This window comes from Sorghum bicolor, chromosome 10 (genome assembly GCF_000003195.3).
Source record: "Sorghum bicolor cultivar BTx623 chromosome 10, Sorghum_bicolor_NCBIv3, whole genome shotgun sequence".
Lineage (NCBI taxonomy): Eukaryota > Viridiplantae > Streptophyta > Magnoliopsida > Poales > Poaceae > Sorghum > Sorghum bicolor.
Genome location: NC_012879.2, coordinates 6,600,888 through 6,662,506, shown reverse-complemented (window position 1 = coordinate 6,662,506; position 61,619 = coordinate 6,600,888). Strand labels below are relative to the sequence as shown.

The window sequence follows — 61,619 nt, the reverse complement described above, 5'->3', positions numbered from 1 at the left end:
CGGTGCTTGCGTGTTGACGACTTGACTTGCTGGAGCCCATTAGTTGGTATATACGGTGCAAATGATTTGCTTGTGCTTTCGGACATCAGCAGAAATACTTTGTACGTATACGCGTGCGTACTCCCCTGTACGTGCAGCTGAGACTTGAAACGGATGATGTACGGATCGTAGCTTTGCGTAGCTTGTTTTCGGTAGAGAGTTGCGCTAATCATTCAATAAGTAATAACCGTATACGTAATCACGTGTAAAGATGATTGATCCGTGCCAACGACGACGCCCTACAGTTGCTCCTGGCGTGTGATAGTGAGCGCCTCCCACCATGTTAAAACAGTGTTATGAAATTTAGCACTAAAAAATACTATCAACTCATCATTAGTGTTGATATAATTGTGAGTCAAGTCCGATTCACCCCCTACACTAGTCACTAGCTAGTTAGCCGCTATCTATATAAAAAAAACTAATTAAGCACTGGTTTTGAAAATCCCCCAAAATCCAATATCAGACAACATCACACATTGAACTTTTGAAACCAAACAAAATACACTCCCTCTTTAACCATTTCAAAGTGGTTTCGTAGATGGTTTTTGTTGAGGTGGCATTGGCTTACATGAGAGGTGGTCGCTTATTTATATAAAAGAATCATAATTTTTTCATATAAAGTGCAATGAATGTAAACTTCATATAAAAGTTATAGATGTTGAAGCGCTTTATCGTTTACAATTTTTTTATTTAAGATCTTGCAGAGGCTCAAATATTCGTTTTCGTTTATTAGATTTTGAAATTCCTTTTTTTTTCAAACCATCTCAGATGTTGACATGATCTATAATAGAGTTGTAGCTACTAGGCCATCAGGAACATGAACCTTGCCACCTCCATCTCGTACTGCCTTCAGACCCTTGCCTTGAAGGATGTATCCTGAATTTGGGGGTGGCTTCTTCATATACAAAATCTGCAGAAAGCAGAGTCATACCAAAAGTTTCACCAGACACTGATGAAGAGAGGCTACTGCAATCTTCATTCAGGTTCCACCTGGCCCCAATGAGGCCTTCCCTGTTCAATACAAATACAGCCAACAATACTCTACACAGGAATCCACATCTGCAAGGACAATGTCAGAGAAAGAATGAAAATGAGGAGGAAACGGCATGGTTGATTTATCGTAGGGGCTTGCGAGGCGTTCCCAGCAGGCCCATTTGAAGGTGAAACGCCGGAACCTCCTGGGATGGCACCACCAGCGTCTCCAGGTCCCGGTGCAGGTGATGGAGAATAAGACCCATGGTTTGCCACAGTTGGAACCGCCGTGAGTGGGGGGAATTGATGTGGTCCTGTAATCATGGTCAAAGTAATTGAAACAACAGACACCAATAAAGATCAAAACAGAGGAATTCATCATGCATAGCACTGGGCAAATGAAACAACAGCATCTACGAAACAAACTTCTGTCGGTACATTTCTACTGTTTGCTATACTGAAATACATTGAGAATAAAGTGAAAGCAAGGGGCTATCGGATGTGTCGGAAGGATGTCGGGAGGGGTTTTTAGAAACTAATAAAAAAACAAATTACATAGCTCGTCTGGAAACTGCAAGACAAATCTATTAAGCATAATTAATCTGTCATTAGCACATGTGGGTTACTGTAGCACTTAAGACTAATCATGGATTAACTAGGCTTAAAAGATTTGTCTCGCGATTTCCAACCAAACTGTGTGATTAGTTTATTTTTTTATCTACATTTAATGTTCCATACATGTGTCCAAAGATTTGATGGGATGGATGAAAAATTTTTGGATGGGGAACTAAACAGGGCCTTAGATCAGGTGAAACCTCCTTTGGTTAATGCATTGATCCACATTTTATAGTGTCAATGACATTCCAGAAACATTATCTGAATAAGCAATGATATATTTTCACTCTTCTCCTTTTCCTTTGACATAAAAAAGTGTGATCAGGTGAAACATGCCAATTATCTACAATGCAGCTTCCTCACATGTTGCACTAGATAATTTAGTTAAATAACTATCACTTCATTTATTTAAAAGGGTTTGCATTGGTACTATGTACTACCTCAAATAAAGAAGTATACAGAACTTTAAAGCAAGGTACATAGTGTTAGGCAGGCGTAATCTGATACTAACTAAAACAAGATTGAGGGCAATGTACCAATATAGAAAAAGGAAATACCATCTTTAGATTGGCAAAATGGGGATCAAAACTATGTTCAATTTAAATCCAAACCAAGGGGCTAGACTAATATTCTGGGACAAGAATATCTTTCTTTACACTTGAAATCACACATCAGGTTCATCCTTTATTCTCGCTTCTAAAAAGGAGGTGCACACCTAGAAAAATCTTATAGGTTGTGACTAGACAATACATTTACTGATGGATGTTTCAAAAGTGCAGCTCTGGACAAGTCAATGATGATGTTCAAAAGGAACTTTGAACAAAGGAGTAAAGGACTCAAATTTACTGCATCAGCATTTCAGTAACTAAATATGAAGCAGACTACAAGTGAAGATTGCACAAGTACCTGGACACATGGGTTGAAGACCTGAGGATAGCCTGCACATGTATTGAAAGATGTGATCATCTTTGAGTTTAGCAGTTTAGATAGAGCAAAAACAAAATTATTTGGGATTTTTTGCTTACGATGTTGCGATGGTTCCATTGACATAGCCAGCATAGTTGCAAGACGAGACACCACAGCCACCAGTGGTGGGTTGTGTGGTCACATTACCAAGAATTAGGCTGCTATTAGAGCATTGCATACTTGAACATGATGCTGTCAGTGAAGCCGGTGTGCAATACAAACTGTAAGGAAATGATGGTGTTATAGTCCGAAACAAATAAAAGGCAAGAAAACTACATTGAACAAAAGGGAGTATAAGTTTACTTGAGATCTGCTGGCCCGCAACTGCACTCCACACAGTTCCCAGCAGTCAGTGCATAGGTTCCATTTGCCACAAGCAATCCATAGTCCGAAGCAGAGTTAGGAAATGCCGAGGCGCAAGCTAATGAAAGAAACAAATGGTTGTCATTAGAAAGAAAGTAATGATTAGCAGAGAGGACGGCAAAATTAGAAAGTATCCTTCTCAACTATCATTATTGAAGCAATCAGCAAAAAGAAAGGTATGCCACCATGAAAGTGAAAGATACTTCCATAAAAAATGAAGACTATCACTGCACATTTTTATAAGCTACCTTTAGCTAATGCACTGAATATTATAATCACTCTAAATAACCCTTGCTAAAATTCATGATCCATAGCAAATAAAATTACTCACATGCACCACACAATGACACAAACATAGAAAAGTAATCTTTCACAACCTAGCCGCTGCAATGCAAGCGCGGCTTCTCCCAAGCCACAAGCCCACAACCGTAGATCAGGTTTCTGCAGTGGTAGTTTGATTTTAAAAGTTTAAAGCTACTACTGCATCCTGCGTTTGTAAAATCCAAAGGCTGGCAATTCCTTATAACAAGTTAAAAAGGGCCTAAAGTAACTATGTAATAACAATAAACTGGCCTTTACAGAACTACCCCTCCAGACTTTCACAAAGGTACACCTGTCGACGCCAACCAATATTTCAGGTTATTTTCCCTGACCTACGGTTATTGACAATCATAAGCATAGAAATGATGGGTGGTTATTGGCAAACTAGATCCCTACAGAACTTGAAACAACATATATTTTGAACCAATGTTTAGTCAATTTAAGGGGAAAGTGATGGAATGTTGCCAAGTTATGACTCTGCAATGGCCACGGCAGTTTATTCCAATCTTGTTGCATGCTGCGGTCCAATGAGTGAATTTGTTTACCAGGCAATGGTATGGCAAGGATGTCGCCTGGTGCGACAATGGGGCTCCCCATTGCGTTCACATTGCTGATATCAGTGACGGTGGTTGTATGGCTGGCGGCGATGGATTCCACGGTGTCCCCGACCTGCACGACATAGGAGAGGTAGACAGCGGGGAGGTTGTTGTCGGTGGAGTTGAAGCAGACGCAGGGGAGCGGGACGACGAGCTTCTGGCCCGGGCTGAGCGGCGCGTCGGGGTCCTCGGCGGCGAGCCCGTTGGCGGTGCGGATCTGGTCGGCGGAGGGGAGGCCGGCGAAGACGACCTCGGCGATGGAGCCGAGCGTGTCGGAAGGCCGCGCGGCGTAGCGGACGGCGACGGACTTGCGGACGCCGTCGGCGCAGGCGCAGCGGGTGGGCACGCGGAGGGGCGTCCCCTTGGGGAGGATGCGGTTGGCGGCGCCCGGAGAGGCGAAGTCGAGCGCGTTGGCTGCCAGCACCGCCGCCGGGTCGGCGCCGAAGAGCGCCGCCACCTCGGACACCTTCATGTCCGCGTAGAGCGTGTAGCCCAGCAGAGCCGGGCACGCGTCCGCGCCAGCGCACGGCTCGATCGTCGTCTTCGCCGTCGCGCCGCGGAACGCCGCCGCCGCCGCCGCGAGGAACAGCAGCAGCGCAGTCGCCGGCGTCGGCATTTGGGCCGGCCCGAGGGGTTAGGGTTTGGGCTTGAACAGTAGTAGGGCCGGGAGAGGCACCGAGGCAGAGGGGGCGAGGTGAGCTCGCCGGCTAGAGCTTGCAGCTCTGAGCTCTGTAGTGTGAACCCGGGTGCGAACTGTGTGGAGAGTTGGTGAAGTGCGTGAAAAGCTAGGCGCACACGGTGGTGTCCGGACTTTCAATGACGGGTGGGGTTAGTGGAACTCGGGCCCACACGTCAGTGAGATACTGGCTACGTTTGGTCAACATGCAAGGACGGGGGGCACTTCTTCTCAGGGAGACGTTGAGCTCGAAATACGTGGCCTGTGGGCCAGTGTGCTGTGGTGGGGACGGGGGGACAAATGTCTCGTGACCAGGCCTACGTACAGTTGTTTCAAAAAAGAGAAAAAAAAAAAGAGAAACGCTCAAAATTCAAAAAAAAAAAGAAAGAGAAACGCTCTGTCACTGTGATGTGTGGCCCACACCTTGGTCCACCGTCCACGTGTCCCGTTGCACAACGGAAACATTGCCAAGCGTAACGGAAACAGCCCTTCGGCCTAGATTGGGCCAAGCTTGGGGTTTTCGTTGGGCCGGATCCACCCGCTCTACCAGTCCATTTCGCCCCATGGGGACAGCCCCTCCACTCCTGTAATCTCAATTAGTTTTTCCCTGAAAAAAAAATACATTAGTATTAATATTTCCCTGAACATGTCTAAACATTAACATAGTAAATTTATCTGCAATAATATATCATTATGTAATTTCTGAGGACTAATATGTCTCAAAATAACACCAGGTAAATATTTTGCATCATTATTCGTTTAAACTCAAGACATGCCATAATATTTTAAGTTGAAATTTATGAACTTATCTGAAATAAAATTTTGAAATGGCTTTAACAGTTTGTTACATTATTGGTATGTGAGTCATCAATGAAAGTTTTTCATGGTTCTTGTAAAATGAAATATATATTTATCGTGCATGCGTGCATATATTATCAAATCTATATGATGGCACAAGTATTTTTACTTTAAATGCTCTTTACATAATAATAGTAACAAAATCTAGTAAGTTTGGAATGCATATATAAGTATCACCTATGACATTTAAACTTTTCCATCGTAGCAAATGTTGGTGACTTAAATGTAGACCTGATGCAATATTTTAATTTAGTTTTAGTAATGGCAGGAGTGGTAATTAAGTTGCAAATTAAGGGGTTACTTAAATTATATCATAAGGTCAGAGTAAGAATTTTTTTATACAAATTAGAGTGCTTATTTAGATTATCTCTCATAATGGAATAAGTGGATAATAGTTTAGATGTTTTGGGGGTTAGTTTAGATTTTGTTTCACATTGGCATAGGTGGATATAGATTTAATGAGTTAGTTTATATTGTTTTCCATGGTGATAAAGGTGGGTAATTTCCTAGAAAAAAAGTTATTAGAGTCTACAAAATGATGGGAATTTTTTATTTTTGTGTGTAAGAATTAACTTTTTTTTCTGGCGTATGTAGCAAGGATTAGCATAGAAGCGTTCGTTGGAACATCCAATAGTGAGGTAGGGAAAATTTCCGTCATTTTCAGTTTATGAACACCAAACCGAGACATGCAAGATTAATGTTTTTCAATGTTTTGGGCTAACTTAAGCCTACCTCTTGTTAATATGGAGGATCTCTAACCACACTCATGCAACAAGAGACAAGCCTTTTGCACTTAGAGAGTAGTTCATTCCTCCTCAGCGAAGCTGCTCGAGTACATACTTCAGTACCCGAAAACAATGGCGAATTCCTCGCGAGAGCTACCAAAAAACAGAACCCCTCGCAAATCGACCACAGCAGTCTGGCTCTCAGGCTCTCCAGTGCGCTAAGCAGGGGGAAACTAAACCTCTCAAGCACGAATGTTTTACAATGGTTTCATCACTACCTCATGGACTCTAGGGGGTTCCAAAATTATTCACGGCTGAATCGGTTCAGTAGCTGCAGGAAGATAGCCTTGGAGATGTACTAGAGTTGAGGGATCAAGGGGGATCAAAGCGATCACACGCCTTGGTTAACAATGTGAGGGTGTCAGGTGCTTCAAGCTTGATACGTCGAACAGCTCCATGAATCTCTGGTCAGTGATCCTTGCTTTTGCAGCGGCAAAGCGGTGGTACTCATCGAAGACTGAAGACAAGCACCATTTCTGAAGCTTCCTCAAGCAACCGACCACACAACCAGTTCGGTGCTGCAGATATGCAAATATTGGACAGTTAGTTCAGGGTTAGGGTCATGGTTGTTTCTTGGGATAGCAGCCACAAACTGTAAACTGAGAGCTGATCTTACCTTGCCTCTCTTGCAATGAATAAGCAGAGGTTGGTTTCTTGGGTCTGCAAAGGAGAATAAAAGGTAGAAGTGAGATTACAATTCTATGATGCAAGTGTGCAAGATATTCAGTCTATAGAAAGATGTAGTTGTCTGTGTGCATCCCTAGGTGTAGAAAGCCAGAAGTTATACTTCCTTCATCTTGAAAAAAATAGAAAGGTGCAGTACCTAAGACAACTTTGAGCGCCTCCCTTATTTTGTCATCAGGAATGTTGACAAATGGTTCCTGCAGCAACAGCATTTAATGTGTTATCAGACCAATCATGAGGGGAATAATACACTGTCAGCTGTAATAAGAACCATATTTGACAAGAGAAATATGGCAAACAAAGTTAAGACAAACGTAAATCCTAGGCTCCTAGCTGCAGTTAAAACGGTATGCAGAAGGCTTCTTTCCTGTCACTGCCAAAAGCAGTCAATTTTCTTATCCATGTGCCACTAGAAGTCATGAAGAAACTTTTTTTTAGATAATGATCATGAGGAAAACTGAAGTCGAGAGATTTACTCAATCAAACATTTAATATACTACATAGATGAATGGACAGGAATGCAAGAAGGTCAAAGAAGTCAAGGATCATACAATATGACCGCTACCTTGAAAACTGACAGATCGTGAGTTGTGCATGAGTGCTCCACATTCCAGCTTTCAGTGGTTTCAAGCAACTGGGCCCATAGTAATTAACAAATAAAAAAACAAGTTTGCTATGCTATGTTTATGAGACGTCAAAATTTTCCTCGTAAAAAAGACTTTCCTAAAAAAAAGTAAAAGGACAGTGGAATTTACAATGATGTAAACCATCCATGAACCTCAGAAACATCTTTAGATAATGGCAAACTGTGGATTAGCATTGGCTATGAACCTATGAGCAGTTCACCGAGCAAATCATAATTTCACAACAACAAACAAACAAACAAAAGCCCAGCTAGTTCATATGGCTGACAGACAGACTACTCCCAGCCATTCAATAAGTTGACAAAGCTTTATTCTTGTCGTCAAGTTTTGCATCATGTCATGGATGACTTAAAGTTCAAACAGAGAGATAAAACAATTATGAAGAATGAAACTTTCAGAGATTACAAGATAGTTAATATTGATCAGCTTCCAAAGGAAAATGAATATCTAAAGCACAAAAGAATGCATATTTAATCTCCTTTCCAAAAAAAAAAAGAATGCATATTTGATCAATTGCCATGACTTTCGACCAATATATTTCATCGAAACAGGTAAGCACTACTTGACAAAAACCTACTTAGATGCCAGTTTTTACAGGCTTGGCTGGCAACTGGCATATACAAGTATATGATAGAATGATGCACTAAAAGAGAGAGCAACCTACTGGCACCACTAGTACAAGTTTTTTTTCAAGTAATATGTAATATGTAGTTTTTCTTTTATCTAAAGCCTAAGGTGGTTGTCTGCCACCTAATGGTAACGTTGACGCAGCTTGTGCTTGTCCAATCTCTGCTTATTAATATATATGCCGGTAACCAATCCGGATCTTTCAGAGAGAGAGAGAGAGAGAGAGAGCAATTAAGAAGACCTCAAGATAGTCATAAATAGAGGCATACAACTTACAAACATTTTCAGCTATCATATGTTCCCCTTTAAATAGTGTTTTCTATAAGAAAAATTGTTGAAATTTACCATGCTTACATATCCAATTTTTGCATAGTGGTATAACATAAGGATACCCTGAATTAGTGTGGAAATACATTTGAAATACTGTGGCATTTGTGATTCAGTACAATGGACAAAAAAACAAGGGAAACAGTTCATTTATATCTACATGTATATTTACACAGAAATTTACACTTTACATGACAGCAAGATCCGACATGGTTACAATAATTTATTTCTAGTAAAAAATCAATTTATTGTCCACGCCCAGATTCATCAAGCAAAGAAAAATATTTTTCTCAAAACACTACGTCAGACCCATGCCGGTAGTGCCATTCCTCTGATCAGCAACAAAACAAGATACAGGATAGTGATATGTATGGATGCACATTGTGCTACCCATTGTGCAAAGCGTCAGTGTATCTATTCCTAGGCACTGTCAACATAGAGGGGAACTACAATCCACCTTCTGCGACACTTTTTTATTGTGCATTCACCATCCTCAGGACGTCATTGCTGAAGTTACAGGCATATCTTGAAGCTTTTCTCACAAACTCACAAAGATAAATCAGTACATTTCTAAAATCAATTCGTGTATGTTGTTTGACACAGCTAAGGATGGGGATGGTCCTCCAAATGGATATCCGCGGTTCTTCTCTAGTGTATTTTAATGAACTAAATAGACAATTTCTTCCCTCATTTTTTTCATTTAGTTCATTTAGTTACACTAGAGAAAAACCATGGGTACCCGCTTGGAGCACCGTCCCCATCCTTAGACACAGCCACTACCACTCAGATATCTGCAGTCAGTTTTGAGCCTCTGGCAACGTATCGACCCCATAATAATAGATTAGGCTGCCAAACACGGAAGGAAGCTGAGCAGCTCAAGGTGCGGAAACAACAAAATGACTGATGGGTTTTAGATTGGAGAAATATGACAAAGTTACAAAGTTCAGTGTGACAGTCAGCACAAATGCACAATCAAAAGAAACATCGAGAAAAGAAAACATATTGTCAGCAAGAATTCCTTGTTTCCTCTGAACCAATAAAACTGTCCATTAAAAGAAATCTAGCAAACATCTATGAAGTACGGGATACAAACAGTAGAACAAGACGGGAGTTCTAAAAAATACTATTGAACTGAACGACTCACTAGGGTGTTGTCCAACAAGAAAACCCTTGCGCGTGGTTTACCTAATTTGCAGAAACAGCGAAAAATCACCATACCATGGAACCAAAATAAGAAAAAAAAACACAAAAAGAAATGAAAAGCGATAGAAATAAAGGCGACACATGGAGATGCTCCAAGCCAAAAGGGGTGATGAGTACACGCTGGTAGTGGTAGGCTTGTATTCATAGGAACGCAACAATAAAAAAAGCACTTGAGAATATTGAGAAAAGAATTGTTTTAAATCAGCAGCACAGCTGGCTTGTTTAATCAAAGCAATGTTGAAAGGGACCACTACTGATTCGCCGTGAATTTTGAAAATTCTCCAGATAACACTGCGTGCCTACGTGAAGACTGAAGAGGATTTATGGACCCTTTCAGGCAAGTCAGTTACAATAACAAATAAATCTCATTTACTAAAGCACCAGGGCTATCCCAAAATCACCACTGGAAAACTAGTACTAAATGAGGATACACAAAACGACATATGATCAGCAACGTCGGCTCGGGGCAAACAAGCCGTGTATCATGGATGTTACCGAAAGCAAACCATATTTTAATCCCTCCGAAGTAATTCTACGCCTCCATGAACTATCGCTAACCGACCGCAAAGCAGCACAAGATTTTGTTGAAACCGGTGGCCAGATTGTTAATTGTTTTACCTTGCGCCCCTCGATTCCGAACTGGTGGAGCCTGATCCCGTTCTTCTCGAGGAATTCCATGTTCGTCTCCGGGTACGGCTCCGGGCACAGGTACCTGGTGGCGCGCTAGAACGCTTCAGAGCGCCGCACAAGCACGCGACAACAACTTTCGCGGTAATTCGAGAGACGGGGGGCGGCGTAGGGGAGAGCGAAATAAAGAGACGCTTACACGATGGAGCGGAGGTTGAGGGTCTTGAGGAACCGGAAGTTGGAGGTATCCGGGAAGCCGGAGCGGAAGATGCCGTCGTCGACCATGGCGAAGTTGAGCGGCGGCACGAGCGTCGTCTCGTCGCACGCCGCCGCCGGCGGCGGGAGCGGCGGGGACAAGGGGCAGATCCTTGGGGGCTTCTCGTGCTTCCACAGGTCCAGGCCGCTCATCTCCATGGCCTCCTCCCTCTGCTCCGCCTCCAGCACCCTCTGCTTGGGCATGGGCATGACCTCCAGCTTCATGGCTTGGCTCGCGCGGGGCGGTGAGGGAACGGCCGTAAAACCGAGGCGCCGGTGGGTGGTTTCTGTGTGAGCGCTGTGGGCGATTTGGGAAGGCCAGTTATTTATAGGGAAGAAGGCGAAAAAAAAATGTAAGATGAGAAGTTTTTTTAGATGAGGTTGGAGGAAGAGCTTGGTAAGGTTTAAAGGGCTGATGACGACTGATGGGAAGTGGTTAAATTTGGGATAGAGAAGTGGCCAGTCAGGCGATTCTATGATTACGAGACCTAATCGGAATCTGGTTGAATTAATTGCGATGCATCATTTTTGAGGGCGAAAGGGGATGTGATGATTTGATTTTGGAGCACATAATATTATGAAATATTGTGGACCGGAGAATAACAAGCTAGATAAAATGTTTTTTATGGTCAACATATGTTATATGGGCTCACGAGCAAGTTTATATTCGTGGGATTGATAACCACTGCTGACAAATATCTTACCTCCAGAAATGTAGTCCTCATATCATCTTGATACAAGCATCCACAAAAAAAGAGATCCACATAATCTATAACCAAGTTAATACACAACAGATACATAGTACTATGGACAAATATGTCATCATGTTGTCGTTTTGGGTTGTGGCTTGCGGGGTGCTAGAAAAGACAGAGGAGTGATATACGGCTAGACAATAACGGCAATGTAACCCGTCCTTTACGTGTGACTGTTGAATAAGTGGAGTATGCCTCTATACTTGATACAATAGCGTGCACAAGGTGGAAGGTTGAAGTGATATATATGACTCATGTTGACAACTTGATACTTACCAATATACGTGCTAGAACAAGAAAGCATGTCGGTTACTACTACGACGTGGAAGCATACGGAGAACATAGCAATGATCTATGTCGAAAAGGTAGAAGTGATATATGATTAAATACAATGACAACTTAATCCTTACTATATGTATACAATAAAGAAGCGAATGTGGGTACGATGTGGGTCGTACGAGGAATTGAGGGTGGTTAGATTACAGATGTAGTACCTAAGTATATTGTGGAGTTGAGAATAATAAGTTACATAAAAAATATTTATGGTCAACGTATGCTCCATAGGCTCAAGATCGAGTTTATGTTCATGGGATTGATGACTACTACTCACAAATATCCTCCTCCTAGAAATAGTCATCATATCATTTTGATACAAGCGTTCACAAAAAAAGAGGTCCACATAACCTATAACCATATTAATACACAACATATACATGTGACTGGTATAGACAAATATGACGTGCACACCAATACAATTATAATGTTGTTCTTTTGGGTTATGGCGTGCGGGGCGCTAGAAAAGACAATGGGTTGATATAAGGCTAGATTATAACGACAACACACCCTTCCTTTACGTGCGACCGTTGAACAAGTATGTCTCTATACTCGCTACGACAACGTGCACAAGGTACAAGGTTGAAATGATATATATGAGTCATGATAAATTAATGATAACACGATACTTACCTGTATACATGCTAGATAGGAAAGCACGTCAGTTATCACTATGATGTGGAAGCATATGGGAAACGTATCAATGATCTATGATGGAAAGGTAGGAGTGATATATGGTTAAATATAATGACAATTTAACCCTTACTATATATATGCTAAAGAAGCAAATGTGGGTTGTACGAAGAATTAAGGGTGGTCTTCTACGTATGTATGGTACATACGTCGCGGCCTTCTACGTGTGTGCCTATGCATATTGTGGAGTTGAGAATAATAAGTCATATAATTTTTTTATGGTTGACACATGCTTCATGGGCTCACGATTAAGTTTATATTCACATGATGATGACCACTGATGACGAATATCCTACCTCCAGAAATATAATCCTCATATCACCTTGATACAAGTGTCCAAAAAAAGATCCATATAACATATAACCATGTTAATGCACAACATATACACGAAATCGTATGGACAAATAAGGCGTGCACACAAATACAATTATCATGTTATCTTTTTGGGTTATGGCATGTGGAACATGGAAAAGGTTATGGCGTGCGGGACACTGGAAAAGATGCATGGTGGGGTGATATACAACTAGACTATGATGATAATAGAACTGCTTTTTTCTTTACGTAGGTCTCTTGAAAGGGTATACCTCTATGCTCGCTACAACATGCGTGCACAAGGTGAAAGGTTGAAGTGATATATGAGTCATGATGACAACTCGATACTTACCTATATGTATGCCAACATGAAAGCACATTAGTTACTACTATGGCATGGAAGCATATGAGAAAGGTAGCAATTATCTGTGGTGGAAAGGTAGGAGTGATATGGTTAAATGCAATGCGAACTGAACCCTTACTTAGGTAATTTTAATAGTGTTTTTGTTAAGGCAAAACCCTACCAATAACCATGTTAATACATAGTAAATACGCAGTATTGGTGTGGATAAATATGGTGTGCACACAAATACAATTATCATGTTTTCATTTTGGGTTATGGCATGCGGGGCATAAAAAAGACATCAGGGTGATGTACAACTAGATCGTAACGACAACACAACCCTTATGCGAGTGTTGAATAAGTATGCCTCTATGCTCGCTACGCAGCATGCACAAGGTGGATGTTAAAGTGAATAAGTGATATACACGAGTCATGTACCAATATGCATGCAGAACAAGAAAGCATATCAGTTGCTGCTATGGCGTGAAAGCATTCGGGAAACATAGCAATGACCTACGGCGAAAAAAGTAGAAGTGATATATGATTAAAGACAATGACAATTGAACCCTTGCTATATATGCTAAAGAAGCGAATGTGGATTGAATAAGGAATTAAGGGTGGTCTTCTACGTATGTGCGGTACCTACATATGTGTGGTACACACATATCAATGTTCGAACTTTAAAAACTTTTTAGTTTGCTACTCCCTTCATTTCAAATTAGAAGATGTTTTGACATTTCTGGATGCGTCATTTTAACTATCCACTGATATATATCTAAGTGCACAATAAAGACGTGCTAGGTATATGGGGAATCTAAAATATCTTATAATTCGATATAGGAGTGACAATTAGTTATTACAATATAAACTTGATATTATTGAGCAATTATACTCTAATAATTATAAATTTATAAACATAAATAATAAATATAAAAATAAATAAATGATCAAAATGTAACCTATATATCTTCGCAAAGAAAATGTAATTTATATATAAGACCGTGTGGTTTGGAACTGCATCTTATAAAACAGAGCAGAGTTTTTGCGTGACACCATGGTTCCTTCTCCAAATCATCAATACAGACCAAAACGGCACACTACCGACCTTTTATTAACACCAGTACTATCTCCGTCCCAGAATATCCGTCGTCGAGAAACCGAACTCAAGAAGCAATGCAAGTGCCAAAAGACCAAGACACCCCTAAGCAACAATGATTTACCTTCTGCACCTTTTGGATAGAACGCCATTAATACTTGCCTTTTGTCGTCAGAATCCAAGCATGCTACACACATCATAACAGATTTTTTACATTAAACAAATCACATATCCATTTCTTACGGTTACATATGCAGCAGTGAGGACCTAAAGGCTCTGCCACTACGATGCTATACAGCTACGGCTGAGGCTCAGCCTTGTTTAGTTCAAAAAATTCTGCAAAATAAACATTGTATCAATTTTATTTGTATTTGATAAATATTATTCAATTATAGACTAATTAGGTTTAAAAGATTCATCTCGTAAATTACAGATAAATTATGCAATTGGTTATTTCTTTTATTATGCATATACCGTAAAATTTAATATGATAAGGAATCTAGAAAATTTTATAAATTTTTTTTATAGAACTAAACAAGGCCTCAAAAAAAATTTATAGAACTAAACAAGGCCTCAAATTTTTTTTTATAGAACTAAACAAGGCCTCAAAGAATAGGTAAGGACAGTTAATTCGGGATACGTAACTGTTCTTCCAATGACAGTTAATCTGGGACAAGGGAGTACGCATTTGCTCGTCGAGTCCAAACAGAGCCGGCTATCACCGCCCATTGTTCATAGTCTGGCGCCCTCCCTCCCTCCCTCCCTCCCTCCTTCGCCGATAGCCCGATACACACCAGACCACCTACTGACGCTGACGCTGCTGACCAGAGACCCCCAAAATAGCCCACCCCGGGCCGCTCGTGAAAAGCGCCCGACGTGGTCGGGTCAAGCTAGCCAAGCGTGGGGGCGTGGCCGATGTTTTTGACGCGCACGCCGCAGTCGTGCCGTGGCTGCTTGCCCGCACGGCCGGCGCGCCCCCACCCACGCGGGGTCGATCGATCGGGGACCGACACCGGCCGGACCGCATGAAACTGCCGTGCGCACGGCGGCGGCGGCGTGAACCCGTCGGTCGTCGTCTTCGGTCCGCGGGACACGGGCACGTTGGACCTTGGACGAAACCAGCAGGCAGCAGCGTCGTGTCGCCCTCCATGCTTTTGACGTATAGTACGGCTGCCGCTGCCGGGTTGGTCGCCGCCGGCCGGCCGGCCGATGGCTGGTTATCGGATCCGTGTCATCCGTCCTTTTTTATTCGGATCTAGAAGGAATTAAAGCGTGGTTTCTTCTCGGATCCGCCAGCCAGCTGAATCTGGCTACCGGCCTACCGGGAACCTTCTGCCTAGGCTGCCTGCCTCATCCGATCCGGACACACCCTACACACGACACAGCACGTCAGGAGACAGACGCCTGCTCGTGCTATTTCGGTCTTGGCGTGGCGAGTTCTCCGAGCGGACGGGCGGCGGACGGTCGTGATCCGAGGCAAAGCGGACAAAGGCCCCGTACTAGTATTACGTCCCTAGCACAAAAGCGTCAGCTTTGGCGAGGAGAGCTGCGAAAGGACGGAGTTTCTCAAAACTCTTGTTCCATCGGCCCGGCAAGGTTTCATTTGACGTGTGTGGTGCGGCCGTACGTGACAAAATTTCGCGCTGACAATGTACTCGTCTGAGAGGTACGGGGTGGAGGAACGGAACAGTGTTTTTGACATCCTGTTCCCCTCTCCGGAAGCAAGCAGACTGCAGATCGATGGATGGATCAGATGGCGAAACTTGGCGGCTAATCCAATCGCGACGTCGTCCGTCTAGACGGCTGACCGGTGACCGGAATACTAATCTGAAAGCGTGCACGCGCGGCTAGGGTGGGCTTCGTTTTCCCTGTGCATGCGTGCATCATCCATCGTCGTCCTCGCTTCCGGTTTTGCGGTTCCAGATGTCAAATTGGATGACCTGCCCTGTGTGCAGAATAATGCGTCACGCCCGACACGTACGCCCGTCACTCACAAGTCACAAACTCACAATGTCGTCTCTACTAAGTGCTTGCTTGTGGTCGTCAAAACGCTTAATAACTTCGTCTAAAGCTACTACAGTAGGTTCTAACGGCTCTGTTTTAGGCTGCTTGCGTACGCAGCTACGTACCTGTACCATCAGCCGGGGGTGGTACTGATTCTTCTGCCCACAAGGCACAAAGCTGGCGCGCGCACTGAACTTGCTTGTTTTATTATCACACGATGCAAGCTTTTGCAAGCAAATAATTGGGTGCCATAACATATACTAATTAACCAAGCGATAAGACTCGTGTCGTGCAAATAATTGGTTGTTTAGCTAAGCCCTTACCGAATTCGGAGACACGAGCGGACACGCAAACGACACACGTACGGCCGCGGATCCCCAATGCAAAAGGTCGTCGTGCGTTCCGGCCGGTGGAACCTGCAAGTTGAGTCACGGTCCACATTCCTGATTTTGCTGCCATTTCAATCTCTTCTTACCTTTCATTGGCCGTGAAAAAGCAAAAGCTCCCAAACATGCGATAGCGGCACAAATATTGCAAGATCTAAAATAATGATGAAATGAATTAAAACTGTGTTTTTTTAAATGATCAGTTTTGAGCTACCCCCAGTTCGCATATTATTGCGTAGAAAATCCTTGTTTTTTGGCAGCATGGAGCAGTTCACATTTCGTTACAGTAACCTGTCCCTGAAGCTGTACCAACACATTGTAATCTATTGCATTATCCTCTGGACCTAACACTTTGCATGCTGCCTCAACAAAGCCTTAGGAGGGTGTTTGGTTGGAGTTGTTAAAGTTTAACAGGTCTTGTAGTATTTTCATTTTATTTGGCAATTAGTGTTCAATAATGGACTAATTAGGCCCAAAAGATTCTCTCTAGTTATGTTTTTAGTTTCGTAACTAGTCTATATTTAGTATGTCTAAATATTCGATGTGAAGGACGGTAAACTTTACCGCCCGTAACTAAACAGGCCTTTAGTAGGTGCTGAAGTGCACACTCCTCGGTTAAGGTTTCGCTCGCCATTGGTGGCACAAACTTGATTCGGCAGTATGCGTAGGTACGTAATGCTTAAGGATGAGGATGGTGCTCCAAATGGGTATCCGCGGTTCTTCTCTAGTGTAACTAAATGAACTAAATAAAAAAATAAGAAAACAAATTGTATATTTAGTTTATTAAATTACACTATAGAAAAACCACGGATGTCTATTTGGAGGATCATCCCCTCCTTAATAATGCTGGCGTCGAGAGGTAGAGCACTGTACGTTATGTACTAGTACAGGTCACAGGATGAATTGTGTCTATTTCCGACGAGCATATGGATCAACGAAGAGACCGACTGATTGAACAATAGGCAGTTAATGAGAGTCCTCTTGCGTATGAACTCTTATCAGCATTCAACAGGGTATATTTATCTCTTTTATTATACATAATTTTAATGCTGCTTTGTGGAGTTTCCACCGGAGTTAGGAAAAATACTGCATTTAAAAGGAGACCAAATGATGTATTCCATTCTGACCACCCATAGTTGTTTTTCTTTCTTCTTTGAGTTGGGGTTTCGGTGTGTGTTGATGTTTTCTAATCCAATCGACCAAAGTTGTATCTGCTTTATTTTCATTTAGTTTGGGCTTCATTTACTTTTTAATATAATCAACAACTCTCTTGCTTGATTCGTTTTTTTAGAAAAAAACAGACCAAACTTTTAAAATTTTGACGGTCATCAGTGGATTTCAAACTAACCTGTTGTGAACATGAAAGTCAAAGAGTATGTACAGATTCGTCATGCATCATAGTTTCATAAATCTTTATATATATTTATTAAATTTTATAATTGTATATTGACTAGTAAACGTGCATGTGTAATGTACATACACCTTATTGAGCAGTCATCTAGACTACTCGTGACTCGAGGATCGATTTATGTAACAATTATATCATCATATAATATGTTTTGGAATAATATTTCGTATTATGATTAGTTGCACGTCATTTTAATTCAAATGAGCACATCATTTTAATTCAAATGAGCACCGGTCGTAACTATAGGTTAAGAATAAGATAAAAGATAGGAAGTAAAATATGACGTTGAAAAAGAAAAGAAATCATTTTGAATTTACTATTTCGGAGAGTCAGCAGCGTGAAGCATTTATGAGCAAAGGAAGTGTCCTAATATTAAACCTACATGGTTCATCCCTTTTTTCTTTCTTTCTTGAACCACTTGTCGACAAAATAATGAAAAGGCTTGCTGCTGCTAAAGTTATAGTAAAAGAGGGCAAAAGGGGCATTGCGGCGGATCGATGCCATTGCTTGATTGCCGTGTGATCACTTGTCTACTACGGGATCGGATGCCACTACCGTTCAGCAATTGTATTATCCGTCGGTTGTGCCTTTTTACGTGCAGATGCGTACGATGGCTCTGCATCAGATCGTGCGAGCCCATCATTCGTGCATGAGCAAATTGTTCGGTCCATGAGATGCCATGACGAACAAAAGGGGATCGTAAAGGAAGGTTCAGATCGATTGGTCGTACTTTTTTCTTGAGTGTGAGAGGTCACCATCGTCGTCAACCGGAATTCTCAGAGTTCGTTCATGGAGGCTACAAGGCTAATAAAGGCTAAAGGACCGCAGGAAACGAAATATGGAGTGGTCACGCAACAAGCAAGGAGGAAAAAGAAGAGAAAAGAAAAGGGGCCATGAGGCCGGCCGCGACGAATCGAACATGCGTGAACGCAAAACAGAGAGGTGATCGAAATGATGAATCGACCGATCGAGATCGATGCGCGCCCTAGCTAGCGAGCTACTCATCCTATCCCTAGCAGCAGTTGTTTCAAAGGCAATGGCTAGGGCCAACGCCGTTTTGAATTCCCAAAGGTTATTTCTTTGCCCGTCGAGCGTCGTCGAGATATATGAAAAATCCTCACCTTTTATGTGTGTATATCCGCATTTTTAGAAACAGTTGGGATATGAGATGGACAGTAGCATATCTGTTTCTTTGAGCAGATGCTATACTATTCCTTTACAGAAAAAAAAACAGGAGAGATCTGGCAATAGAGACGTGCATGGCCACTGTGCACCAGTCTCCGGGCGGCCCAGCCGGCAGCCGGGGCTGGCTACCTCCGGAGGATGCTGTTGCAAACACCAGCCTTTAAATCCCACTGCTGTCTGCTTGTCCCTCGCAACCTTCTGATTCCCATCCTTGTTTTTGCAACTTGTTGCTAGAGGGCGCCGTAGCTTTGCTGCACCTTGCAGCTATCCAATTTGGCGGAAATGGCCATCGAGGAATTGGCGCCATGTGATAACCAGTATGCCAGCTGAGATCCATTAGTGTTTTTTTTTAATGAATCTGATATATATCTATCAGCTATTTAATAGTGTTTTTATCTTATAATAAATTAGCGAATAGTATTTTCAGTCATAGATTATCATCCAAACGAATAAGCTGATTATTGGGGGGTTGAAAATTGAAAATCATTTTGCCTATCTTTTCTTTTTGGAAAAATTAAGAGGTTGTAGATTGTCAAGGTGTGTCCTATTTGGATGGAATTCGAACAAGTTTTTCATTGGTCGCTTGGAGAAAATCTGCATCCAACACACTAACTACTAAAGGAAAGAGAAGAGAAAATATAAGAGAGACGAGCCCTACAGTCGATTTAGACACAAAAACCAAGAAACTTTATGAAAAAGACAAGTGAGTCATGTATTAATTATGAAGAGCCGACTATTATATGTGTGCGTCGTATACTAAGGCATCCACAACGATTGACTCATAAGGTAGTTTTAAATTTTTTAAAATATTTTAATAAAAAAGAGAGAAAAGCTAACTCTTAATCGAGAGCTAGCCTCATACATACATTTCAAGATCATGTGAGAGTGTCATGTGAGCTTAATCATGCTATAAACCATTGTTAAAATCTAGCACTATTAGAGAGATTGGTTTAGAGCTAGTAAATGACTTATTTTATTGCGGGTGCCAGATACAAAGATTCATACAACCAACAACATAATATAGGGATATTATTAGCCTTACTCTTAACGGGAACAGTAGGGCTAAACAATAGCTATAGGTTAGGGCACTAAGGCCTTGTTTAGTTCACTCAAAAAAACCATTTTTTTTAAAAAATTCTTCGTCACATCGAATCTTGTGGCACATGTATGAAGTACTAAATATAAACGAAAACAAAAACTAATTTCACACCTGTAAATTGCGAGATGAATCTTTTGAGTCTAGTTAGTCTATGATTGAACAATATTTATTAAATAAAAACGAAAATACTATGGTACCGAAAACTAAATTTTTGAAACTAGTTTAGATACACCAAAAAACCCAAAACTTTACAAGATTCCCCATCACATCGAATCTTGCGGTACATATGTGGAACATTAAATATAGATAAAAAAGATAACTAATTGCATAGTTTACCTGTAAATCACAAGATGAATCTTTTAAGCCTAGTTGCTTCATGATTAGATAATATTTGTCAAATAAAAACGAAAGTGCTACGGTGTCAAAATTAAAAAAATTTGATCTAAACAAAGCCTTAAGTAGAGCGGAAGGGGCAGATCGAGTGCGTTTGCGCTAGCTAAACTAATGGCGGAAAGTGGGCAAGTACAGATGCGCACACTGAAGAGAATATTCCAGGGCACAGAATCATTGCTGCTTTTTCTGGTGAAAGGAAAGTCGGTGCACCGCAGGCGTACTGCGTGTCTCCTTGCCAGACGGTTTTTGGAGCTTGTGGTGTGGCACAGTTTCGCGCTTCGACAAAAGAAAAATATCGTGGTGTAACGGCTGCTCGCAGCGATTTGCCCGTTGGCCAATGAATGGCATTCCACCGTCGTTTTGAGGCAGGCGAATGGCTTCGTAGTTGTACACTCTATCTACTCATATCTGCCCCATCGGCTGCTGGTATAGCTCAGTAGTATGGCGACGGCGTTGGTCGACGTCGACGTCGACGTTCGCGTCTCGATCGGCGAGTGCGTGCCGCCGGCGCGCCCACGCATCCTCGTCAGCGCCCGCGGGGAGGTGGGGCGGGGAGAGAGCGTGCGGCTGCGCTTGCTCCCCGCGCGCGCTGGCCGCTCGATCGCTCGCGGGTGCCGACGCAGCAGACACCGCGCCGCCCGCTGGATACGTTTCGGCCCCTGAGACGCCCTGTGGGGGCTGGGTGCAGACGTGCAGTGCAGTGCAGTGCATGCACCGCGGGGCCGCCCGGGGGGCGCGACAAGGTGGTGTGCGTGGCGGCATGTGGCCATGTGGAGGCGGAATCATGTGTGGGGTGGGGTGGTACGGAGCTTAAGTTTTGCCGGCTAATCATGGAGCGACTGGCCTACCGATCTCTCTGATCGCGGGAAGTACGGAGCTGCGGCGGCCCCGACAAAAGCTTGCCTGTTCACCACTTCGGCCTTGTTTAGTTCACACCGAAATCCAAAAAGTTTTCAAGATTTCCTGTCACATCTTACGGCACATATATGAAACATTAAATATAGACGAAAATAAAAACTAATCACACAGTTTGACTGTAAATCACGAGACGAATCTTTTGATCTTAGTTAGTTTATGATTAGACAATATTTACTACAAACAAACGAAAGTGCTACAGTTCCGAAAACTTTTCAGTTTTCGGAACTAAACAAGGCCTTCATCAGTGGGTCTGCACTACGGGGGACGGGCCGGGAGTACTCCTGCTCTGCAGTCATCTTACGTACTAACTCGGTAGGAAAGGATGGTAGTAGTATTAGAGACTTGCCACTAATACGGAGAAAAGTATTGGTGAGGGTGAATTCAGTGCTTTGTGTAGATTGTACTCCCTTCATTTCAAATTATAAATTATTCTAAGAATTTTAAAGAGTCTATCTATTCTATGTTTAACCAAATTTATATGATCAAATTATTATCATTATGTTATCAGATTTTTTAAAATTATATTTTTATAATATATTCATTTTATGTTACGAATCTTAGTATTTGTCTCTATAATTTTGATCAAACTTTAAAATGATTTGATTCTTAAATATTCTTATAATATAATTTGAAATGGAGAGAGTACCGTCTATACACCCCAGCGTCGAGAAATTGGTTAATCGGTAAAGATACATGAATTTGGTGTCCCGCCCAAGAAAGAGACCCAAGTCCTAATAACCCCGCTAAGTGGTGATTCATCCTAGGCCTTGTTTAGTTCCGAAAAATTTTGGGAAATCGACACTGTAGCACTTTCGTTTGTATTTGAAAAATATTGTCTAATTATGAACTAACTAGGCTCAAAAGATTCGTCTCGTCAATTCCGACCAAATTGTGCAATTAGTTTTTATTTTTGTCTATATTTAATATTCCATGCATGCGTTTAAAGATTCGATGTGACGGGAAATATGAAAAAATTTGCAAAATTTTCTCGGAACTAAACAAACAAGGCCTTAGTTCATCATCCAAAAGCGAAGCGACTCGCGGGTCAGTTGAGGACGCCTGCTTCACTCGCGTGTCTCCGGCACACTCGTCTAGCTAGCTGCGCCTTTCCGTCCTTGCTATCAATGAGATCGGTCGTTAATTTCCGGGCCTGCATTGATCTGCCGCACCTCGGGTTCCATCCATTCCAGAATCTGCTGATGCGCTGCTGACTCTGAAGTGGTCCAGTTTTGCCGCGCATGGCTCTCGCTATAGAACCCTTGACTTGTCGTCGAGACCTCCTCCACCTCAATAGACCCCGATTAGGAAGCTGGTCGATCGAGCAAGCTTTGTCCTATAGTCCTGTCCTACACACAAATCCTAGCGAAAAATCTACTAGTACTACGCGTACGAGGCTACGGCCAACAGACGTTCCGAAAAATCTACTGTGAGTACGAGGCTCTACGATCAAAGGCCGTTGTTGTCTATCACATCACACAGAACTAAGGCTAGTCTCAATGACAAGTTTTATCTCCCGATTTCCAAAAGATGAAACTTTAATACAAAATAAGTTTCTTTCACAATATAGTGTCAAGACAGATTTCATAGCTTTTTTTTACTATTTTATGGGTCCTATCTGTCCTTATCCTTCCCTCTCTTCCCCACTTCCTCCCCTTCCCCACATGAGGACGAGCATGGAGACCGGCGTGCTCCCGACAAGCTCGGGCGTGAGATGAACCACGGTCGACGGCCTCGTAGCTGGTGGAGCGCGCGGCTGGCGAACCTCGCCCGCACGTGGTGGATGTGCCCGTGACTCGCGACAACTCGCAACAGGGGCAGCTCGTGGTGGCGGGCGAACTCGCAGCGTCTCGACGGGGCATCTCATGGTAGGCCGACGGAGCCCTACGCTCGCGGCCGCGCGCGGTAGGCGGACTCGCGGCATCTCGCGGATGGCCTCGTGACGGGGGCAGCTCGCGGTGGCGGAGTTGGGCCTCAGCCCAGTGGAGCTCGCCTGATGAAACTCACAAAGCCTCTCAATGGTAGTTTCACGCGGTTTCTTATGTCTTGGAAACGCCTTAGATACATTTCGCGTGATGAAACGTTTTCCTTCTTTCTTCCTCGTTTCATGCAATCTGTTGATATGATGCTTATTTAATGTGAATAAAACACTTCATGAAACCCCATTGAGACAGTGAAGAGTTTCATAGCGTTGTTTCTAATATTGCCATATCATGTGAAATAAAATGAAACTTGATAAAACATCCACTCTCAATGGAGAGTTTTACTTCATGGTTTCATAGGTATTTAATTTCAAGACTTATAGGGAGTTGGTAATCGTGTCAAGAAAGTTTCACTTCTTCTCTCTTCTTAAATACACTATCATGTTATCCAAAATGTCTATGTGGCAGCCTATTTAATGTGAATGACATTTAGATGAAACTTCCACTGAGACTAATCTAAGATCTTGTATAGTTCACCCAAAAACCAAAACTTTTCAAGATTCTCTGTCATATTGAATCCTACGGCACATGCATAGAGCATTAAATATAGTTAAAAAAACTAATTACATAGTTTGCGTATAAATCACAAGATAAATCTTTTGAGTCTAGTTAGTTCATAATTGGATAATATTTACCACAAACAAATGAAAGTGTTGTAATGGCCGAAAACTTTTCTATTCGACAACTGAACAAGGCCTTAGTTTCTAGATGAAAAGTTTTCAGGTACCGTAGCATTTTTGTTTGTATTTAATAACTATTATTCAATTATGAACTAACTATGTTTAAAAAATTCATCTTGTAAATTATAAGTAAATTATGTAATTAATTTTTTTATATATATTTAATGCTATGTGTCGTGAGATTTGTGTGACCACAAACCTTAAGAGGTTTTTGAATTTCGGGCGTAAGGACGCGCGCCAGGTACTACCTGCAGGCGGCGGCAGCCTAAAAACCCACATGAATCCGTAGGTCTGCCTGCCTTGGGTCTTGTTTAGTTTCCAAAATATTTTGTAAAATTTTATATATTTATAATCACATCAAATTTTGCGGTATATACATGAAGCACTAAATATAAATAAAAAAATAATTAGTTACTGTATATAATTTATCTATAATTTGCGAGATGAATTTTTTGAGCTTAATTAGATCATGATTAGATAGTACTTGTCAAATATAAATTAAAGAGCTACTATTTTTATTTTGTAAAATATTTTTAGAAGGAAACAAGACCCAAATCATGCGTGCGCAGTGCGCGCCCGAAGGAGAGCGAAGAATTTTGCCGGGGCCAGGCCACGGCGTGCGGTGTGCACATGGGCGCCGTGACGCGTGATTTTGTCGTGCACGGCGGCGCAACGGAAACCGTCGCCGGGTCGGGGGGGCGTGCGAGTTGGTGGAAACCGGAAAGGGAGCGCGGCGCCGGCACTCACGGCGCCTGCTGCCCCTCGGCCGCGCTCGCGTTCGCGTACGAGACCATCGGCTGTGTAAGCATGGACTTTGTATTCTTCAAATTTCTCAAAAATTTTAAAAATTGCTTTTGAACAGTTTTGTATTTGACTTATGCATTTTTGCAAACTTGGTATTTGATGGACCAAACTTGATATTTTTGCATAGGTACAATGGCTTGACAATTTTGATATCCCGAGAATCTTGGACTCCTTGTCGTACCCGTACTCCTCACATCGCGGTAGTTTCCCGCGAGACGACTCCTCTCCACACGCGACTCTTTTCTTTCCCCTGCGCGCTGCCTCCTTTCTTCACGCGCCGCCTCCTTTCTTCACGCGGGGACGAAGGAGATCTATCGCCGCCTCCTTTTCTTGCGGAAGAATTTGCGCGCGACGGACGAAGGAATTGCGCGCGACGGGCGAAGGAATTACGCGCGAAAAAAACGCCCACGCGACGCGCGAGAGAATTTACCGCGTAAATGAAAGATTCCCAAACAAAAATAGTTGGGTCCACTATTTTGGAAAATGTCAAGTCAAAAATGACAAACACTTGGAGATGAACTTATTTTTTCTTTGACAAAACGTTTAGAGACTTGACAAACTCAACAAATAGCAACGCGTACCGCACGCTGTGTGAGTCGTGACTCGTGAGTCGTGCGAATCTGTGACTGGGATCTACTGTACAGGCGCTGGCGCTGACGCTGACGATGGTCTGGCAGGAAACGAACGATGCAGTGCAGTGGAGTGGAGTACACAACAGACTAGTACCCCGGTTACAGCAACGCTGTCCTTCGTGCCCACTCTCCCTGGTCCTGGTCCTGGACCTGTGCAAATCGTTCATGGGTTTTACGAGCAGTCCCAAGGACACTGCACATTGTATCCGCCATGATGATTGCGAGAATATTTTTGCCCATGTCACTGGACTGGACTTGGACCAACTTTGCGTCGCGACGACACAGAGGCCTTGTTTAGTTCACCCTAAAACCAAAAAATTTACAGAGCCCTTGTTATCCAATCATGTACTAACTAGACTCAAAAAATTTGTCTCGTCAATTCCGACCAAACTATACAATTAATTTTTATTTTCGTCTATATTTAATATAAAGATTTGATATGACGGAGAATCTAAAAAATTTTATAAAATTTTTTAGGAACTAAACAAGGCCTAAGAATATATACGTTGTAACCGTAGACGTGATGTACTGGGCCTTATAACATAAACTCCGTATATCGCTGTCAATCTTTGGACTCACTCATCATATAGGAATTTTTGGAACGCACGAATTACGAACCAGACGACGACTCATGCCCAGACATCCCGCTCGGATACGACCTGCTTCCTCCACATATACTATATATATATATATATATATATCGTTTCGCGAAAAAGAATTATGTATACCTTGGTCTCGCAGCTTTTTACGTGTAAAAAACATATATTCCTCCTTTAAAGAAAAAAAAAAGGAAAGCCATCTATACGGCCTTCGTTGGGCTACGCAGCCCATGAAATCATTTTTGCCTTTCAATTGTGGGCTCGACAAGCAAGGCCCAATACTTGCCACAATTATAAGCCACTTTGAGTGATACTTTTGTGGCCTTCGAGAATGCAAAAGACAGATGGCAAGCCCAATACTTGGTAACCTTTCCTCATAAAAAAATTCTTTACGAATTCAAAAGACAAATGTCTTCAGTAGGTTTTTTTTGGGTTTCTCGTTACTCATAAACTGATTTCATCAGCGATTACAGCATTTACACGATCTAGAAAATAACTTTCCAGATCATGTAAACGTTGTAATCTCAAAACTAGCTCAGATCCCTTAGTACAAGCACACCCAAGCCTACAAAACCCTTATTTCACTTATTTGGCAAGACACACGGCATGGATGGCACCTCCGTAGTGAATTACTCCCTTTGTTCTAGATAATAATACGCTTTGTTTTGTCGAAATATATTTTTACTATATATTTAGGCACAATGTATAACATTTAAGTACATAGCAAAAGCTATATATATTAAAAAAGGCAAAACGTTTTATAACTTACAATTAAAGGATTACATATCAGCACATGGTGGGCTGACAGCATCCTCAAACAAAAGCTAATGATGAAGTAATCCTATGTGGTCATATATCGATTTGAGCAATGAGGCCTTCTATGGACTCAGGATGCAACTTGGTATCAAGAGCAAAACACAAAAAAATCTAGAGGATCCTTGGCGGTCCCGGCTTTTGTAGGATTATGGCTTGAAAGAAATGTATGTGTCGTATATATCCAATTTATCCAACAATTCTCTAGGTGTTGACTCTTACAATGAGCTGTTTGTTTCCAAAAAAATAGGGTATCCTTGCACCATACCCTGTGCGTTGTTGCAGGGATCGCAGATGAATTTAGAATAAATTTAGACTAATTATTTATATAAAGGAATAAACTATTATAATTTAATACTAGTGGATGGGGGTGTTGACATGGACAATAAAATATTTATGTGTCTTGCTAATGTGAACATCACAATTGTACATGCTAGTGGATTTAATTACATGTGATAGTGCATCATTGGGATGGATAACTCGCATGTTGAGATACATATCTAGTGGGGTCTAGGATTATAAGATATATCGTGCATTGTTAGGATGGACGACTTACATATTGAGATACATATATCTAGTGAGGTTTCGGATTATAAATTTATATATATATATATATATATAGATATCTTTGCACCATTCACCAAATCCAACCATAAGGGGCTAAGAAAATTGAGTGGCTTCAATAATACAACTCTTTCCATTAACCTCATAAAACAAAGTTAGTCACATATCTTTTGTCCAACAATCACCAAAACACATAAGGATCCGTTAACGAATCCTGATTTTTCTTTGAGAATTATATAGTACAATATAGACGCTCACTACACATACGCACAATCACCTCTATGAGTATTTCTGAAGGACTGAGCCGACAGATCTTAAAATTTACGAAGCCATCATAGGCACGTCAATGTTGACGGAGACGTCACCTACCATTGAAAACATAGCGTCGTTAAATTCTGAAATAAATCTAAAAACACGAGTGGTACCCCGTACGAAGTTGAGGACTTGAACCTAAGTGGACAACGTCGAATCATGAATTTAGGGTACTTTGCATCAAGAATCGTCACAGAAAAAATATGAATGCGAATGCCGCTTGTTAGATTACAAACTTCATCATAGTCACTTTTCTACAAAAGAGAAGCGCGTAGAAAATTTAGTTTCCAATAATTTAGCAAATGAACTTGACATTTCTAGAAACTTGGTATCCTATCCTTCCGCACACACATTTTTACGCGCGTGTACTCGGCCTTGCATCTCCTCGTTGCACGCCGCCACCTTAGTTTCCCTGTGCGCGAAACTTCTTTGCTATGTGTGCTAGCTGTTGCCTGGCTAGTCGTGGAACATGCTATGCTCGTCGAATGTGGCCGGCACACCTGCATATTCACTGCTGTTGCGAGGACAGGAAAGTGCTCTGCTCCTTGTGGCCAACAAATCTTGCTCATCATTTGACATAATGCAACACTAATTTATTTGTGCAGACCCATGAGCACTATACGTGGAAAAAAATCAGTTTGCAGTCTTCTTTTTTAATTTTGCCAAATCAAAAATATCAAACTCTTGGAGATGACAGATTTTTTACTTGACATATGTTTTTAGAAGTTTGCAAATTACAATATTTGCCCAGTATAATTTGGCAAACTCTTGAAGATACGCTGCTTGCCAATAGTAGACTGCCAATTGCAACATTGAGTTTATCCAGATATGCAACATTACTACATTAGTTATAACAAATATTTTGAGAAATGTATCATGATTCAAATTCGGTGTCTTTCACTTTTCAGCCGTTCACACTCTGCCATAAGTAACGCTGAAAACACTGGCGGGCCGCTTGATGTGCCGAAACCAGCCCACTCTGAGTCTGGTCGCGAATCTCAGCGGTCCCGACAGGAATCCAACGGCGTTGGGCGACGGCAGCCCTACGCGCGGCTTCGCGGAGTGCCGGAGTCGCGAGGCGGCTCGGCTCTACACCCTCTCGCGCTCGCTCTCGGCCTCGCCTCTTCCCTCACACGACTCGCCGCGAGGAGTTTCCCCCTTCCTCCGCGCGCATCCCCGCGAGAGCTCGCTCGAAAACCTAGCCGCCAAATCCATGGCTCGACGCGGCCACGACGACGACGACGAGATCGAGGAGGAGGAGGACGAGGAGGAGGCCTACGACCTGGACGAGGAGGAAGAGGAGGACGAGGAAGACGACTACGAGGAGGAGGCGAGGCGCGGGAAGGCCTCCCGCAGCGGCGGCGCCGGCGGCGGCAAGGGGGGCGGCGGTGGGCGGAAGCGGTCGCGCGAAGACAACTTTATTGACGACTCGGCCATCGAGGACGACGACGAGGAGGATGACGACGACGACGGCGGGGGCCGGCCGAGGAAGAAAGGCGGCGGCGGGGTGCGAGGGTTCTTCGACGAGGAGGCTCAGGTCGACGAGGATGAGGAAGAAGAGGACGAGGGCGAGGGCGAGGACGGTGAGTGGTCGCCCTATTTTATTGCGCCGTGATGCTCTGTTTATGACTTGGGTGGTATTTCTGTAGTCTTTGTTGAGATCTGGACCTAATTTGGTCGATTTCCAGAACTGGATTTGGGGATATAGTGAGAAACTTGCAAGTTCTATAACACTTTATGCTCTAGATGGAATCAACCTCTTTTGTTTTGTTTTCATGACTAGGAAGTAGCTGCAGGTTCGCAAGAAATTTAGTTTCATAGCAGCTGTGTAGCTATTAGCTAAAGCAGCTAATTTCAATGTTCGCCTTTGCTCCAGATTTCTTAAGACAAAGTTTAGTCATGTTTACCTATATTCATAGAGGTGCACCCTGGGTGACGGCTAGTTTTTTCTAGATAAAAAGTTTAGCTGAAGTACCCTCCCAATATGTTTTGTTGTCAGTGCCTTTGCAGATCCTGTCTTAATTATCTGTTCAGTTGATAATTTGCTTCGTTGTTCAACCTCAGTTTGATCTATATAGTTATCATTTATGTAAGCTTATATTATTATTATTATAGCAGTGTTGGTTTGGTCAGACCTAAGTTTTTAGGGGTATAAGGAACCGGGCCTAGTTGGATGGTATTGGGGCAAACTTGATGCTAGTGCCTGAACTTGCACTGCAGTTGGAGACTTGGATTTGTTCTGCCTGATCATTTCAGGTATGCAGAGTTGCGCATGAGAACAAACCTATGGGCCTGCTGTTTTCAAAAGCTACTTGAAAGGACTGGAAAGAGTCACTTCTCAATGCCATATTAACACACTACCAAACACAGCATACAGTTGACTGAACTTAATCTTCTTATGCTATCAAATGAATTAGTTTTGTTCTTTTGAATGTTGGATAAGATGCTTGAAGCTTGATAAAGCCTTGGCAGCAAATTGAAAATCCATTCTTAAATTGTATCGTAGTCCAAATTTTTTAGCCTTGTGCAGCAGGGAAAAAAAATTATGCCCAGGCTGAAACTTTTTATTTGAATCAAATCAAAATTATCTTCCATATTCTACTGGTCTTCTTTTACCCATTGTGCAGTTTGAACTATCAGGGTGCAATTCCTTGTGAACCATTATAAAAGATCGCAATTCCTTGTGAGCCACTGAAAAAGTTCAGCGGACTTCAGCGCCACTGCTCCAAATTTTTTTTTGCCCTCCATGCCATTGTCGTCAGATTAGGCTCTAATTGTGTCAAACTGCAGGTGTGAAAAGTCAAAAATACCCTTAGGTCTAAATATGTCCCTAATTTTTTTGAGCATCTTAACGATTTCAAATAAAAAAACTCAAAACTAGAAAGTTGTAGATCTCGTTGAGATTTCATGTAAAAATTATCTTCATTTATTTCCGCAAAAAAAGATATGATTAATATATCTTAGAAAAATCATATCTTTTTTTTGAGATATTCAATGAAGATAATTTTTATATGAAAACTAACTTTCTAGTTTTGAGTTTTTCCATTTGAAGTCGTTAAGATACTCAAAAAAAATTAATGGCATAGTTAGACCTAAGGGTATTTTCAACTTTCCACACCTGCAGTTTGACACCGATGGAGGGCAAAAAAAATTTGGAGCAGTGGCGCTGAAGTCCGCCGAACTTTTTCTGTGGCTCACAGGGAATTGGGATCTTTTTTAATGGCTCACAAGGAATTCTCTCTAGATTTTTTGTAAGGATTTACTTGTAAGTTGTAACCCTCGAAATATTCCAATCGGCTCCATGCTTTCATCCATTTCCACAGTTAATTTCACAAACGTCTTCCTCCCTTGATTACTGGAAACAATGGATTGGACATACTAAACTGTTTTGTCTCTGAACTGAGTGCTGATCTATCTATACATCACAAGCAAGAATTATGAATGTTGATGTCAGCTGTTTTGCTCCAATGCTACTTATACAGCCTGAGGGAAGAGGCTGCACTAAGCAGGATAGGCTGCAGGCATGCAACTGAATGGCTGGGCTGTTCAGCAGCAGCCCAAACACCCGCTTAAGCGAACAGGCCCTGTAATTTTGTTACCCCCTCCTTCCCAAAAATAAGGCGTGGTTTGATTTGCTGTGGTCCTCGAGGGCACTCTTTGACTGCTAATTTCTCTTATAATATATCCTTCGCAGAAAAAAAAGGTCGGTCAGTTGAAGGTATTTCTAAACGCTAAGTCCATTGTAGCCACTCTGGTAGCACAAATTTTTCATATTGTTAGACTAATTCTTGGCAAAGATTACAAAGTTTGAATCATGAAATACATGCATGTCTTATAAATTGGGACAGTTGGAGCATGTTTTTATTAATTGCTTTTGGATCTGTAAACAACTGTTTAAATGTTGAAATTGAACTAGCTCTGTGCTAAGCATGTTCAGGTTTCTAATGCACTGATATCTGCTTCTTTGCGTTTCATTTTAGATTTTATTAATGATGCTGGGGCCGACCTTCCTGATGAGGATGTTGTTAGGGGCTCAAGACGTCATTCTATTCCTATGAGGGATGAAGAAGAGGACATTGATGAGATTGAGAGACAAGTGCGGGAGAGATACGCAAGATCCACTCATATTGAGTATGGTGAGGAAGCAGCAGAAGTGGAACAGCAAGCTCTGCTGCCCTCCGTGAAGGATCCTAAACTATGGATGGTCAAATGTGCGGTATGCTCAAGATTTATCTTACTAAACTGCTTGGATGTTTATTGGCCCTACTTCAGCTCTACTAACGCATAACTGTGACTTCAGATTGGACATGAGAGAGAGACTGCAATTTGTCTGATGCAAAAGTACATAGATAGGGGAGACCTTCAGATAAAGTCAGTCGTGGCATTGGATCATCTAAAAAATTATATTTATGTTGAAGCTGAAAAGGAGGCCCATGTCAAAGAGGTAAACATGTCTGCGTGTACTTGACATTTTACTTCTGATTTCATTCCTCCTTGCTAAACTTGGTCTATGCAGGCTTGCAAAGGTCTACGAAACATTTATGCTTCAGCAAAAATAACATTAGTGCCGATAAAAGAAATGGCAGATGTCCTCTCTGTTGAGAGCAAATCTGTCGATCTTTCAAGGGATTCTTGGGTCCGAATGAAATTGGGCATATATAAAGGTGACCTTGCTAAGGTATTACTCCAACGCTTCTCTTATAAATATAATACTGTATACCATTCTTCAAATGTTTATGTGATTGTGTTTTGCAGGTTGTTGATGTTGACAATGTACGTCAAAGAGTAGATGTGAAGCTGATCCCTAGAATAGATCTACAAGCTTTGGCTAGTAAACTGGTAAGTTCTAACCCTTGTTTCTCACAAGAGCAGTGCTACAAGTACACCTATTTTAGTACAACCTGGGCACTAAAGAGATTCAGAAGTTAAGATCACTTGGATGGAAAGCTCATAGATGCACTGAATGGTTTAGATACATGGTTGAACCTGAAGTTGTACTCAAAGCATTACGCTTATCACAATCTTGCACTTTTATTTATTATTACTTCCTATCAACTTTAATTGCATACTTTAAAGAGTGGAGATAATCTATTCGTCTCAGTTGTATCCTCTTCAATTATGCACTTAAGTTAACAGGTAGCTACTTAACTAGCTAAATGTATATTCAAACCTGAGGTCTCAGGTCCACAGTCTGATATACAATATAAGATGATAAATTATAAACAATGTACTCCCACTGATTCCAAAGTTTAGTCGTTTAGGACTAGGACAAAAACAGATGATACTTTAACTTGCAAATTTTACAAAATCATACCCTCCCATTCCAAATTAAAGACATTTTGTTTTTTTCTAGATACGCACCTTGTCTAGATACATAGTAAAAGGAATGTATCTAGAAAAGCCAAAATGATTTATAATTTGGAATGGAAGGAGTAGTATTTTAGATAATATTATTAAAGTATTTTCTGTGATGAATGTAGTAACATCAAACATGGATGTGCATAGTTTGAAAATTTTTGAAAAACCTCATAAGTATGTTTCTCTAAAGGGTTTTCACGATTCCATGAGTGGAGGGTTTGCACCCAATATTTTCCTGTTGTCAATCTATATAACTTTTTCTTATATTAATAGATCAAATTTAACCGACTAAAATCCTAGAACAACCTACATTTGGAATTGAAGGGAGCTTTCATGTTTTACAGTTTGAGTTCACTGTATTTTTTTTATATCTCCTGGTCATGTTCAATGTTTTTGAGGCGCCGCGGCGTGGCGCGGCGCCCGACCCCCTTCACAACGCCTAGGCGTTTGTGGCGGACGCCTAGGCGATGCCATACACACATTGTAAGGCGTTGTAAGCTAGAATTTTTATATACTAGTGCAGCACATACATACCTCGTTTGTTGCCAATTCTTGATCCCAAGTTCCTTCCTTTCCCTTCCAAAAGCTCTTCTCCTGCATGACAATTACAGAATTCAGACATTAGCATACAATATTCAGAGCAAAGGACATGCAGCGTGAGCAAAAGCAGAGCACAAGGCATAGGCATACAACATTCAGAGTAAAAGTAGAGCATGAGGCATACAATATACATTCAGATCAAAAGCAGAGCAAGAGACATACAATATTCAGAGAAAAAACAGAGCACGACTGCACCAGACATTCTATATTCAGAAAAACAGAGTACACGTCAAGGAGATTTGGCCTTTGGGAGACCAGAGACAGAGAGGACAGAGGAGGCAGGGGACATACCACGGCACCAGGCGGAGGTGCAGGTGGGTGAGCAGCTGCAGCTCTGAACCGGCCGATGGAGGCGGACACTCGAGGTGGGCGAGCAGATGCGGGCTCGAAGACTGGAGGCGGACGAGCGGACTGCGACTCCACGACGGACGAGCGGACTGCGACTGCGGCTCCACGGCAGGTGCGGAGGCCAGGCGGAGATGCAAGGCCGGCTCCACAGCAAGGGCGACCCGCCGGTGGACGACGAGCAGCCAAGCGGAGCTCGAGGTCTTCGGTCTGCCTGCCGCCTTCTCTTTTCCGCTCCCCTCGACCTCGCTTGCAGTCGTGGTAAATGGCACGCGCGCGGTCGATTTCCCGCGTCCGCGGCCTATCTAGTTCCCCATGGTCGATTTCCCGCGCCTTTTCCCGCGAGCGCGGTCCTTTTCCCGCGTGTGCGGTCGATTTCCCGTGGGAGCACGGTAATTTTGGCGCCCTTCCCAGCGATTTGGCATCCGGCGTCCGTGGCATGGCATAAGGCGTCCGCCTGACGCCAAACTACTCTTAGGCGACGCCTAATTCGATTAGGCGGACGCCTTACCCTTGCAGGTCGTGGCGCCAGCGACGCCCATGGACTCCAGCACGCCTTGTCGCCTAGGCGACGACTAGGCGACGCCTAGGCGACGCCCCAAAAACATTGGTCATGTTTTTCTAAAGCAAAAACATCTTGTGATCTGTATTTATTTGAAGTAATTTTCTGATTATCATGTTTGGTTATTATTTTCTTGTTCTTGATTGAGCTGTTGAGTTAATCAGATCATTGGGGTTCTTATCCTGATGGACAATTTGTATTTCAGGAAGGGAGGGAGGCTGTAAAGAAGAAAGCATTTGTCCCACCACCACGATTCTTCAATATCGATGAGGCGAGGTGACATTTTTCTTCTTAAGAATTATCTAATTGTTTCTGTTATTGTTTGCTAATCTTGTGCAAACAGGGAGATGCATATTCGTGTGGAACGGAGGCGAGATAAAGAATCTGGGGAGTACTTTGAGTGGGTTGATAATTTGAAGTTCAAAGATGGTTTCTTGTACAAATCAGTCTCCACTAAATCAATCCACACAAATAATATTCAACCGACTTTCGATGAGCTTGAGAAGTTTAAGAAGCCTGGTGAAGACATGAATGGCGACATGGCTAGCTTGTCCACTCTGTTTGCAAACAGGAAAAAAGGGCATTTTATGAAGGGTGATGCTGTCATTGTTGTTAAAGGCGATTTGAAAAATCTGGAGGGGTGGGTTGAGAAAGTAGAGGATGAAACCGTTCACATCAGACCAAAAATATCTGATCTTCCGGTAACCAATTGCAATTATAGCTACTTATTATTATGAAATTTATGGTTGGATGAATGGTTTACAGTATTGTCTATTGTTAATGCTTCTGTAACTGCAGAAAACATTAGCCTTCAATGAAAAGGAGCTTTGCAAATATTTCAAGCCTGGTGACCATGTCAAGGTGATCTCCGGTGTTCAAGAAGGTGCTACTGGCATGGTTGTTAAAGTGGAAGGGCATGTCTTGATAATTTTGTCTGACACAACTAAAGAACATGTGAGTAATTGTCTTGTCAAGGTTATGAAGAAACATTTAAGCTGATCAATTTGAAATAATTTGTTCTTAATGTGTTCTTGTTGGATGACACAGATCCGTGTGTTTGCTGATCATGTCGTCGAAAGCTCTGAAATTACCACAGGAATCACCAGAATTGGTGATTATGAACTGCATGATCTTGTCCTTTTAGAGTAAGTTGACTCTTCGAATGAACAATAATCGTAGCTCGTTTATTTTGATTACTTACTTGTACTTGTCAATTCATTTTCAGCAACTTGTCATTTGGAGTAATTATAAGGGTGGAAGCTGAAGCATTTCAGGTAATAATATTATTTTAGTAAGGGTGATTGTACTTCACACTATATTTACTAAGGTGTATATTTAGGTTCTGAAAGGAGTGCCAGATAGACCTGAAGTTGTGCTCGTGAAATTAAGAGAAATAAAAAGCAAAATTGATAGGCGCTCATCAGCTAAAGATCGTTCTAATAATATTATCTCTGCAAAGGATGTCGTAAGGGTTATTGAAGGAGCATGCAAGGTGTGTCCCAGTTCTGTTTGTTACGATTTTGGTTGGTTGTTTTGACTCCTGTTTATCTCTTATCTTTATTGTGTTTACATCCATATTTTGTCAAATTAGGGGAAGCAAGGACCTGTGGAACACATACACAAGGGGATACTGTTTATCTATGACAGGCATCACCTTGAACATGCAGGCTTTATTTGTGCAAAAGCGCAATCTTGCCTTCTTGTTGGTGGATCTGCTGGTGGCCGTCGAGGAAATGTTCGTACTGAACCCTTTTGATCCTTAGATGCTACGTTCGCTTGTCTTATGAGCCATACTTTTTCTGCCAGCCAGCAGTGTTTTTCTCTCATAATAAATTAATGAACAGTACTTTTAGACATGGCTTTTCAGACCGGCGAACAGCTTTGTCTCATTTTTCACTTTGCTGATACAGGGTATGGACACAGCTGATGCACGGCTTGGTGCTTTGAGATCTTCAGCAAGCATTCTGCAATCTCCAGGAAGGCTGCCCCCAAGAGGACCTAATATGAATTGTATGATCTACACTTTCTTGAAGCAAGGGTAGTTACTTTATGCAGCTGTAGATTATATATTAAGATAGCCTTGCAATCCAATGCAGATGGTGGAAGGTTTGGAGGCGGCCGTGGTGGTAGAGGACATGATGCCTTGGTGGGTAAATGTATCAAAATTAAATCTGGCCCTTATAAGGGATACCGTGGCCGTGTTAAAGAGGTGACTGGTGCACTCGTACGTGTAGAGCTTGATTCATTGATGAAGATTGTCACAGGTGAATCCTCTTATTGTTTTCTATCCCCTGTGACTTATCATATGTTGGAGGCTAATATGACTAATACACAGTTAAAAGAGATGATATTGCTGACACACCTACTGTTGCAACACCATTCCGGTAAATATCTTGTCCACTTTTTTTAAGCAATCTTTTCTTATGTATTTTGCTAATTGAGTATTATCATGTCATCAGTGAGCCTCGTTATTCATTGGGCGGTGAAACACCAATGCACCCGTCTCGAACACCACATCATGCTTATCAGACTCCAATGCGTGACCCTGGAGGTTTGTTTGCCTTTTGTCCTCGTATTTCCAATGTTCCTTTCCTATATATCAAAGGATGTCTTTTCACCCACGACCTGTCACTGATTTTAGTTGTGTTTTGGGTCTTTCCCCACATTGCAAGTTGCTTCCCATGGTTGGTTTATTTGTTTGCTTGTATCTAATTGTTTTAACTATCATTTTTGTATGGATTTTTTTAAAAGGCAAGATAATGCTTTTTGTCCTCTGTCTGGGTACTGGCTGTGTGTTTGTCCCTTATTTGTTGCAGTGAACAACAGAGCGTAAGCTTAAGCTGTGACCTCAAACAATTTGATCAAGCATTCATACCATAGTAGACTTTCAATGAGAATCTATATTGGCATCATCTGTTCCATGCATTCAGTATGTCATTCATTTTGCATGTTTCTTCAATAATCTCCTATTCATTTGCTACAGCAACACCAATACATGACGGGATGCGGACTCCCATGCGCAGTCGAGCCTGGGCTCCTATGAGCCCTCCGAGGTTGTAATTTTTTCCACAATGATATTTCTGATCCATGTTTGTTGGAACTAGGGTTGGGTCTGTTTGGGACGAAGGAAAGATATTTTCTTTGTTCCAAACATCAGCTTACTGTTTACTTTTGTATTTGGACTTAAAAGGTAGCCATTGATAATATGATTTTTATTGTTGATGTGTTGGTCATTTACCAGGGATAATTGGGAAGATGGAAATCCTGCTACTTGGGGTAGCAGTCCAGCTTACCAGGTTAGGTTTTGCCACTCCTGTCCTATTCCTTTTTTTTTAGTAACTTGTTCTGTACAGATGTATAACTCCCACATGTCTTCTTCCAATTATCCAAACTTTTCAGCCAGGAACCCCACAAGCTCGGCCATATGAAGCCCCCACACCTGGATCAGGGTGGGCAAACACTCCAGGAGTTAGTTTCAATGATGCCCCTACTCCCAGGGATAACTATGGTATAGAAATCTATTTGATTATTTATTCACAATATACTACTGTAATCATGTGTTTATTCTGTATTGTGTGGATACTTATTCGAACAATGTTTTTTTTTTTCATTCCGATCTCTTAGCAAATGCCCCAAGTCCATATGTGCCTTCCACGCCTGTTGGTCAACCAATGACACCAAACTCGGCTGCATATCTTCCGGGCACACCTGGTGGTCAACCAATGACCCCTGGCACTGTTGGACTGGATGCAATGTCCCCGATACTAGGTGTGCTGTTATGATCGCTATGTTTTAGACCTTAATGTGCTGCCTTGCTTTTGTAGATATAACCGTGTGCTGAAATGCCTGCAGGTGGTGAGGGTGATGGTACATGGTTGTTGCCGGATGTTATGGTCAATGTATTGAGGGGAGGTGATGATGGTCCTGGTGTGGTTAGGGAAGTACTCGGGGTATGTGTTGCACGCTGTATGGTGGAATACAAAATTCTGTTTTTTTTGTCTCTTCCCATTGCTTATATCCCCTTTAACTTACAGGATGGATCTTGCCGAGTTGCACTTGGGTCGTCGGGCAACGGTGACATGGTGACAGTCCTTCCAAACGAGGTCGAGGTCATCAGGCCAAAGAAGAGTGACAAGATCAAGATATTGAATGGTAATTTCCGTGGATACACAGGAAAACTCATAGGTATAGATGGTTCTGACGGAATAGTGAGGCTTGACGACACATACGAAGTTAAGATATTAGATATGGTGATTTTGGCCAAACTGGCGACTTGAAATGGATATATATATTCTGTAACGTGTCCATCATAGAACATAATTGTAACAATGCCCTCGTTTGCAATAAAGCTTTTTGTTGCTTATTTCTGCCATCATTTTCCACTACTTGTCAGGCGTTTGCCAAACTCTGCTCGTTTTCTCCAGCTGTTGTTTTGGACTTTTGGTTGAGAGGACTTTCACTTAGGTAGGTGTCTTGATTAGTGATGGTTTTACAATTTACACATTGCACATGCCGACATGCCTCATTGTCTTGTGTCATGCCAAATACCGAATTTTTGAAACGACGCATGCCACAAATCGACTTGTAAGTTGTAACATATGGGAAAATTTATGAAACGACGCGTGCCACAAATCGACTTGTAAGTTGTAACATATGGGAAGAGAATTACCAAACTGCATTTCTCATGGCGTTCTTTACTGAGGTCCTGTAACTTCTATATCCGATCTTTACACAAGAATAAAAAACTCCCTACTACCCATTTTCAGCCACATCAAGAACAATGTGCAAACGGCAACTAAACGAATGGACAAAATGGCAAGCGTTAGTTCTCGAGCAAGCAGGCGGCGAAAAGCCGTGACATCGCGGCGCGGCCTGATGCTGCTCTGTTGCGCTTGTGCTCGTCGGCTTTCAGTAATTCTTGGTGGGAGTCTCCTCGGCGGCGTCCTGCCTGCACTGCTGGAACACCTGCAGGATGTTGCGGTAGGGGCTGCTCCTGGACGACGGCGAGGCGGTGCCGGCGCGGTGGCGCTTGCTGCTCGACGGCCGCGAGTCCGGGCTGAGCGCTTCCTCCGCCTCGGACTCCTCCCGCGCAGGCCGCTCCATCTCCGCTGCGTCCTTCCGCAGAGTCTCCAGGAACGACTCCTTCAGCACCCCATCGATCTGACGATCAGACAAGAGAAACAGCGTTTCGTCTTCAGTTGCGGTGTGGGAGGGATTCGAATCGAATCCAGGTGGATGGAGGATTGAAAATGAATCACTCACCGTGAGAGGGCAGAAGTCCGGCATGGGCCACGCGACGGGCCCGCCGTCGTCGGGAGGCTCCGGCAGGGGCTCCACGGGCGCCATCTCCTCCTCATCCTGCTTCCCCTCCTTCCGTGCGTCCCCGACGCCCACGCTCGCCCCGTCGACGACGACGACGTCGTCCGCCACCGCCACGACCTTGTCCTGCGCCCGCAAACAAACCCCACCCATGGTCAGCAAACACCAGCGGGCAACGGCGACCCTATCGATCGCGCACTCGGGGGTGGACGGCCGGCCGAAGAGAGGAAAGGGCGAGGGATCGAGTCCGGTTACCATGAAGCTCGCGCCAGCCTCCACCATCCGATCCGATGCGATCCCCTCCCCGCCTCGCCTCCGGTTCCGAGAACGTCCCGGCGCCTTGCGTTGCCCCTTGCTGTCGATTGATGCTGGAGGCGGGGCGCGGGGATCTCTTTTCGGACTCGCGGCGCGGTGCGATGTGGTTCGAGTTTGAAATGGTGGGGGGGACAGAGAGCGAGGCGAGAGCGTAACGGCCGCGTTAATTATGGGAGAGGAAATGACCAAATGGGGGGCACGGGCACATCTGCCTGGGAGGAGAGGTGGGCGGATTTGGGGAAAGACAACGGCTACTTTTTGGGCCGTGGCAGAAGGAGAAGCCCGCTTGCGGGCTTGTCGAGGTGGATCCGATTTGGGGGCCAGGTGAGGGGATCAGTGAAAAGGTGAAGCACGGAGCCATCTGAAAAAATTCTTACTCCAATGTTAGATATGTTTAGATGGTGGCCAAGCGAGAATCCTAATGTATGACACGCAGGACCCACGAATTGTTGTTTTTCAGTACACATCGAAAGGATCGTTAATACGGATCTTGATTCGTAGATTTTGTTGCAATGAGCGAACTATCTCACAGGCCCATCGGCTCATTTACTTTGATGATGCACGCAAAAAATCAGTGTATGCCTAACAAGACATATGTCAAATCCGTAGTATCATTTGGTTGGTGGAATGATACATTGGCTGAATGGCCAAAGGGGCACGCGCTATTTGATTGAGTTTGCCTGTGTTGATTGATATTGAGAAAGTCACAATGAGCATTAATTGGAGCCAGTCAACTCCCAAGAGATGTTAGACGATCAATTTTTGAAGGACTGACACCAAGCAATACATCTAGGCAGCTACAGTCAAGCAATAATCTCAGGGTTTGAACCAAACATATCCCAGGAAGATCTTAGGCAGATACGCGATTACAAAAGTACCTAACCAGGCACATGTCAAATCCATCATACCATTTGGTTGGTGGAATAATACATTGCCTGAATGGCCAAAGAAGCACACACCATCGGGTTGACTTTACCAAGTAATTATGAGCATTAGTTGGAGCCAGGCAACTCCTAGGGTGATCGATTTTGAAGGATTGGCACCAGGCAACACATCCGGGTAGCTACAATGAAGCAATAGGATTTGAATTAATAAACATATCCCAAGAAGATCTTAGATAGAGATACCTACCAGCAAGATAAGAAAATAACGGTTAGCAGGTCTATAGCGGATTGATGTGTACATAGCGGATTGCAGATAGCGGGCACTATAGCATATTAGCAGATGCTAAGAATAATGATTTTCTTATATATATATATATATTAATAAATCAACTAAATAGAAATGAACAATAGACTAATAAATATGTAAATTAAATAGTATATATATATATATATATATATAATTTTATTCGATGAGTTGATTCTTGGATCAAATATATTTTAATTAAGAATTAACTAGTTATGCTCTAGACTTGGGCTGCTATGGCGGACTGCTACGTCAATAATAGTCACTATAGTGGTTTGTTGTGATCCTGTGGCCTTAATTGCTGGTTGTATAGATTGCACACGAAGCTAGGTTACATACGATACATTACCTAAATAATGAGCACTAAGTTCCAACCCGCTATATCCAAGCAACTACGGGCGTAGCAGTAAGGCACCTCTACCACTATTGAGGCCGCTATAGCGGTTGCTACAAATGCTATTTAGTACCTTGCTGCTAGATATTTTTCCAAGATTGATGATGGGCTGAGAATCGACGCCGGGCCTCTAGTGTTGGTGGGCGCTCGTTCGTGAAATGCACTCTCGGCCTCGTCGGGTGTCCCGAGCGCAGCCCACAGGTGACAGGCCCGGCCCGCCCGCGTTCTCATCCGAGCAGACCACAGGCAACAGGTACGCACACGCGCGCGCGGATGAGATGCTGCGCTGCGTGCGAGGCTTTTCCGATCCCGGCGGGGAGGCCCACCACCGCAGCTACAATACAGGGCGGGGCCGGGGCGGGGGACCGGGGCGGGGGCGCACAGCGCAGCACAGCAAAGGAGGACTGAGGACGGACGTTAACGCGGAGAGGGTACGGCCGCCAGGGAGGGCGCGGGCCCGATTGAAATCAACCCCCTTCCCGCCACCTCGGGCCCCACTAAATCTAATGAGCCGCGGGGCCCAGTCGCTTGCGGGTTGGCCTGCTAGTCTGCTAGTGGTGTAGTAGTCCCGCCCCGGGGGCCAGCGGCCAGGCCTGGCGCCTCCGTGGCACTGGGCCCGGATGGCCAGCGCCACGTGTGCGTGAGCGGTGAGCCCTTCTCCCTCGTCACTCGTCAGGCGGAGATGGATGCGCTGTGACTTGTGAGCTGGTCCAAGGTCCCGTACTCCAATCGTTGCTAGTACTGTCACCGAGCCAGTGACGAAATGGATTCCTGTTGACTTTGCATATGATTGTTTTGTATATGTGTTCTCCCTAAAAAAACTGAACGGGAAACGTTGTTTTTTTTTAATATAAAATTTTGAAAACGTGAAACAAATTGGCCTTGTGTACTTTAAAAAAATTTATAAAATAGGAATAGTAGCATTTTTGTTTGTAGATTCGTCTCGTCAATTCCGATCAAACTGTACAATTAGTTTTTATTTTTATTTATATTTAATACTCCATGCATACGTCTAAAGATTCGATGTGACGGGGAATCTAAAAAATTTTGCAAAATTTTTGGGAAACTAAGGCCTTGTTTAGTTCCAAAAATTTTTGCAAAATATGAATAGTAACACTTTCGTTTGTATTTGACAAATATTGTCCAATTATAGACCAACTAGGCTCAAAAGATTCGTCTCGTCAATTCCGACCAAACTGTGCAATTAGTTTTTATTTTTATTTATATTTAATACTTCATGCATACGTCTAAAGATTCGAGTGACGGAAAATCTGAAAAATTTTGCAAAATTTTTAGGCCAAAAATGCAACGACCGAACTGTCAGCTATCACGGAAGGATGCGTAGCATCCAGAGTCCAGTCCGATAGATCGAGCCTTTTTCTTGCCCCGCTTTCGCGACCGTATCCACTTGCGATTGCGAGGCGCCAGAGCCGGCTGCAGCTGCTACTGCTAGTGCTATCGGATCATCCTGGGCTACAAGCCAAAGGCGTCTTTTACCGCTGCCGGCGGCAGCGAACGCCGCGACGGCTTTTTTGCAAGGAAAAGGGCCAGCGCGCGTCCACTTCGGCAGTGTGGAGACAAGCGGCATTTCTCCAGCGGCCGCGCGGATTTGCCGAACCGAGCACAGCTGGGTGCCGCAAGTACAGGGATGGGCAGCCACAGCTCGACCGACCCGGAAGCGGCAACGATTTCGACTCCACCCCGCCTTCCATTCCACCGCCTCCATCCCCGTCGAAATCGATCTGCTGCTGCTGCTGCCCCGAAACGCCAACGCCCAATCGGTGCCGCCGGCCCGGCGGCGTGTCGTGTGCTGGACTTCCACCGTGTCCGGTCTCTGGCTGGGAGCCTGCAACTGCAACTGCAACCGGGGCACCCGGCCGGCCGGGGGGCGTGCCCTGTGCCCTGTGCAGCCCAGTCGACCGAGAGGGAAATCCGAACCCCCTAGCTCGTCGTCGTCGTTGTCTCGTTGCAGTGTTCTACCTGGCTCGTTGTGTCTTTGTCCACGAAAGAGTCAATTTCTAAAGTTGTCCTAAGTCAATCCTTTTTAACTTTGACTAAATTTCTAGAAAAAATGCTAAAATTTATAGTATCAAATTAGTATTATTAGATTCATCATAAAATATATTTTCATATAATGTGCATTTTATATTATAGATGTTGTTACTCTTTTCTATAAAGTTAGTCAAACTTTAAAAAATTTAACTGGCACGGATCCTAGGAATTGATTCTTTCGTGGACGGAGGAAGTACATACATATACTCCTACATGCTATTGCTCTGTTGCTTGGAGCAGCCGAGGTTGATGGATGGATGCACGCACTGCAGCCTCACTGCTCATGGGTGAATGCTCGTGTCGATACGGCGCGTGCTCATACGCACCGTTCGTCGTTGTCCTGCGATCCGAGTTGAGACAGTACGTAGTAGGCTGCTTCTTCAGTTCTTCATAATAGCGCGAGGCCGACGGCGGCCTGGAACCCATTTGAAGAATCTGCACGTCACTTTTTGTGTGTGTGGGATCTCATTTGCTTGTGTATAATTAATATAGACACTTTTGTCTTTGTGCGTCCATGCATGGTTTTCTCAACAATGAACAGCGGGACAAATTGAATTTGGTATTTTTCTTTCACATTTCTCGATGCCTTATAGTGAGACTTTTTACATTTCTATATTTTGTGAAACCTATATACGCAAATACATACAAAGGAATCAATTTACTAGACATTTTTTTTTCAGTTTCAGAAGAAACGCCTTCGTCAACCATTGCGTAAGACCTGGTACCGTTTTGGCCAGGAAGGTTCCAAGCATGAACATTACCTACAATCAATTATAAAAGCCATAAGTTTGTAAGATGTTGTTAATAAAAAAACTTTAATTTTATGACATAACCATTATTTGTTTGCAATATAGGATCATCTATACATAATTGATCGGACTATTTATTTCACTACTCTTGCATGACTAACACTACTACAGAATGAGGCATTGGTCGATGCCTAAAATGGCCAAAAACCTCGGCCTTTTTGCGGCCCGGGGTTAAAGATCCCTTTAGCACCGGTTTGTGTCACGAACCGGTGCTAAAGGGTCCTGCCCAACGGCTACTGACATGTGCTGTCGGGGCAGAGACCCTTTAGCACCGGTTCGTGTTACAAACCGGTGCTAAAGGGGTCCCTTTAGCACCGGCCAGAGCCACGGGCCGAGGCAAACACTTTAGCACCGGTTTGTGTTACAAACCGGTGCTAAAAGGTAACCCTTTAGCACCGGTTTTTTCCCTGAACCGGTGCTAAAGGTCCAGTTTATAGGCCGGTTCCCTCCTCCCCTCTGCCCATTTGAAACCGAGAGCACCATTGTTGTTCTTGGAGCTTCTTCTTGCTTGTTCTTCATTTGTTCTTCATCTCCAACGCCCATCGTTGATCTTCTTCGACTCCGTCATCGTCTCTTCGCGCTTAGAGGTGACTAACTTCAGCCTTTCTTGTTTTTTTCATGTTGTTTTTGGCTTGTGATGTTCCCATCATTTTTTAGCTCAAATCCACTTTGTTATTTTGAATCATTCACATGAATTAGTATCCATATATATATATCATATTTCATGGTTGACCTAGTTTTAATGTATTTTGCAAGAATGAATTATAGTATATTTTTATGATCATAGAAAGTAGGATAGTTCAAATTAATTGGTTTGTTAATATCACTTGATTTATTTTTATTACTACATATAATGTCCATTGTATCATACATGTTTACTAGTAAATGTGGAATTTATAATTGTTTTAAAATTGAGTATGGATAGTAGATGGCAACCGTGACCGGGTCTTCAGTCTCTCAACGGGTTCAAAAGCGATACCGTCCGGAACTCCCTCTCATTACTTGTGGCAAGTGTGGGCAGAAGATTTTGATGGAGTACAAAGTGTCGAAAGAGGGAGTAAACAAGGGTCGTATATTCTACAAGTGTCCAGATCGTAATGTGAGTTATTTCCAGACATTTGCTTATATATGTGCATATTTTTTTAAATGATATTAATTAAACTTTTGATTCTCTCTTTTAATTTCAGTGGGACGGTACCGGCGGATGTACAGGTTGGTACTGGGAGGAAGAATACATTAAACACATTAAGAAATCTTTTGCACAGGTGGTTGAGGCTGAAGGTGGTGAGGCAGTGAGCCAACTTCTTTAATTACATGTATATAATCCTTACACACTTAGGATTTGTATGTATATATGCAGGCACCAAATGAGAGAACTCAGAATGAGAAATGACAATAGTATTGGGTTCGTTGACCCTTATATTGTTTTTAAGGCTCCGCAGGCAGTGTGGACAGCAGATTATGAGACAGAAATCTGCACCAATCTTATGAGGTTCTTTGTAAACCAAAAAGAAAAACAAAAAATACTCTTCCCCTTCAACTTCGAGTGAGTTATATAGTTATTAAGTGCATGCATATTTTATTTTACATTATAGGACTGACCCTATATATGTGTGTGTAAACAGCTTTCACTGGATACTCTTGGTCATTGAAATTCCCAAGAACCGATTGATAATCTTTGACTCAATGAGAAAACCACAAGAAAATTATCAACAAATGGTAAACGTTATTCAAAGGTACGTAATGTCGATCTCAGCTACAAAAATATCATAATATGACTCTGTAATTATTAGTTCACGATCCACAATGGCTGTGTATAGGGTTTGGGAAAGATTCATTGACCGTGAACATCTCAGTGGATGTAAAGCGCCGCTTAACATAATACATCCACAAGTAAGTTCTACTAGCTAACAAACTTTCGCTAACTTTTAGCCTTCTTATTGTCGTGGTCATGAATATTTTTATATATATATACATCGTACAGTGGTGTTTAAGACAAGAATGGGGAAACAATCTATGTGCATATTACGTGTGCAAATTCATGATGGCACAAGTCAATCAAACACCCACAGAGACGCTCAGAGTACGTTACATGTCTCTTTTCATTATCTCCTGAATTATATTGAATAACTTAGATAACTAATACCTTTTTTATTTATTTCAAATTAAAGACGGAATGGCTGAGGGAAAAGGTCCTACAACAAGACCGAATCAAAGCTATCCAAGAGACGATAGCAGGATTTCTCCGCGACCAAGTGATCAATCCAAACGGCGAGTTTCACTTCAACGGCAACGAAACTCTTATACCAAACAACGATGATCATTTGTATCGTTTGTAGACATTGGGAGAACAAACTCTATGTATATATGTGTTACGAATTTTGTACATATAAAACTATATATATATAAAGCTTTTTACATATATATTTAATTTTTGATGTGGTCTATTCATTTTATTATAGGCAAAGCTTAACTATTAAGCTTAGCCTATAATTTTCATTTATGTATGCTTAATATGCGTGTAATATAAATATATTATTGTATCAGCAAAACATGTATTGAAAAACCTATTATTATATATTATATATAAACAATAAACAGAACCGAAGAAGTGAACCAAAAAAAAAAGAAAAAGAAACCCTTTAACACCGGTTGGTAATACCAACCGGTGTTAAAGGGTCCTGCAACGTGGCAGCCCTGGCAGGACCCTTTAACACCGGTTGGTGTTACCAACCGGTGTTAAAGGGGGGGCTTTAGCCCCGGTTAACGGAACCGGGACTAAAGGGTGGGCCTTTAGTCCCGGAAGGGCAGCACCGGCTCGGGAATCGGGGCAACAGGCCCTTCCCGACCGGTGCTAATGCCCGAACGTGTGGCAGTGTAAAAGCATACATCATGTAATGAACTTTGTGCTCATATATTTCTTATTAATAGATTTAATGTCAAACATGTTTCAATTTTGTCGTGCAATAACATATTCGCACTACACTTAATCAAATGATATCTTCTTTGATTTATATATAAAGAATGTGGTTTAATTTCTCACTTCGTCCTACAGGTAATTTTGTTCACTTGTCACTTACTTACTTATTGAGACTTGAGAGTTCAATTAATAGTCATATGAGGTTCACATATATATAGGAGCGCTAGATCAAAATAGATGGAAGGAGAAACAATCCTTACTCAGTTTGCTTTATAACACCTCTCTAGTAAAAAACACAGCAACCAAAAGTTATTTTGGGCAATCATCGTCTTAACCACCAACTACCTCAAATGAGAAAAAAAATTAATCTAGAGACTATTTTATATTAGTGTCTAGTTAATTATTCACCACGTAAATAGAAACGATGGATCCAATTTAGAAGTTTGTTTGGATGTTGAAAGGACTGTAGGATACAACACAATTATCAAACCCAATCAACTTTTTTGAGGACTCGATGCAAATTAAATTAAGATTTAGGGCATGTTTGGCTGCCTGGTAGGTATCTTTGCTGAGATCTTCCTAAGATATATTTGGTTCAAATCCCAAGATTATTGCTTGATTGTAGCTGCTTGGATGTGTTGCTTGGTGCCAGTCCTTCAAAGTTGATCGCCTGGGATCTCCTAGGAGTTGCCTGGCTCCAATAATACTCACAGTTACTTCTCAACATCAACCAATATAGGCAAACTCAACCAAACGACACATACCCTTTCGCCATGCTGGCAATGTATCAAGTCACCAACCAAATCATATTAAACATGTGCTTAATAAGGCAATTTTGTAATTGTGTATAGGCAGTTCACATGTAGGTTTTGAACGCAGGCAACTAGTCCAGGGTTTGAACCAAACTAGCCCTCAATCTTCATAAGTTGGTAACATATGGGCTACATATATGAGTAAAGTTTCCTGTGATCAAATTTGATAACTATATATTGCGAAACTAGAAAGTCACATGCTAATACATTTTACCATGATACACAACTATCTTTTTCACAATAGGATCACGTTATTATGCTAGTGGCCATGCATTGAAATATAGTAGTACATTTAATATGCTAACATATTATTTTAAATATGATCCTATATTGTTTACTCTTGCCTAGTATCAAAATCAAGATTCCTATTTTAAGGTGCTAACATAATTAGTAGAAATTTAATGCCATATTAAATGCTTGCCAATTTCTATAAGACAGAAAAGTTTAGTAGTATGATTTTCTGGAGAGTCAGCTGTGGGAGGAAAGAGAAAAACAAATCAAATCTGATAATCTTATTTGTTTAATTCAAAAAATCCTCATATGTTCGTATCCGAATCCAACACAATCAATTCCAACTATTTTTTTAGAATTTTGTTCAATCGGATAGTAATCTGGACACCCATGGTCTGTAATTATATATTGTAGAACATGGAAATTTTGATGTTCACCGTTGAGAACTAATGGCCTGGATTATGTACTTCTTCTCCAAATCTATCAAACTTAAAAAATAACAAGTATATCAAATATATTGATAACTTATCAAAATAATTAAAAACAAAACTAAATTTATTTACTTTTGTATTTGAAATACTTGATGACCAAATGACATATTGAAATGTTGCCTCTGCATCAAATGAATACATAGTGCTACCTAATTTTGTGAGATGTAGCTAATCAAAAAGAACTTTTAAAGCCACAAGGCATTCATTTTAAGCCACGGTCTTACAAAATTTTAAGCCAAGAATACATAGTGCTAGCTAGTTGTGAGTTTAGTTATGAACTAGCTTAGGTGTATTTAATAATATACCTTAAAAATATATATTTAAACTTTATGTTGACACATTTCTTAAAAATATATTTAATATCTTGTTTTAATCTAAAAATACATTAATTGTATGCTCATACCTTTAATCCAACAATATATTCTTTGATGTATACACACAAATCACAACCATCCATTATGTGAGCACAATATAGTGGAAACTTTATTAGATTATCAATAACTCACACATAGGAATTTCAATCAACCGTGATTAGAGTTAAGGAACAAGGAACATGAACACTAAATTATATCCTCGTTGATTGCTATTTTTCCTTTTGTCATCCTTTATTTTTGGCATTGATATTGATCGTCAACTACCGTAGAGATGTATTATTTTTAAAATTTTAGTACCTCTACACCCATGTATTGTTTACTTTGACTGCAAAAATTAAAATGATAGATGCAACTTAATAGTTGAATTACAACTTTATGGGGGCATGCTATCTGGGATAAAACATATGTACCTAAGCCCTTCTATTTTACAAGGGCTCCAATTAAAAACAAATTTAAATTTTATATTGATGAACATATAGATTTTATGCTTTAACCCGATTACAACTAAATTCAATGACTACATCTTAAACTAGAAGAATACATTATGGTCCATCGAATCATCACACCTAGCCATTCTTGGTCGTCACAATGCTTACATTAATATGCTAGTTGCTAGGAATACAATTATAGTGTCACCAATTATATGCAAGTGTCTAACTTTATAGAGTACAAATATGATGCTATATTAGTTATTTACTCTCTAGTATGAAAATCAAGGTTGCCATATTAAGATGGTATTAAAGTAGAAAAAACTTATTGGCATATTAAATACTTACTAAACTATGGAAAGCTTTATTGGCAAGATATGTAGGGAATGTTTTTTCGGATGTAAAGAAAAAAGAACCAAACCCGATAAGACTATTTGGTCAAAGCATCTCCATCTATTCGCACCCGAATCCAACATAATCAATTCTAACCATTTTAGGAATTATACTGATTATATTGTTGCTAGTGCTAAGTAATGGTTATGAAATATTACCGTTGATCCTAGTTCCTATTTCACAATATAATTTCTCTTATACTATAATCTGCAATAAAAAATATAACCATAAGGATTTTTTTAAATGTCCATCAAATTATATTATTTGCATACAATAAGTTTTTTTAGCATATCCATGGTAATTGTTCTTTTTTAAATGACCATTTTAGTTGCTGTTGAATATACAAGGTTTGACTTTTAGAATGACCGAAGACTAACATTTAACATTTTGATAATGTCATACATTCAAAAGAGTATGCTCATTTTAGAACGTGAGAAACAACCAATAATTTGCACTAATGAAGGCTCTACCTTGCATAATGAATATACTGATGTGAAGAAATTGAAGCCAGAAGATAAGTCATGCTACATTTTATACAATTCATAGTTATGGCTCATTGTTATGAATTTCAAACTTGAGTTACTTAAATAACATCATAAATAAAAAGGTAGAACTTTAAATTACCAAGATGAATTGCTACTTGAAATAACTATGCAAATAGAAACACAATAACAATAATGCATTGTTCTAGTAATCATTTCTCTAGTTTTGATCACATGCAAGAAAAGCTCTGAGTGATTATAGGACTATAAATTACTTGAAGAGCCTCAGTTCAAGTAGAATAGAGGTGGAAACTAATGGAGTTTGTTGTCAATATCATATCTCTAGTTCTTTCATCGATTCACACCATATTATGAGTTTACATGGTAGTTGGTAACACTAATAGGAATAAACATGTGGGTGTAATGTAAATAACTATGATGTTAATTTTAGCAATGCATCTCTAATCCCCATGTTATGTATTCCAAGGTGTATGTATGAACACAAATGGAACCTCACATGTTATCCAAGTGATGCAAACTTTATAGTACAAAATATCAACCATGCACCATGAACACAGAATTAATACAAAATCATTAGCAAAACTTATTGACCATCCATCACGTAGTTCAAAAAGTATTTCCATTAGTATTAAGCTCCAAAATTTTGAAATCAATACGAAATTCTCTCAAAGAGAGCATATAGTCAAATTCATACAAATTTCTCTCAAACGAAGAGCACACAATAAAAAATATCAATTATCTTGATGATAAACATGCAAACATTAATGGAGCATTTTGATAACTAGTTACAAAATTCACAACAGAGTTTACTAAGTTGAAGTATGATGCATCAAATTCATATTATAAAATACTGCCCAACCCTAAATAAACTTGGATAAACAATTTGTTAACCGAAATCTATTAGCAAGTATGAGCCATTGCATGCTTCAAATTTATGTTATGAAAATTTGATTGAATGGAAAATACATGAGAATGATGGAGCATTTCAATCATGCATCCATAATCTAATTCACACAGAGTTCTTGTCATATTAGTAAATGCAAAGAACTACTTGCTTCAAATGTACATTTCCCGCTCGAATGAAAGAATGAAAACATGATAACAAAACATTTAGCATATCCATCCTCTGATTCACGCGTTTGAGTTTTGAAAACTTGATTCTCTTAATAAGAAATAAGCACTACATGCTACATGCAAATTAACGTTATAGTACTAGACATCCAGATAACAGAATAATATGTGTACATTTACGTTACTAGCATTTTAGGTATATGCATAGATTGAAAATAGTATGTCCAAATTTACGTTATAGAATTAAGCTTCTAGATAATACATGCAAATTTACGTTATAGAATTATGTACCCACATGGATAAAAAAAATACGTGCAAATTTACGTTACAAGATCTAAACGTTACACAAATATGCAAATTTACATTATAGGATTAAATTTCTATACAATACGTGCAAATTTACGTTACATGATTAGATGCCGACACGAATAAAAGCAATACGCGCAAATTTGCGTTACAGGATCTAAAAATTAGATGCCGACATAGATAAAAACAAAACGTGCAAATTTGCGTTACAAGATCTAAATATTACACGAAATTGTAAATTTACGTTACAACATATTGAATTTTCATATAATACATGCAAATTTACGTTATAGGATTTGATGCCGACACGGATAAGAACTGAACGTGCAAATTTACGTTACAAGATCTAAATATTGCACGGATTTGCAAATTTACGTTATAGGATTACGTGCCCGCACGAACAAAAAAAAATGCATTACCCTAAATTAACCTACTTATGTCTTATGATTTATCGGTGTGAGCTCCAAATTCAGTAAGAATTGGAGCAGACAATCCATGTAAACAAGTTGTCAAATATTTATTCGAAAAAAAATAGAAAAATAAAATAATAAAACGAATATACCATTTATTCAGCCGTGGAGAGGCCTGCGGGTGGAGTGGGAGGGGGGAGAATCTGATGAGGAAATGCAGCATGCAGACCCGACCCGTTTGGCCTTAAATGGCTCCAGCTGTTCCCATCCAAACCCAACAGAGGGACTGTAGAGAGAGAAAGGGAGTAGTCATGGCCTCGCCGGGCGCCCTGCCCTGCTTAAAAACCTCGGCCCTTAATTCGCTCGCACCGGTTACTACTGCTCCTGCTTCCTCGCACCACCCCTCTCCCTCCCTCTCCCTGCCAGAGCAGGAAGAAAGATTGGCAGGCAGCAGCAGTTCATAGACCAAGGAGCGGGCCGGCGAAGACCGGAGGAGAGAGAGAGAGAGAGACGGCGAGCGCCAGCATCAGCAAGTGTAACTGTCGCCGTGGAATAGGGATAGAGATAGAAAGAGAGAGACGGGCTGGCCGGAAGGGGAGGGAGAGGGATAAGCGCAAGCGCTAGCAAGGAAAGGAAACCAGGTGGAAGCTAGCGGAGGTGGGGGGGAAATGGCGTGAGGCATGGCTGGATCCAAGGTTTCACGAGACCCTTCCTATTCTGCTTCTGCATCGCTCGTCTCGAGTTGGAAGGCGGCCACCACCCCGGCGCTGTCTTGCCCGGCCTGCTCATCGTCGTGTATAAATAGGAGCAGGGGGCCAGGCCACCCAAGGCACTACTGCAGCAGCACAGCACAGAGATCTCTCCTCCTCCTCCTCCTTCGCCTACACCTGTAGAGCGAGGAGGGAGAGCGAGCAAGAGGGAGAAGAGAAGGTTGGTAGTAGTAGTAGTAGGTGGGTCGCTAGCTAGCCTCCGGCGGCAATGGATTTCGGCGACGAACCTGAGGGCTCCGACAGCCAGCGCCAGCGGAAGCGCTACCACCGCCACACCCCGCGCCAGATTCAGCAGCTCGAAGCGTACGATCCTCCACTCTCTTGTTTCGTTTTGTTTCCATTTCTTTTGCTGTTTCTTCAAACGTTGATGGATGGCGTCCGGCGGCCGGCCGTCGTCGTCTTGACGATTGACGGGAAGGAATGTAATGGTGCGTGTTCGCCGGTGACTGCAGGATGTTCAAGGAGTGCCCGCACCCCGACGAGAACCAGCGCGCCGCGCTCAGCCGGGAGCTCGGCCTGGAGCCACGCCAGATCAAGTTCTGGTTCCAGAACCGCCGCACCCAGATGAAGGTACCAACAAGTCTCCCAGTTCCTTTGATTTTTTTTTTCCTTTCGTTCACGAGGTCGCCGTGTTTCATTCCGACCTTCTGTCGGCTTGTTTTTTCCACGGGTTCTTGATGGATGACGACGCTCCTTGTGCGAGAGTTCGTTGCAGGCGCAGCACGAGCGCGCGGACAACTGCTTCCTCCGCGCGGAGAACGACAAGATCCGGTGCGAGAACATCACCATGCGCGAGGCGCTCAAGAACGTCATCTGCCCCAACTGCGGCGGCCCGCCGGTCGCCGAGGACTTCTTCGACGAGCAGAAGCTGCGCATGGAGAACGCCCGCCTGAAAGAAGAGGTAAATCATGAGTTGACCAACCACGACGCGCTGTTTCCGGCGGCGACGTCCTCGCCGGTCTGGTCTGTCCGTTTCACTCTCCGTGTGTTTCTGTACTGTACGTCTCTGAATGATGCCTGCCGCCTGCCGACCTGCAGCTGGACCGGGTGTCGAGCATCACGTCCAAGTACCTCGGCCGGCCGTTCACGCAGATGCCGCCGGTGCCGACCATGTCCATGTCGTCGCTGGACCTGTCCATGGGCGGGATGCCCGGGCAGCAGGGCCACCTCGGCGGGCCGCCGTCGCTGGACCTCGACCTCCTCAGCGGCTGCTCGTCCGGGATGCCGTACCAGATGCCGGCGCCCGTGACGGAGATGGAGCGCCCCATGATGGTGGACATGGCGACGCGCGCCATGGACGAGCTCATCCGGCTCGCCCAGGCCGGCGACCAAATCTGGGTCAAGGGCATGCCCGGGGACGCCAGGGAGATGCTCAACGTCGCCACCTACGACAGCCTCTTCTCCAAGCCCGGCGTCGCGTTCCGCCCGCCGGACATGAACGTCGAGGGGTCCAGGGACTCGGGCCTCGTCTTCATGAGCGCCGTCGCGCTCGTCGACGTCTTCATGGACACCGTACGTACACATTCCTTTCCCTTCCTCTACCAGCGCTCGCGTACATGGAGATGGTGGTTGATCGATGCTGTTGTTGTTGCAGAACAAGTGGATGGAGTTCTTCCCCGGCATCGTGTCCAAGGCGCAGACCGTCGATGTCCTCGTGAACGGCTTGGGCGGGAGGAGCGAGTCCTTGATCATGGTAATGCCCTCGAATCTCTCTGCATTGGAAACAATGCTGCCTTCTCCTCGTGTGATCATTCTAATGGCGTCTTGCCGTCGCGCAGATGTACGAGGAGCTGCACATCATGACGCCGGTCGTCCCGACTCGCGAGCTGAGCTTCCTCCGCTACTGCAAGCAGATCGAGCAAGGTCTGTGGGCCATCGCCGACGTCTCCCTGGACGGGCAGCGCGACGCCCACTACGGCATGCCGTCCCGCTCCCGTCGCATGCCGTCGGGGTGCCTCATCGCCGACATGTCAAATGGCTACTCCAAGGTGATCGACGCGCGCGACGAGACGGCCAGCTCATGCCCCTGTGCAGCTAGCATAGCAGCCTGTGCTCCACGCGCACGTGCATTGCCCTGTGCTGTGCTACACTAGAATGGTTGGTGCCCCTGACCTGACCTGACACGTTCATGTCATGTGTGCTGCAGGTGACCTGGGTCGAACACATGGAGATCGAGCAGATGCTCCCGATCAACGTCCTCTACCGCAACCTCGTGCTGAGCGGCGCCGCGTTCGGGGCGCACCGCTGGCTCGCCGCGCTGCAGCGTGCGTGCGAGCGGTTCGCGTCCGTGGCCACCCTCGGCGTGCCGCACCACGACATCGCCGGAGGTAATACCGCGCACCGCACCGGTGCTAGCCGCACTTCTGTGGATAGAATTATCTATTAGAAAATGTGAGCGTTCTTCCTGGTTTCTTTTCGATTGGCAGTGACGCCGGAGGGGAAGCGGAGCATGATGAAGCTGTCGCAGCGGATGGTGGGCAGCTTCTGCGCGAGCCTGAGCTCGTCGCCGCTGCAGCGGTGGACGCTGCTCTCCGGCACCACGGACGTGAGCGTCCGAGTGTCCACGCACCGCAGCACCGACTCCGGCGGCCAGCCCAACGGCGTCGTCCTCAGCGCCGCCACCTCCATCTGGCTGCCCGTCCCCGGCGACCACGTGTTCGCCTTCGTCCGCGACGAGAACGCGCGCTCCCAGGTAGGCACGGCACGGCACGACACCCACACCCCCACCACCCGGCACCCGCGGCCGCATGCATCGCATCGCATCGCGCTCGTCATTTAACGCTAGCTCACGCCTTGAATGGTTTGCTGCCATTGCCATTGCTGTGGCCGGGCGCAGTGGGACGTCCTGTCGCACGGCAATCAGGTTCAGGAGGTGTCGCGCATCCCCAACGGCTCCAACCCCGGCAACTGCATCTCCCTGCTGAGAGTGAGTAATCAATCAATCAATCATTTCTTGCTCCTCCTCCGTCGTCCATTAAACGCGCATTATGTTATGCTGTGCTTGTTGAATTAATCCCCGGCCCGGCCCTCGACGACGACGTGTCTGTGTCTGTCGTTGACGATCTTTGAGTGACGATGGTGGTGATGATGAACGATGATGGTGCGCGACGTCGCATGATGCAGGGGCTCAACGCGAACCAGAACAGCATGCTGATCCTCCAGGAGAGCTGCACGGACGCGTCGGGGGCGCTGGTGGTGTACTCGCCGATCGACATCCCGGCGGCGAACGTGGTGATGAGCGGCGAGGACCCGTCGGGCATCCCGCTCCTGCCGTCGGGCTTCGCCATCCTCCCCGACGGACGCCCGGGGTCCGGCGCGGGCGCGTCCAGCAGCGTCGTCCTCCCGCTCGCGTCGCAGCCGGGCTGCGTGGTCACCGTCGCGTTCCAGATCCTCGTCAGCAACCTGCCGTCGTCCAGGCTCAACGCCGAGTCCGTCGCCACCGTCAACAGCCTCATCGGCACCACCGTCCAGCAGATCAAGGCCGCGCTCAACTGCGCCGGCCCTTGATCGACTCGTCCCGCCGCCGCCGCCGCCTCGCCTCACTCCCGCCAGCCACCCTCCGCCGCCATAGTGACTGAGGAGAGTTGGTTGGCCCGTTGAATGCTCGCATTCATGGAGTCCACCTGCCGCTGCTCCCGAAGCTGACGCAACTCTCTCACTCTCCATCAACCTAGCATCCATGATCCATCACCACCACCACCACCACCACCACCATAACAGCTTTTCTTCCTTTAGATTCAGTGTCGTTTTCCTTTGCTTAAAATTCGCAGGATTCGCCAAGTTTTCCCTTTTTTTTCCCCTTGTTTCTTCCTTAGGCATTCGTTCGTGCGCCAAAGATCCATCGAAGGGTTTATAAGACTGAGGGAGTCAAGAACGCACCATGCTACCTTGTCCCTTTCCTCTCGCTGCAGCCATTTTTTCTCCTCGCCACCACCACAGTTGCTTCTTCCTTTTCCCTTGGAGTAAAACTTGCATGCCCATCCTTGTCATGTCGCCATTGTCGTTGGTGCCGCAGCAGAGGATGAATGGTTCGGGTATTGACTTCTCTCCATTAATGTAAAGCCTTCAATGAACATTCATTTCGATTATAAATGGAAAGAAAAAAAACAAGTTCTGGTAAAAAGCTGTGTGATGCATGTGTGTGTGTGTGTGTTCATGGCCTGATGGCCCCCCTGATTCCTTTTCCGGGTGATGCTATTGCTGGAGCACCGGTAGATTGGTTGTTCGGCTTTCTTGCCCTCAATCTGTCCCGTCGCTGTCGTTCATCGGTAGCAACGGCGGCGGCCCAGGCCGGCGCGCGCCTGTCAAGAAGAAACCGACCTGTGTGAGGCTGTTGTGATTGTGACAGGCAGGTGCAGGTGGCACGTCCTCTAGCTGCCGCGCCCGCGCGCGGCGGCGGCGTCCGTCGTCGCCACTGCAGCACGGCAGGCGGTGGCGCGGCCGATTTGGACGCGGCGGACGTGCGATTCAAGTGCGCGCAGTCGTAAGTGGGTGGGTGGCACTGGCACACACATCGCCGTGCTAGCCCCTGCGACGGTTCGCTTAAATATGGTGGTTGGCTGGGCCGCCAGCCCGGGATCAAGGCAAGGCTACAGAGCTTACGGCAACGTGATGGGATCGGCATCCCACGCACGCACACGAGGCCGTAGTCCATGCTCCATGGTATCCCGCACGGCGTGACTGCGCGGGTCTTGGGCCCGTGGGATCAGCCGGCAACGGACGTCCAATAGAATCGCTAGCTTGTAGTACGTCCTCTACATTTTTTAGCCAAGAAACTGAAGACGAAGGCTTGTTCGGCAGAAAAGTTATGGTTGTTGAACTCTAAAAAAAAGTTATGGTTGTTCGCTGATTTGATATGAGAGAAAGACGCTGTTGAATAACGGACAGATTCGACAAATAAGCTCAAGTAAACAGGACTGAAATCGTGATCCAACTTTGTTCCGCCTAGGGATCTGCTCGACACTTTAAGGCCCCATTCGTTTGACCGGGAATGAGCCTAGGAAAAAAAGTCCGGACCAGTATCTTTACTTAATTTATAGAAGTTTTCCTTGGCCGAATTAATTGTTGGCGTCCTAATGCCCCAACTGAACGACCCCTAAGTCACTTTTTTCGCCTGCAATACTCGACGACTTTTTTAGGGTGCTGGCTTAGGGTTTACTGGAAACTAGAAGAACTTTAGGTTCACCATCCTAGCGTTGAGTATTGTTGTCATGCAAAAGTGACCAAGGTATATAAAGGACATCCTGACAATGTTCCTGGTGTTATGTCAATTAAGAAACAGTTTGAACCTGTTTGGTTGGCAGCACGTTCAGGTTGTGTGTTTGCCTGTTTAGAGTCTAAAACCACACTCCACGAAGCCACCAACCACCCTCTAGCTAGGCTAAAAAAAACACATGGGGTGGTCATTTTTTGGGAGTTAGGGCTTGGCTTAGCACCGGTGCCCATTCTCCACACCTCCCATGTCACTCGCGCTCACCCCTCCGAAGTCACTGACGGCAAGCTCCACATTTGCTTGAACTCTGGCGGCCCGCATGTGCACCTCCTCTGGTGCTCCTCCCACCTGTGAACTCAGGCAGGGCCCTGCGGCAGTGGCCTCGCATGTTGTAGGGACTGGCAGCGTGCCCAACGAAAAGAGCAGAGGCACTGGAGGACAAGGAGGTGCTTAGGCAAGATCGCCTTGATGGACACTAACAGGGCATCATCCGCATCTTACTGGATGCCAACGTGGCAGGCGTTGTGCTTGTCAACCCTAACCAAGTGGGTTACTCCAAGATGCTCTAGGACTATGGATCCGCCATGGTGCATGTCGTCATTGCAGACGGGGCTAAGCACAAGCACTACACGCCGTATGCCGCATCCACCACCATATCCTTCAACACCATGCTGCTCGACATCAGTGGATGCCCCACGATGGCCTTCTTCTCTGCGTGAGGTCCAACCTCCATCAACCCTGTTCCTGCTGAAGCCACGTATCCTTGCTCCGAGGCTCAATATTCTGGTTGCATTGGGACCGACGAGCATAGGTCCCTTCATGTTCATGTCCGACACTTCCATGGTGATGCCGCCTCTAAAGGCTAGGTCCGCGTGGCATCCACAGCACAGGCTCAGCACAGGTGTTGGACATCTGCAGCATGGGCTCAGTGCAAGCGCTCGTGGTCGTGATGCTCAAGACCTCAGAGCGGTGAGGGGGCGAAGAGGAGCAGCGCGAGGTGCTTAGGGCTATCTTGGGTATGGGTGTGACAGAGGTCCTCATCAGCAAAGAGTAGATAAACATCACAACAATGGAGCTCACCACCTGTTCAACAGAATACTTTAAAGAGGGTAACCCTACCAAGCTAAATATGTGGTGATTTTATGCAAGGCAAAACAAACAACCAAACAAAATCTTATGAAAACTAGACTAGGGATAACAGTCCAACCAAACAAAACTTATGTTGGCTTGCTGGGGACAGGTCTAGCCTAACTAGGCTCCAATCCTAGCCAGGCTCCAACTAAGGTAGGAAACCAAACATGCCTTTAAATCATCACATTTGGAGGTTAAAAGGACTTCATGATCAATTTATTTTAGGAATGATTATGCATATAACACAACTATAGATGGCCAAACGGACCGCTTGGCCCGACACGACATAGGTCCGATGAAGGCATAACACATGCTTTGTTGTGCCTATCCATGGGTTGTGCCTTTGGCCTAGGCATAACACTAAGCTAGCTTAATCATTTTGGGCTAATTTGATGACCCATTGAGCCCACTGAGCTACCAGGCCTTACACCTCACGCTACCGCTATGAGAGATGGTCGAGGCTATGCACCACTACCAGGCTACCCCGAGAAGGTCAGGGCCATGCTTTGGCCTTATCGGACTGCCACCACTTTTGTCACTCCTAAGAATGTCAAGGTCATGCCCGGCACTGCCAGGCCACCACCGCCAACTCTAGTGAAGTCAACAAGGGAGGGGAGGGTAGCTGTCATGGTGTAGAGTGCGTAAGGGAGATTGCTGGAGAGCAGGGATGTCAAAAGGAATAGTGGGTCTGACGGGATAAGTGTTGTCGAAGAGGAGGAATCACGGGCGATGAAAAAACTCAAGATGGGAGGGAAGAGTCGAATGTGTGTCGATGAGTGTGAATCATGAGAGTGTTGGGCTAGTGTTTAGAAATTGAGATAGATTTTATTATTCATATAGGTGTAGGCTGGTGTGTGGGTCACTTGAGTGTTTGAATCCTTGGTCATGTGGGCCATCCAATCCTATTGCACCAATGCCCTTCACAAGAAACACATTTTGCATCTAATGGTCTAGAGAGCTTAGGAATGTGTTTTCTTGATTTTCACTAGGATTGAGGGTAGTTGAGCCCACCAGGGGTCGACCAACCCCACTTAGCTTCATTTTACTCCATGTACATGTGGATCTTCTTTTTGAATAAAATATGCTAATGCAATGCTCATTTCCTTTTATCTTAATGCCTATTCATGATGCTTTCATGGTGGAAAAATGTGTTATTCTTACTATCAACAGTAGCCAACATAATCCACCATGTTAGGGCTAGTTCTTAAACATAAGGCTCATTGTAGCATAACATCGTACCCATCTCATCTCTTTCCACTACTAGTTTTAGTCATGTCTCAAAGTGAACAACCTTAGTACAATCTACACCTCTTGAAAGTGTCTTAGAAGCCATAGATATCATTTCTATCCATTCATATATTTGCCCTTGTTGCTATTATAGGATGATCTTGATTCTTAGTACTTTCCCCATAGAAATTGATGCCTTGGAATACTCTTGAGTGAAAGTTGCATCAACATCTATGTGTGTTTGCATATTTATCTATTTGCCACATAAAGTGTCAACAAGATTTATGGCATTGTTGTCGGGAATGTTAGTTGTATTAGTTTTGAACCAATTCATTTGTTTATCCTTTACTCCATCGGTCCCAAAATAGAAGTGAAGTGAAAAGACCAAGGATGCTGCCTAGAGGGGGGGGGGGTGAATAAGCGTTTCTAAAAATTAACACCTTCAAATGCGGAAACGATTAGTGTAGGAATTTCTAATAATTAGGAAATTTCAAATTAGAGAAATAAACCCCTCAAGAGCCAACCACAGAGTAAA

The 61,619-nt window shown here is 43.4% G+C and overlaps 5 protein-coding genes across 5 annotated transcripts; 2 read left to right on the top strand and 3 right to left on the bottom strand.

The window, feature by feature from the left end:
* Positions 824-5,136, bottom strand: LOC8070751 (lysM domain-containing GPI-anchored protein 1). Its single transcript, XM_002436627.2, has 5 exons — positions 3,822-5,136; positions 2,896-3,013; positions 2,652-2,813; positions 2,533-2,564; positions 824-1,325 (listed from the first exon to the last, which is right to left on the bottom strand). Exons 1-5 carry the CDS (start codon positions 4,486-4,488, stop codon positions 1,081-1,083), a joined length of 1,224 nt encoding a protein of 407 aa, XP_002436672.1. The 5' UTR covers positions 4,489-5,136; the 3' UTR covers positions 824-1,080.
* Positions 6,094-10,895, bottom strand: LOC110430736 (probable tyrosine-protein phosphatase At1g05000). Its single transcript, XM_021448612.1, has 5 exons — positions 10,503-10,895; positions 10,295-10,388; positions 7,015-7,072; positions 6,808-6,851; positions 6,094-6,709 (listed from the first exon to the last, which is right to left on the bottom strand). Exons 1-5 carry the CDS (start codon positions 10,781-10,783, stop codon positions 6,536-6,538), a joined length of 651 nt encoding a protein of 216 aa, XP_021304287.1. The 5' UTR covers positions 10,784-10,895; the 3' UTR covers positions 6,094-6,535.
* On the top strand, positions 28,968-39,103 carry LOC8077336 (putative transcription elongation factor SPT5 homolog 1). Its single transcript, XM_021449343.1, has 22 exons — positions 28,968-29,446; positions 31,844-32,079; positions 32,164-32,307; positions 32,380-32,541; positions 32,619-32,702; positions 34,934-35,004; positions 35,072-35,429; positions 35,527-35,682; positions 35,776-35,873; positions 35,954-36,002; positions 36,068-36,220; positions 36,320-36,463; positions 36,639-36,738; positions 36,825-36,992; positions 37,064-37,112; positions 37,188-37,279; positions 37,712-37,781; positions 37,970-38,024; positions 38,128-38,236; positions 38,353-38,496; positions 38,581-38,678; positions 38,763-39,103. The coding sequence occupies exons 1-22, from the start codon at positions 29,077-29,079 to the stop codon at positions 39,003-39,005; spliced, it is 3,153 nt and encodes a 1,050-aa protein (XP_021305018.1). The 5' UTR covers positions 28,968-29,076; the 3' UTR covers positions 39,006-39,103.
* On the bottom strand, positions 39,361-40,575 carry LOC8070750. The gene is made up of 3 exons (XM_002436626.2): positions 40,303-40,575; positions 39,991-40,173; positions 39,361-39,888 (listed from the first exon to the last, which is right to left on the bottom strand). The coding sequence occupies exons 1-3, from the start codon at positions 40,327-40,329 to the stop codon at positions 39,637-39,639; spliced, it is 462 nt and encodes a 153-aa protein (XP_002436671.2). The 5' UTR covers positions 40,330-40,575; the 3' UTR covers positions 39,361-39,636.
* LOC8077335 (homeobox-leucine zipper protein ROC8) lies at positions 53,054-57,637 on the top strand. The gene is made up of 10 exons (XM_002437981.2): positions 53,054-53,817; positions 53,967-54,084; positions 54,230-54,415; positions 54,553-55,026; positions 55,109-55,207; positions 55,293-55,502; positions 55,661-55,841; positions 55,941-56,206; positions 56,351-56,440; positions 56,638-57,637. The coding sequence occupies exons 1-10, from the start codon at positions 53,723-53,725 to the stop codon at positions 57,019-57,021; spliced, it is 2,103 nt and encodes a 700-aa protein (XP_002438026.1). The 5' UTR covers positions 53,054-53,722; the 3' UTR covers positions 57,022-57,637.

Coding starts and splice junctions, on each gene's coding strand:
- LOC8070750 (XM_002436626.2), bottom strand. CDS start 40,329: ATGGTGGAGGCTGGCGCGAGCTTCATG. Junction 40,174..40,302: donor AGGCTGGCGCGAGCTTCATG/GTAACCGGACTC, acceptor TTGCGGGCGCAG/GACAAGGTCGTGGCGGTGGC. Junction 39,889..39,990: donor CGGACTTCTGCCCTCTCACG/GTGAGTGATTCA, acceptor TCTGATCGTCAG/ATCGATGGGGTGCTGAAGGA.
- LOC8077335 (XM_002437981.2), top strand. CDS start 53,723: ATGGATTTCGGCGACGAACCTGAGGGCTCCGACAGCCAGCGCCAGCGG. Junction 53,818..53,966: donor CAGATTCAGCAGCTCGAAGC/GTACGATCCTCC, acceptor CGGTGACTGCAG/GATGTTCAAGGAGTGCCCGC. Junction 54,085..54,229: donor ACCGCCGCACCCAGATGAAG/GTACCAACAAGT, acceptor AGTTCGTTGCAG/GCGCAGCACGAGCGCGCGGA.
- LOC110430736 (XM_021448612.1), bottom strand. CDS start 10,783: ATGAAGCTGGAGGTCATGCCCATGCCCAAGCAGAGGGTGCTGGAGGCG. Junction 10,389..10,502: donor CTCAACCTCCGCTCCATCGT/GTAAGCGTCTCT, acceptor GCGCGCCACCAG/GTACCTGTGCCCGGAGCCGT. Junction 6,852..7,014: donor GGCGCTCAAAGTTGTCTTAG/GTACTGCACCTT, acceptor TCTCCTTTGCAG/ACCCAAGAAACCAACCTCTG.
- LOC8070751 (XM_002436627.2), bottom strand. CDS start 4,488: ATGCCGACGCCGGCGACTGCGCTGCTGCTGTTCCTCGCGGCGGCGGCG. Junction 3,014..3,821: donor CCTTGCCATACCATTGCCTG/GTAAACAAATTC, acceptor TTCTTTCATTAG/CTTGCGCCTCGGCATTTCCT. Junction 2,565..2,651: donor AATGGAACCATCGCAACATC/GTAAGCAAAAAA, acceptor ATACATGTGCAG/GCTATCCTCAGGTCTTCAAC.
- LOC8077336 (XM_021449343.1), top strand. CDS start 29,077: ATGGCTCGACGCGGCCACGACGACGACGACGAGATCGAGGAGGAGGAG. Junction 32,308..32,379: donor AGGAGGCCCATGTCAAAGAG/GTAAACATGTCT, acceptor TGGTCTATGCAG/GCTTGCAAAGGTCTACGAAA. Junction 36,003..36,067: donor TGGAAGCTGAAGCATTTCAG/GTAATAATATTA, acceptor GTGTATATTTAG/GTTCTGAAAGGAGTGCCAGA.